Source organism: Pseudophryne corroboree, chromosome 3 (assembly GCF_028390025.1).
Source record: "Pseudophryne corroboree isolate aPseCor3 chromosome 3, aPseCor3.hap2, whole genome shotgun sequence".
Classification (NCBI taxonomy): Eukaryota; Metazoa; Chordata; class Amphibia; order Anura; family Myobatrachidae; genus Pseudophryne; species Pseudophryne corroboree.
In genome coordinates, this window is record NC_086446.1 from 6,806,277 (window position 1) to 6,878,365 (window position 72,089).

The window sequence follows — 72,089 nt, forward strand, 5'->3', positions numbered from 1 at the left end:
AGATTACCCCTTTGTACACATAGCGTCAGGCAGATTACCCCTTTTTACACATTGCGGCAGCCAGATTACCCCTTTTTACACATTGCGGCAGGCAGATTACCCCTTTGTACACATAGCGGCAGACAGATTACCCCTTTGTACACATAGCGGCAGGCAGATTACCCCTTTGTACACATAGCGGCAGGCAGATTACCCCTTTGTACACATAGCGGCAGGCTGATTACCCCTTTGTACACATAGCGGCAGGCTGATTACCCCTTTGTACACATTGCAGCAGGCAGATTACCCCTTTGTACACATAGCGGCAGGCAGATGACCCCTTTTTTCACATTGCGGCAGGCAGAGTACCCCTTTTTACACATTGCGGCAGGCAGATTACCCCTTTGTACACATAGCGGCAGGCAGATTACCCCTTTTTTCACATTGCGGCAGGCAGATTACCCCTTTGTACACATAGCGGCAGGCAGATTACCCCTTTGTACACATTGCGGCAGGCAGATTACCCCTTTGTACACATAGCGGCAGGCAGATTACCCCTTTGTACACATAGCGGCAGGCAGATTACCCCTTTTTACACATTGCGGCAGGCAGATTACCCCTTTTTACACATTGCAGCAGGCAGAGTACCCCTTTTTACACATTGCAGCAGGCAGATTACCCCTTTGTACACATAGCGGCAGCCAGATTACCCCTTTGTACACATAGCGGCAGCCAGATTACCCCTTTTTTCACATTGCGGCAGGCAGATTACCCCTTTGTACACATAGCGGCAGGCAGATTACCCCTTTTTACACATTGCGGCAGGCAGATTACCCCTTTGTACACATAGCGGCAGGCAGAGTACCCCTTTTTACACATTGCGGCAGGCAGATTACCCCTTTTTACACATTGCGGCAGGCAGATTACCCCTTTGTACACATAGCGGCAGGCAGAGTACCCCTTTTTACACATTGCGGCAGGCAGATTACCCCTTTGTACACATAGCGGCAGGCAGATTAACCCTTTGTACACATAGCGGCAGGCTGATTACCCCTTTGTACACATAGCGGCAGGCTGATTACCCCTTTGTACACATAGCGGCAGGCAGATTACCCCTTTGTACACATAGCGGCAGGCAGATTACCCCTTTGTACACATAGCGGCAGGCAGATTACCCCTTTGTACACATAGCGGCAGGCAGATTACCCCTTTGTACACATAGCGGCAGGCAGATTACCCCTTTTTACACATTGCGGCAGGCAGATTACCCCTTTTTACACATTGCGGCAGGCAGATTACCCCTTTTTTCACATTGCGGCAGGCAGATTACCCCTTTGTACACATAGCGGCAGGCAGATTACCCCTTTTTTCACATTGCGGAAGGCAGATTACCCCTTTGTACACATAGCGGCAGCCAGATTACCCCTTTGTACACATAGCGGCAGGCAGATTTCCCCTTTGTACACATAGCGGCAGGCAGATTACCCCTTTGTACACATAGCAGCAGGCAGATTACCCCTTTGTACACATAGCGGCAGGCAGATTACCCCTTTGTACACATAGCGGCAGGCAGATTACCCCTTTTTACACATTGCGGCAGGCAGATTACCCCTTTTTACACTTTGCAGCAGGCAGATTACCCCTTTTTACACATTGCGGCAGGCAGATTACCCCTTTTTACACTTTGCAGCAGGCAGATTACCCCTTTTTACACTTTGCAGCAGGCAGATTACCCCTTTGTACACATAGCGGCAGGCAGATTACCCCTTTGTACACATAGCGGCAGCCAGATTACCCCTTTGTACACATAGCGGCAGCCAGATTACCCCTTTGTACACATTGCGGCAGGCAGATTACCCCTTTGTACACATAGCGGCAGCCAGATTACCCCTTTGTACACATAGCGGCAGGCAGATTAACCCTTTGTACACATAGCGGCAGCCAGATTACCCCTTTGTACACATAGCGGCAGGCTGATTACCCCTTTGTACACATAGCGGCAGGCAGATTACCCCTTTGTATACATAGCGGCAGGCAGATTACCCCTTTGTACACATAGCGGCAGGCAGATTAACCCTTTGTACACATAGCGGCAGCCAGATTACCCCTTTGTACACATAGCGGCAGGCTGATTACCCCTTTGTACACATAGCGGCAGGCAGATTAACCCTTTGTACACATAGCGGCAGCCAGATTACCCCTTTGTACACATAGCGGCAGGCTGATTACCCCTTTGTACACATAGCGGCAGGCAGATTACCCCTTTGTACACATTGCGGCAGGCAGATTACCCCTTTGTACACATAGCGGCAGGCAGATTACCCCTTTTTTCACATTGCGGCAGGCAGATTACCCATTTTTACACATTGCAGCAGGCAGATTACCCCTTTGTACACATAGCGGCAGGCTGATTACCCCTTTGTACACATAGCGGCAGGCAGATTACCCCTTTGTACACATAGCGGCAGGCAGATTACCCCTTTTTACACATTGCGGCAGGCAGATTACCCCTTTGTACACATAGCGGCAGGCAGATTACCCCTTTTTACACATAGCGGCAGGCAGATTACCCCTTTTTACACATTGCGGCAGGCAGATTACCCCTTTTTTCACATTGCGGCAGGCAGATTACCCCTTTGTACACATAGCGGCAGGCAGATTACCCCTTTTTTCACATTGCGGCAGGCAGATTACCCCTTTGTACACATAGCGGCAGGCAGATTACCCCTTTGTACACATTGCGGCAGGCTGATTACCCCTTTGTACACATAGCGGCAGGCTGATTACCCCTTTGTACACATAGCGGCAGGCAGATTACCCCTTTGTACACATAGCGGCAGGCAGATTACCCCTTTTTTCACATTGCGGCAGGCAGATTACCCATTTTTACACATTGCAGCAGGCAGATTACCCCTTTGTACACATAGCGGCAGGCAGATTACCCCTTTTTTCACATTGCGGCAGGCAGATTACCCATTTTTACACATTGCAGCAGGCTGATTACCCCTTTGTACACATAGCGGCAGGCAGATTACCCCTTTGTACACATAGCGGCAGGCAGATTACCCCTTTGTACACATAGCGGCAGGCAGATTACCCCTTTGTACACATAGCGGCAGGCAGATTACCCCTTTGTACACATAGCGGCAGGCAGATTACCCCTTTTTACACATAGCGGCAGGCAGATTACCCCTTTTTACACATTGCGGCAGCCAGATTACCCCTTTTTACACATTGCGGCAGGCAGATTACCCCTTTGTACACATAGCGGCAGACAGATTACCCCTTTGTACACATAGCGGCAGGCAGATTACCCCTTTGTACACATAGCGGCAGGCAGATTACCCCTTTGTACACATAGCGGCAGGCTGATTACCCCTTTGTACACATAGCGGCAGGCTGATTACCCCTTTGTACACATTGCAGCAGGCAGATTACCCCTTTGTACACATAGCGGCAGGCAGATGACCCCTTTTTTCACATTGCGGCAGGCAGAGTACCCCTTTTTACACATTGCGGCAGGCAGATTACCCCTTTGTACACATAGCGGCAGGCAGATTACCCCTTTTTTCACATTGCGGCAGGCAGATTACCCCTTTGTACACATAGCGGCAGGCAGATTACCCCTTTGTACACATAGCGGCAGGCAGATTACCCCTTTTTTCACATTGCGGAAGGCAGATTACCCCTTTGTACACATAGCGGCAGCCAGATTACCCTTTTGTACACATAGCGGCAGGCAGATTACCCCTTTGTACACATAGCGGCAGGCAGATTACCCCTTTGTACACATAGCAGCAGGCAGATTACCCCTTTGTACACATAGCGGCAGGCAGATTACCCCTTTGTACACATAGCGGCAGGCAGATTACCCCTTTTTACACATTGCGGCAGGCAGATTACCCCTTTTTACACTTTGCAGCAGGCAGATTACCCCTTTTTACACTTTACAGCAGGCAGATTACCCCTTTGTACACATAGCGGCAGGCAGATTACCCCTTTGTACACATAGCGGCAGCCAGATTACCCCTTTGTACACATTGCGGCAGCCAGATTACCCCTTTGTACACATTGCGGCAGGCAGATTACCCCTTTGTACACATAGCGGCAGCCAGATTACCCCTTTGTACACATAGCGGCAGGCAGATTAACCCTTTGTACACATAGCGGCAGCCAGATTACCCCTTTGTACACATAGCGGCAGGCTGATTACCCCTTTGTACACATAGCGGCAGGCAGATTACCCCTTTGTACACATAGCGGCAGGCAGATTACCCCTTTGTACACATAGCGGCAGGCAGATTACCCCTTTGTACACATAGCGGCAGGCAGATTAACCCTTTGTACACATAGCGGCAGGCAGATTAACCCTTTGTACACATAGCGGCAGCCAGATTACCCCTTTGTACACATAGCGGCAGGCAGATTAACCCTTTGTACACATAGCGGCAGCCAGATTACCCCTTTGTACACATAGCGGCAGGCTGATTACCCCTTTGTACACATAGCGGCAGGCAGATTAACCCTTTGTACACATAGCGGCAGCCAGATTACCCCTTTGTACACATAGCGGCAGGCTGATTACCCCTTTGTACACATAGCGGCAGGCAGATTACCCCTTTGTACACATTGCGGCAGGCAGATTACCCCTTTGTACACATAGCGGCAGGCAGATTACCCCTTTTTTCACATTGCGGCAGGCAGATTACCCATTTTTACACATTGCAGCAGGCAGATTACCCCTTTGTACACATAGCGGCAGGCTGATTACCCCTTTGTACACATAGCGGCAGGCAGATTACCCCTTTGTACACATAGCGGCAGGCATATTACCCCTTTGTACACATAGCGGCAGGCAGATTACCCCTTTGTACACATAGCGGCAGGCAGATTACCCCTTTGTACACATTGCGGCAGGCTGATTATATATATATATAGGTACTTTGGACGGACCGGCACTCTGCCCCTCAGTAAATAACACCCTGATGCAGTGGCGGAACAAGCGAGCGGTGGGCCCAGGTGCGACAAAATGCTTTGGCCCCCTCCCCCCCACATATCCCCACACACACACATCCCATCCAAGTCCAACCCCTCACCCCTGGAGAGGATCTGGTGAGGGGGACCTGCTCAGGGCCAGAGAAATGGATACCTAGCAACAGTGCCGTAACTAGACATTTTAGCACTGTGTGCAAGAAACGGCATCGGAGCCCCACCCCTGCATGCAAAACAGGGGCAGTGCGCGCCGTAGGCGCGCGCAAAAATACATAGTGGCGTGGCTTCGTGGGGAAGGGGTGTGGCCACAAAATAATACCATTTCATAAAACGGTACACAGTAGTCTCCATTATTCAAATTACGTCGCACAGTAGCACCACTACACCAGGTAGAGACCCTTTTACACCTTACAGTGGACAGATTCCTCTTTTTACACATTACAGCAGACAGCGTGCACTTTTTACACATAACGGCAGACAGCGTGCCCTTTTTACACATTACGGCAGACAGCGTGCCCTTGTTACACATTACGGCAGACAGCGTCCCCATTTTTACACATTACGGCAGGCAGATTCCCCATTTTTACACATTGCGGCAGGCAGATTACCCCTTTGTACACATAGCGGCAGGCAGATTACCCCTTTTTACACATTGCGGCAGGCAGATTACCCATTTTTACAAATTGCGGCAGGCAGATTACCCCTTTGTACACATTGCAGCAGGCAGATTACCCCTTTTTACACATAGCGGCAGGCAGATGACCCCTTTTTTCACATTGCGGCAGGCAGAGTACCCCTTTTTACACATTGCGGCAGGCAGATTACCCCTTTGTACACATAGCGGCAGGCAGATTACCCCTTTTTTCACATTGCGGCAGGCAGATTACCCCTTTGTACACATAGCGGCAGGCAGATTACCCCTTTGTACACATTGCGGCAGCCAGATTACCCCTTTGTACACATAGCGGCAGGCAGATTACCCCTTTTTACACATTGCGGCAGGTAGATTACCCCTTTGTACACATAGCGGCAGGCAGATTACCCCTTTTTACACATTGCGGCAGCCAGATTACCCCTTTTTACACATTGCGGCGGGCAGATTACCCCTTTGTACACATAGCGGCAGGCAGATTACCCCTTTGTACACATTGCGGCAGGTAGATTACCCCTTTGTACACATAGCGTCAGGCAGATTACCCCTTTTTACACATTGCGGCAGCCAGATTACCCCTTTTTACACATTGCGGCAGGCAGATTACCCCTTTGTACACATAGCGGCAGACAGATTACCCCTTTGTACACATAGCGGCAGGCAGATTACCCCTTTGTACACATAGCGGCAGGCAGATTACCCCTTTGTACACATAGCGGCAGGCTGATTACCCCTTTGTACACATAGCGGCAGGCTGATTACCCCTTTGTACACATTGCAGCAGGCAGATTACCCCTTTGTACACATAGCGGCAGGCAGATGACCCCTTTTTTCACATTGCGGCAGGCAGAGTACCCCTTTTTACACATTGCGGCAGGCAGATTACCCCTTTGTACACATAGCGGCAGGCAGATTACCCCTTTTTTCACATTGCGGCAGGCAGATTACCCCTTTGTACACATAGCGGCAGGCAGATTACCCCTTTGTACACATTGCGGCAGGCAGATTACCCCTTTGTACACATAGCGGCAGGCAGATTACCCCTTTGTACACATTGCGGCAGGCAGATTACCCCTTTGTACACATAGCGGCAGGCAGATTACCCCTTTGTACACATAGCGGCAGGCAGATTACCCCTTTTTACACATTGCGGCAGGCAGATTACCCCTTTTTACACATTGCAGCAGGCAGAGTACCCCTTTTTACACATTGCAGCAGGCAGATTACCCCTTTGTACACATAGCGGCAGCCAGATTACCCCTTTGTACACATAGCGGCAGCCAGATTACCCCTTTTTTCACATTGCGGCAGGCAGATTACCCCTTTGTACACATAGCGGCAGGCAGATTACCCCTTTTTACACATTGCGGCAGGCAGATTACCCCTTTGTACACATAGCGGCAGGCAGAGTACCCCTTTTTACACATTGCGGCAGGCAGATTACCCCTTTGTACACATAGCGGCAGGCAGATTAACCCTTTGTACACATAGCGGCAGGCTGATTACCCCTTTGTACACATAGCGGCAGGCTGATTACCCCTTTGTACACATAGCGGCAGGCAGATTACCCCTTTGTACACATAGCGGCAGGCAGATTACCCCTTTGTACACATAGCGGCAGGCAGATTACCCCTTTGTACACATAGCGGCAGGCAGATTACCCCTTTGTACACATAGCGGCAGGCAGATTACCCCTTTTTACACATTGCGGCAGGCAGATTACCCCTTTGTACACATAGCGGCAGGCAGATTACCCCTTTGTACACATAGCGGCAGGCAGATTACCCCTTTTTACACATAGCGGCAGGCAGATTACCCCTTTTTACACATTGCGGCAGGCAGATTACCCCTTTTTTCACATTGCGGCAGGCAGATTACCCCTTTGTACACATAGCGGCAGGCAGATTACCCCTTTTTTCACATTGCGGAAGGCAGATTACCCCTTTGTACACATAGCGGCAGCCAGATTACCCCTTTGTACACATAGCGGCAGGCAGATTACCCCTTTGTACACATAGCGGCAGGCAGATTACCCCTTTGTACACATAGCAGCAGGCAGATTACCCCTTTGTACACATAGCGGCAGGCAGATTACCCCTTTGTACACATAGCGGCAGGCAGATTACCCCTTTTTACACATTGCGGCAGGCAGATTACCCCTTTTTACACTTTGCAGCAGGCAGATTACCCCTTTTTACACTTTGCAGCAGGCAGATTACCCCTTTGTACACATAGCGGCAGGCAGATTACCCCTTTGTACACATAGCGGCAGCCAGATTACCCCTTTGTACACATAGCGGCAGCCAGATTACCCCTTTGTACACATTGCGGCAGGCAGATTACCCCTTTGTACACATAGCGGCAGCCAGATTACCCCTTTGTACACATAGCGGCAGGCAGATTAACCCTTTGTACACATAGCGGCAGCCAGATTACCCCTTTGTACACATAGCGGCAGGCTGATTACCCCTTTGTACACATAGCGGCAGGCAGATTACCCCTTTGTATACATAGCGGCAGGCAGATTACCCCTTTGTACACATAGCGGCAGGCAGATTAACCCTTTGTACACATAGCGGCAGCCAGATTACCCCTTTGTACACATAGCGGCAGGCTGATTACCCCTTTGTACACATAGCGGCAGGCAGATTAACCCTTTGTACACATAGCGGCAGCCAGATTACCCCTTTGTACACATAGCGGCAGGCTGATTACCCCTTTGTACACATAGCGGCAGGCAGATTACCCCTTTGTACACATTGCGGCAGGCAGATTACCCCTTTGTACACATAGCGGCAGGCAGATTACCCCTTTTTTCACATTGCGGCAGGCAGATTACCCATTTTTACACATTGCAGCAGGCAGATTACCCCTTTGTACACATAGCGGCAGGCTGATTACCCCTTTGTACACATAGCGGCAGGCAGATTACCCCTTTGTACACATAGCGGCAGGCAGATTACCCCTTTTTACACATTGCGGCAGGCAGATTACCCCTTTGTACACATAGCGGCAGGCAGATTACCCCTTTTTACACATAGCGGCAGGCAGATTACCCCTTTTTACACATTGCGGCAGGCAGATTACCCCTTTTTTCACATTGCGGCAGGCAGATTACCCCTTTGTACACATAGCGGCAGGCAGATTACCCCTTTTTTCACATTGCGGCAGGCAGATTACCCCTTTGTACACATAGCGGCAGGCAGATTACCCCTTTGTACACATTGCGGCAGGCTGATTACCCCTTTGTACACATAGCGGCAGGCTGATTACCCCTTTGTACACATAGCGGCAGGCAGATTACCCCTTTGTACACATAGCGGCAGGCAGATTACCCCTTTTTTCACATTGCGGCAGGCAGATTACCCATTTTTACACATTGCAGCAGGCAGATTACCCCTTTGTACACATAGCGGCAGGCAGATTACCCCTTTTTTCACATTGCGGCAGGCAGATTACCCATTTTTACACATTGCAGCAGGCTGATTACCCCTTTGTACACATAGCGGCAGGCAGATTACCCCTTTGTACACATAGCGGCAGGCAGATTACCCCTTTGTACACATAGCGGCAGGCAGATTACCCCTTTGTACACATAGCGGCAGGCAGATTACCCCTTTGTACACATAGCGGCAGGCAGATTACCCCTTTTTACACATAGCGGCAGGCAGATTACCCCTTTTTACACATTGCGGCAGGCAGATTACCCCTTTTTTCACATTGCGGCAGGCAGATTACCCCTTTGTACACATAGCGGCAGGCAGATTACCCCTTTTTCACATTGCGGCAGGCAGATTACCCCTTTGTACACATAGCGGCAGGCAGATTACCCCTTTGTACACATTGCGGCAGCCAGATTACCCCTTTGTACACATAGTGGCAGGCAGTCCCCCCTTTTTACACATAGCGGCAGGCAGTCCCCCCTTTTTATACACAGCGGCAGGCAGTCCTCCATTTTTACACATTGCAGCAGGCAGGCCCAAGAAAGAAAGAAAGTAAAAAAATAAAGAAAGAAAAAGAGAAAAAGAAAGAAGAATTATACTTACCCTCTCCGCCAGCTCAGGCTCCTCGGTGCAGCTGCGTCAGACGACGATTCCCGGGCAGTAGAGAATGAGGAGGAGGGAGGTGGAGGAGGGAGCCGCAGCAGCGCTTTGTTACTGGTGGAGGCGCTGCTGCTGCTGCTCCTCTGCTTCCCTATAGGCTGTTCTCGGAAGACAGCCTATAGGGAAGCAGAGGAGCAGCAGCAGCAGCGCCTCCACCAGTAACAAAGCGCTGCTGCGGCTCCCTCCTCCTTCCCCCGTCCGTGCCGCTGCTCCTCTCCTCGCCGGGCGGCTGTGCGCTGCGGGCAGCGGTTGCCCGCAGCGCACAGCGGCATGTAATGAGTCAGTTTGACTCATTACATGCTTGGGCCCCTGGACAGAGGCGGGCCCCAGTGCAGTGCACTGCTTGTACTGCTGGTAGTTCCGCCTCTGCCCTGATGCCTTCTGGAATAAATGATGCAGACGCCTCGTTCAAACAGCAGCGGCACTCGTTTTTCCACCGCATGCTGGTACTTGTGGTTCTCCAAGTACCAGCTTGCGGGGAGGCTTGCTGGGACTTGTAGCACTGCTACAAAAAACAATATTCTTATTTTTACACTTGGCTATCAGCCCCCCATCCGCCGCCCTTGGATGGGGGTACAGCCTCGGGCTTCACCCCTGGCCCTTGGGTGGCTGGAGGGGGGGACCCTTGATTTAAGGGGTCCCCACTCTTCCAGGGTACCCCGGCCAGGGGTGATTAGTTAGTGATTTAATGCCAGGGCCGCAGGGACCTATATAAAAGTGTCCCCCGGCTGTGGCATTATCTGTGACTAGCGGAGCCCGGTGCTGGTGTCAAAAATACGGGGGACCCCTACGCTTTTTGTCCCCAGTATTTTTGGCACCAGGATCAGGCGCAGAGCCCGGTGCTGGTTGTTCGAATATGGGGGAACCCCTGTCAATTTCCCCCCCATATTTTTACAACCAGGACCGTGCTCAAAGAGCCCGAGGCTGGTTATGCTTAGGAGGGGGGACCCCACACAATTTTGTTTCTGATTTTTAACTCTTTAAACACTGTTTTTAAGGTACACAATGAAGCCCTGCACGGATCTCACAGATCCGTCCGGGATTCATTGTGTTAGGTTCGGCAGTGTTTTACTAATCACTCCCGTAAAACACTGGCCGAAATTACGAATGACATCGACATCGGAAAAAACGAAAATTAAGAATATGAGAGCATAGTAAATGAGGCGTACAAAATTCAAAAAGTTGCAAATTCACACATTCGATGTCATTCGTGTTTGAACTTTAAGTCCGCAATTATGCCCTGTCCATATGGAAAACCAGATAGGGGCTTTTACATGACAAAGCCGCCAATTCTAACACACGCCTAGCCGAAGCTAAGGCTAATAGCATGACCACCTTCCACGTGAGATACTTTAGCTCCACGGTCTTAAGTAGCTCAAACCAGTGAGATTTCAGGAAACTCAACACCACGTTAAGATCCCAAGGTGCCACTGGTGGCACAAAAAGGAACTGAATATGCAGCACTCCCTAAACAAACGTCTGAACCTCAGGCAGTGAAGCCAGTTCTTTCTGAAAGAAAATGGATAGGGCCGAAATCTGGACCTATATGGACCCTAATTTTAGGCCCATAGTCACTCCAGACTGTAGGAAGTGCAGGAACCGGCCCAGCTGGAATTCCTCTGTAGGGGCCTTCATGGCCTCACACCAAGCAACATATTTTCGCCATATACGGTAATAATGCTTTGCTGTCACGTCCTTCCAAGCCTTTATCAGCGTAGGAATAACTTTCTCCGGAATGCCTTTTTCCGCCAGGATCCTGCGTTCAAACACCATGCCGTCAAACGCAGCCGCGGTAAGTCTTGGAACAGACAGGGTCCCTGTTGCAACAGGTTCTGTCTGAGAGGTAGAGGCCACGGGTCCTCTGTGAGCATGTCTTGCAGTTCCGGGTACCAAGTCCTTCTTGGCCAATCGGGAACAATTAGTATTGTTCTCACTCCTCTTCGTCTTACGATTCTCAGTACCTTGGGTATCAGAGGAAGAGGAGGAAACACATAGACCGACTGGAACACCCACGGTGTTACCAGTGCGTCCACAGCTATCGCCTGAGGGTCTCTTGACCTGGCGCAATACCTTTGTAGTTTTTTGTTGAGACGGGACGCCATCATGTCTACCTGTGGCAGTTCCCATCAATTTGTAATCTGAGCGAAGACTTCGTGATGAAGTCCCCACTCTCCCGGGTGGAGGTCGTGTCTGCTGAGGAAGTCCGCTTCCCAGTTGTCCACTCCCGGAATGAACACTGCTGACAGTGCTTGCACGTGATTCTCCGCCCACCGAAGAATCCTGGTGGCTTCCGCCATCGCGACTCTGCTTCTTGTGCCGCCCTGGCGGTTTACATGAGCCACTGCGGTGATGTTGTCTGACTGAATCAGCACCGGTTGGTTGCGAAGCAGGGGCTCCGCTTGACTCAGGGCGCTGTATATGGCCCTTAGTTCCAGGATATTTTTGTGCAGACAAGCCTCCTGACTTGACCACAACCCTTGGAAGTTTCTTCCCTGAGTGACTGCCCCCATCCCTCGGAGGCTCGCATCCGTGGTCACCAGGACCCAGTCCTGTATGCCGAACCTGCGGCCCTCGAGAAGGCGAGCACTCTGCAGCCACCACAGAAGAGACACCCTGGCCCTGGGGGACAAGGTGATCAGCCGATGCATCTGAAGATGCGATCCGGACCACTTGTCCAACAGATCCCATTGAAAGATCCTCACATGGAACCTGCCGAAGGGAATGGCTTCGTACGATGCCACCATCTTTCCCAGGACTCGCGTGCAGTGATGCACCGACACATGGGGGTATATTTACTAAGCTCCCGATTTTGACCGAGATGCCGTTTTTTCATCAAAGTGTCATCTCGGTCAATCTCGGTCATTTACTAAACACTAATCACGGCAGTGATGAGGGCATTCGTAATTTTTTGCTAGTTCAGGTAAAAAATTACGAATGAATACACCATCGGTCAAATTACGCCTGTTTAGATACGAATCTCGGTCATTTACTAAGCAAAAAAACACAAAACACTGCCGTGAAAAATTACAATTCGCAAAAAAGTCCTAAAAAAAAACAGACCTGCTTTTTTTATTCGTGATTTGAGATGCATGCAGGGATCCATGAGATCCGTGCATGTATATCAATGGGAAGGGGTGGGAAAGTGTTTTTTGTTGTTAAAAAAAATTGCGTGGGGTCCCCCCTCCTAAGCATAACCAGCCTCGGGCTCTTTGAGCCGATCCTGGTTGCAGAAATATGTGGAAAAAAATGACAGGGGTTCCCCCATATTTAAGCAACCAGCATCGGGCTCTGCGCCTGGTCCTGGTCCCAAAAATACGAGGGACAAAAAGAGTAGGGGTCCCCCGTATTTTTAAAACCAGCACCGGGCTCCACTAGCTGGACAGATAATGCCACAGCCGGGGGTCACTTTTATACTGCGCCCTGCGGCCGTGGCATCAAAAATCCAACTAGTCACCCCTGGCCGGGGTACCCTGGGGGAGTGAGGACCCCTTCAATCAAGGGGTCCCCCCCCCCCAGCCACCCAAGGGCCAGGGGTGAAGCCCGAGGCTGTCCCCCCCATCCAATGGGCTGCGGATGGGAGGGCTGATAGCCTTTGTTGTAAAATAAAAGATATTGTTTTTAGTAGCAGTACTACAAGTCCCAGCAAGCCTCCCCCGCATGCTGGTACTTGGAGAACCACAAGTACCAGCATGCGGCGGAAAAACTGGCCCGCTGGTACCTGTAGTACTATTACTAAAAAAATACCCAAAAAAACACAAGACACACACACCGTGAAAGTATAATTTTATTAAATACATACACAGATACATACATACTTACCTTAAGTTCCCACGCAGGTCGGTCCTCTTGTCCAGTAGAATCCAAGGGGTACCTGTTGAAAAAATTATACTCACGAGATCCAGTGGTCCAGGCTCCTCGGCAAATCCAGGGTTAATCCACGTACTTGAATAAAATAAAAAAACGCTGTCACGACCACGAACTGAAAGGTGACCCATGTTTGCACATGGGTCACCTTGCCCCGAATGCCAGAAACCCACTTTGCCTTCTGGCTAAGTGGGTTTCTTCAGCCAATCAGGGAGTGCCACGTTGTAGCACTCTCCTGATCAGCTGTGTGCTGCTGTCCTCACTGACAGGCAGCACACGGCAGTGTTACAATGTAGCGCCTATGCGCTACATTGTAACCAATGATGGGAACTTTCTGCTCAGCGGTGACGTCACTTTAGGTCAACCGCAGGGCAGAAAGTTCCCATCATTGGTTACAATGTAGCGCATAGGCGCTACATTGTAACACTGCCGTGTGCCGCCTGTCAGTGAGGACAGGAGCACACAGCTGATCAGGAGAGTGCTACAACGTGGCACTCCCTGATTGGCTGAAGAAACCCACTTAGCCAGAAGGCAAAGTGGGTTTCTGGCATTCGGGGCAAGGTGACCCATGTGCAAACATGGGTCACCTTTCAGTTCGTGGTCGTGACAGCGTTTTTTTATTTTATTCAAGTACGTGGATTAACCCTGGATTTGCCGAGGAGCCTGGACCACTGGATCTCGTGAGTATAATTTTTTCAACAGGTACCCCTTGGATTCTACTGGACAAGAGGACCGACCTGCGTGGGAACTTAAGGTAAGTATGTATGTATCTGTGTATGTATTTAATAAAATTATACTTTCACGGTGTGTGTGTCTTGTGTTTTTTTGGGTATTTTTTTAGTAATAGTACTACAGGTACCAGCGGGCCAGTTTTTCCGCCGCATGCTGGTACTTGTGGTTCTCCAAGTACCAGCATGCGGGGGAGGCTTGCTGGGACTTGTAGTACTGCTACTAAAAACAATATCTTTTATTTTACAACAAAGGCTATCAGCCCTCCCATCCGCAGCCCATTGGATGGGGGGGGACAGCCTCGGGCTTCACCCCTGGCCCTTGGGTGGCTGGGGGGGGGGGACCCCTTGATTGAAGGGGTCCTCACTCCCCCAGGGTACCCCGGCCAGGGGTGACTAGTTGGATTTTTGATGCCACGGCCGCAGGGCGCAGTATAAAAGTGACCCCCGGCTGTGGCATTATCTGTCCAGCTAGTGGAGCCCGGTGCTGGTTTTAAAAATACGGGGGACCCCTACTCTTTTTGTCCCCCGTATTTTTGGGACCAGGACCAGGCGCAGAGCCCGATGCTGGTTGCTTAAATATGGGGGAACCCCTGTCATTTTTTTCCACATATTTCTGCAACCAGGATCGGCTCAAAGAGCCCGAGGCTGGTTATGCTTAGGAGGGGGGACCCCACGCATTTTTTTTTTAAAAATTACATTGTTTACTTTAAAAAAAAAAAAAAAAAAAACCCAGCACGGATCACACAAATCCGGCCGAGATTGATTGTAAAAAAAAACGGCAGTGTTTTGCTAATCACTGCCGTTAAATTAGGTAAAAAAACACGAATTACATCGACATCGGAAGCAAAGAAAAACACGAATACGACAGCTTAGTAAATTAGTCGTAATCCATTCAAAAAGTTGCAGTTTTACACTGCCGATGTCATTCGTGATTGAACTTTGACCTATTTTCGGAAATTACGAATCTTAGTAAATATACCCCATGGTTCGGTTTTAAGAGGTCTATGACTAGAGTCACTAGTTCTTGAGCCTTCTCCACCGGGAGAAACACCTTCTTCTGGTCTGTGTCCAGAATCATGGCCAGAAAGGAGAGAAGCGTTGTAGGAATCAGCTGCGACTTTGGGATATTCAGAATCCAGCCATGCTGCTGCAACACTTCCTGAGAGTGTGCTACACTGATCTGCAACTGCTCTCTGGATCTCGCCTTTATGAGGAGATCGTACAAGTATGGGATAATTGTGACTCCTTGCTTCCGAAGGAGCACCATCATTTCCGCCATTACCTTGATAAATATCTCGGTGCCGTGGAGAGCCCAAACGGCAACGTCTGGAATTGGTAATGACAGTCCTGTACCACAATTCTGAGGTACTCCTGATGAGGTGGATAAATGGGGACATGCAAGTAAGCATCCTTGATGTCCAGAGACACCATAAAATCCCCCTCTTCCAGGCTTGCAATGACCGCTCTGAGCGATTCCATTTTGAACTTGAATCTTTTCAGATAAATGTTCAGGGACTTTAAATTCAATATGGGTCTGACCAAACCATCCGGTTTCGGTACCACAAACATTGTGGAATAGTATCCCTTTCCCTGTTGAAGAAGGGGAACCTTTACCACCACCTGCTGGAGAAATAGCTTGTGAATTGCCGCTAACACTACTTCCCTTTCTATGGAGGAAGCTGGCAGGGCCGATTTGAGGTAACGGTGAGGGGGCATCACTTCTAATTCTAGCTTGTATCCCTGAGACACAATCTGTATAGCCCAGGGATCCACCTGTGAGCACACCCACTGGTGGCTGAAATATCAGAGACACGCCCCCACCGCTCCTGGCTCCACTCGTGGAGCCCCAGCGTCATGCGGTGGATTTAGTGGAAGCCGGGGAGGACTTCTGTTCCTGGGAACTAGCTGCAAGGTGCAGCTTTTTTCCTCTACCCCTGCCTCTGGCAAGAAAGGACGCACCTCTGACCTTCTTGCTTCTTTGTGAGCGAAAGGACTGCATTTGGTAATATGATGCTTTCTTAGGTTGTGAGGGGATATATGGCAAAAAGTTTGACTTCCCAGCAGTAGCTGTGGAAACCAGGTCCGAGAGACCGTCCCCAAACAATTCCTCACCCTTGTAAGGTAACACCTCCATGTGTTTCTTGGAGTCGGCATCACCTGTCCACTGCCGAGTGCACAGGACCCTCCTGTCAGAAATTGACATTGCATTAATTCTAGAGCCCAGTAGGCAAATGTCCCTCTGGGCATCCCTCATATATAGGACAGTGTCTTTAATATGCCCCAGGGTCAGCATAATGGTATCCCTGTCTAAGGTATTCATTTCCTCAGACAGATTATCTGTCCACGCTGCTACAGCACTACACATCAAGCCGACACAATTGCCGGCCTCAGTAGAGGTTCGGAATGTGTATAAACAGATTTCAGGATACTTTCCTGCTTTCTATCCACAGGATCATTTAGGGCGGCCGTATCCTGTGACGGCAGGGCCACCTTCTTAGATAAGCATGTGAGAGCTTTATCTACCCTAGGGGAGGATTCCCAGCGCACCCTGTCCGTTGGCGGGAAGGGGTACACCATAAGTAACCTTTTGGAAATCAGTACTTTCTTATCGGGGGAATCCCACGCTCTTTCACATAATTCATTCAACTCATGTGAAGGGGGAAAAGTCACCTCTTGCTTTTTCTCCCCATACATATAAACCCTCTTGTCAGGAACAGCGTCTACCTCTGAAATGTGCAAAACATCCTTCATTGCTAAAATCATGTAGCGGATGGCTTTAGTCATTTTAGGCTGCAATTTTGCATCATCGTCATCGACACTGGAGTCAGAATCCGTGTTAATATCTGTGTCAACCATTTTGGATAGTGGGCGCTTTTGAGACCCTGAGGGCCTCTGCGCTGTAGGATCAGGCATGGGTTGCGACCCTGACTGCCCCAAGGCATCAACTTTATCAAACTTTTTATGTAAGGAGTTTACATTATCATTTAACACCTTCCACATATCCATCCAATCAGGTGTCGGCACCGCCGGTGGCTACACGTCAGTCATCTGCACTTGCTCTGCCTCCACATAGCCCTCTTCGTCAAACATGACGACACACGCGTACCGACACACCACACACACAGGGGAAGCTCTAAATGAGGACAGGACCCCCACAAGGCTTTTTGGAAAGACAGAGAGAGAGAGTATGCCAGCACACACCCCAGCGCTATATAACCCAGGAATTACACAGTAACTTAGTGTTTACCCAATAGCTGCTGTATATATGATCAATGCGCCTAAATTTATGTGCCCCCCCCCTCTCTTTTTTGTACCCTCTTTCTACCGTGAATCTGCAGGGGAGAGCCTGGGGAGCTTCCTCTCAGCAGAGCTGTGGAGAGAAAATGGTGCTGGTGAGTGCTGAGGAAGAAGGCCCCGCCCCCTCCGCGGCGGGCTTCTGTCCTGCGAATTTGTGTAAAATAATGGCGGGGGCTCATGCATATAACAGTGTCCAACTGTATATATGCTGCTTTTGCCATGAAGTACTTAATTGCTGCCCAGGGCGCCCCCCCTGCGCCCTGCACCCTACAGTGACCGGAGTGTGTGGGTTAGTGTGGGCGCAATGGTGCACAGCTGCAGTGGTGTGCGCTACCTCGTATGAAGACAGGAGTCTTCTGCCGCCGGTTTGGATGTCTTCTTGCTTCAACCCGCCGGCTTCTGGCTCTGCGAGGGGGACGGTGGCGCGGCTCCGGGAACGGACGACAAGGTCAGGTCCTGTGTTCGATTCCTCTGGAGCTAATGGTGTCCAGTAGCCTAAGAAGCACAACCTAGCCGCAGTTAGTAGGTTTGCTTCTCTCCCCTCAGTCCCACGTAGCAGATAGTCTGTTGCCAGCAGAAGCTCTCTGAAAATAAAAAACCTAACTAAAATACTTTCTTATTAGCAAGCTCAGGAGAGCTCACTAAAAGCACCCAGCTCTGGCCGGGCACAGATTCTAACTGAGGTCTGGAGGAGGGGCATAGAGGGAGGAGCCAGTGCACACCAGGTAGTACTAAATCTTTCTTTAGAGTGCCCAGTCTCCTGCGGAGCCCATCTATTCCCCATGGTCCTTAAGGAGTCCCCAGCATCCACTAGGACGTTAGAGAAATACGATTTTTAGTAAATATACCCCATGGTGAGTGGCAAGAGCAAAAAATTCACAAGCACAAAGAACCCTCAAAGCACTAAAAGAAATGGGCAATCATACTCAACTGTCCAGACATATGAAGCAGGCAGGAGTCCAGCAAAGGACTAGGCTCTGTGAGCAGGGTACAGGAAAGAGAAAGCCCTGAGCCTCCCACTCTGTGCCAAACCGAAACAGCATGTGTTCAAAAAATGTCTGCTTAGCATTAAAAAGACGGAGAAACATGAGGGAGGCATGTTTACCCTGAGACAGGCAGTTAGCTCAGGCTCCAAGCGAGCCTCAGGGATAGGGGAGGGGCTGCAGACCAGGCCCACTCCCCTTCAGGTGCTACTTTAACCCCCCCAAAAGGACCTGCAACATATGCCTTGGTGGTCTAGTGGCATTGCGCAGTACCCTGTGCCCTTACCACAGCGGGGAGGATCGCCACCAAGTCGCAGATCCCTTAGCATCAGGGAGCCATTCACTCACCTTCCAGGCATCCGGATGCAGATGTGGGGTCTCCTGGAAATATGTGCTCTCCACTGAGGTACCCCGCTGTGGAAGTCACTGACCCAGTTGCTGGTGCTGCCGCCGCCGGCTGTTGCAGCTGCTGTATAGGCATCCACTGGATGCCCATACCGCAGCTCAGAGAAAATAAATAAAAATAAAATTCAGGGATGAACACCAGCCCCACTCTAAATGTTCCGCACCCGCAAGCGCCAAAGAAGAAACTGGTAGGTCTGGGCCGGAGGGCCAGGGTATAGGGGAAGGGGGACTGAGGCATGCTGGGAACATTTGTTTAACTCTTTGGTGCCTGCTCACTCACACACCACCAATACCTAGCATATAAACATCTCCTGTGCCCCCTAGCGAACGCACAAATAAATATTTATTGTAAAGGTCTTAAACCTATATAATCCATGTTAAACACTGTATTTCGAAGTTATTTCGAACACTCAAAATTGAGGCAACAATGCCCCCTACTGTTTCTTAGCATTTATGTATTTCCTAATGTGACCCTTGTACCTATGAAATTGCTTATTCAGGAGTTTTCCAGCCTATATAAAATAGAATCTGTCAGTGTTAACATAGCCTCAATCCGCCTGGATGACTCACTGACTTCAGAAGTGCCAGGATGATCTGAATATAACTCAGCCTCTAGACGCAGAGGGCGGGGCTCCTGAGAATGCTGATGTGATTGCTATATTGAACATCTGCTGAATTGGTCAATGACCGTAGCTAAGTATACAATACTTTTTATATATTCAAGTTATTTGTTGAACTACTTTTCTGGGAATCCATCCATCCGAGTCTACTCGAACTTAACCTACCTAAAACAAAGAATAAACTTAGATTTGGGTGGGTTATAATTTTTCTGTGCAGGGTAAATACTGGCTGCTTTCACATGTAGTCCACAAATGTTGTGATCGCTTTATTTTACATTGAAACAAGGCTTGACCCGCGGACGAAGTGCGCATGCGCAGATCGGGCAAAACGGTATTTAAATGCCTGAATGCCTACGGACAGACTTCAACCACTGAGGAAGCTGCCGACACCTATTTGGAGGTGGAGAAACGCGTTTGAGAGAGGAAAGGACACTATCACAGACACTGCAGCATATATCTGTCTGTGTAAAAGTTCCTGGAGCCAGCCACAGCACTATCAGCAGACCCTAGTGCATAGGGGAAGGAACCAGCGTTTACCCACCAGCGCATAATATCAGGAGAAAAGCTGCCTGTTTAAATCAATTACTGGGAGAGGTTTCGTTATTGATTGCATCGCATGGTGCTCTCTTTCTGCTGGTTATATATATCTTACTGCTGAATTTATGCATGTGCATATTGCATGAACTATCAGCTTTTATTACTAACCACTGTGTGGAAGTGCTAACATTGCATATTGCATGAACTCTAAGCTTCTATTACTAATTATTGTGGAAGTGCCAACACTATGGAAAAAGTCTCGTAGTTTACTAACTGTGCTCACTTGGATTTCTAACGTGGATCTCAGGTTTATTCTCAATTGCTACTTCATTGGGACTGATATTAAATTCATTTTCCTAATTAGGATTTTTAGTGTGGAATACCCATATAAAGAATTGGTATTATAATGCTATAGCGGGGGTATACTAAATATATAGTATTTGTTTTTATGTATTGTGTGGTACTGGCCGGTATCTATGTACTGTAGTTTGTTTTAAATGTGATAATATAAAAATATATTATTTAAGTCAGAAGCGCAGTCTCAATTTCTTTGTTTATGTAATTTAGATTTGCTTGAACACACCCCACCTAAATCGAACTCTCTCTGCACATGTTCCATCTGCCCCACCTGCAGTGCAACATGATTCATGCAATCTGAATTAGTCCCCATGTTCAGATAGAGGTACTGCCTGCCATAGATTTATCTGTGGTGCTACAGCATACAGGGGCGCAGATAATGGCCATCTCAGGTCTTGCACTATCCGGCACATGCTAGTGCGCAAGGGGAAGGCTGAAAGTTGCATTTGCATATTAGTGCACCCACAACTGTCAATGGATGCTAGAGTGGATGCATCAGATTGTATCTCTGAATCACACCCTCCATACCTTATGGAAATTCAGTGTCCCCCAATGGATGGATAGGAAAATAACATAAACCATTCCAGCTCAGCCCTTTAACAAAAAAAAATGTGAGAAATTATATTTATTTCTAAGATAAACAACTTTTCATCTGCAAACATGCAAATTTGTAACTGTGGAAATAAAGTATTGTTTTATCAAGATTTGATTCCTGCCATGTTACACATTCTCATCTGTGTGAAGTTTGTGATGTTTAACACATGATTTACTGCTAAAACATTTCCCATAGAACATGGAAATTGCCCCTCACTTGTGAATTCTCTGATGTGTAACAAGATGTGATTTCACTGTAAAACATTTCCCACACTCAGCACATGGAAATGGCTACTCACCTGTGTGACTTCTCTGATGCGTAACAAGATGTGATTTATGTGTAAAACATTTCCCACACTCAGCACACGGAAATGGTTTCTCACCTGTATGTATTCTCTCATGTATAATAAGACCTGATTTGCGTGTAAAACATTTCCCACACTCGGCACATGGAAATGGCTTCTCACCTGTGTGACTTCTCAGATGTGTAACAAGATGAGATTTATGTGTACAACATTTTCCACACTCAGAACATAGAAATGGCTTCTCACCTGTATGTATTCTCTCATGTATAATAAGAGCTGATTTGCGTGTAAAACATTTCCCACACTCAGAACATGGAAATGGCTTCTCACCTGTATGTATTCTCTCATGTATAATAAGAGCTGATTTGCGTGTAAAACATTTCCCACACTCAGAACATGGAAATGGCTTCTCACCTGTATGTATTCTCTCATGTATAATAAGAGCTGATTTGCGTGTAAAACATTTCCCACACTCAGAACATGGAAATGGCTTCTCAACTGTGTGACTTCTCTGATGCGTAACAAGATGTGATTTATTTGTAAAACCTCTCCCACACTCAGAACACTGATATGGCGTCTCACCTGTGTGATGTCTCAGATGTGTAATAAGATGTGATTTGTATGTAAAATATTTACCACACTCAGCACATAGAAATGGCTTCTCACCTGTGTGCCTTCTCTCATGTATAATAAGAGCTGTTTTCCATCTAAAACATTTCCCACACTCAAAACATGGAAACGGCTTCTCACCTATGTGACTACTCTGATGTTTATCAAAATCTGATTTCTCTGTAAAACATTTCCCACATTCAGAGCAGGTAAATGGTTTCTCACCTGTGTGACTTCTCTGATGTGTAACCAGACCTGATTTTCGTGTAAAACATTTCCCACACTCAGAACATGTAAATGGCCTCTCACCTGCCTTAGCTGGCTGATGGGTAATAAGATTTGTGTTCTTTGTAAAGTATTTGGCTTCTATAGAACACGGAAATATTTTGTGTACTGTAAGACCTGAAACAGATGCACCAATATCAGAGTTATCAGAAGAAAATTCCCCATGATTAGCAGATCCAGATGACACATCCACACAGTGAGGTACTGTAGGCACAAGTAGGGCAGTAGGGTTTTCTCCAGGAGAATCTCGTGAGATGACATCTTCTATTTTACAATCCGAAGACGAAATTAGATTTCCCTCCGAGATATTCCCTCTGTTACATCCATCTGTTGGGAAAAACAATTTTATGATCAATATTTTGTGAAATGTCCCTATATAAACATCAACCTTATAAATTGAAGATTTTTCAAAGTACAATGCATAATTCTGAATTACTTTGTGGAGCGAGCACGCGCAGCGGCCGTACTGCACGTGCGCACCCTGGGGAGCCCAGTGAGATACTATAAGCATCTCATTGGCTGCCATTGCCTCTGCCTGATTGACAGGCAGAGGCGGTCACGGGGTGGGACTGTTGGGGAAGAGGGGGCGGGCCACGGCACCTGCGTGATGTCACACACAGCCGCTACGACCTGGGATTTGGCTAGTAGCTCATCCCCTGCATGCGGGAGCTGCGCAGGTAGGGAGCTACTCACCAGGTACAAAATCATTGCCGCCGTGCGATGATTTTGTACCTGTGCGGGGGAAGGGGTGGGGTGTAGAGCCTGACATGCGGGGCGGTCTAGCCCTGTGCTGGGCGAATCCCCACATGTCAGAGTAACTGATTGTAGATGTGATAAATTTAGCTGTGAACATCATATCATGGGCCCTCATTCCGAGTTGTTCGTTCGCAAGGCGATTTTAGCAGAGTTGCTCGCGCTAAGCCGCCGCCTACTGGGAGTGTATCTTAGCTTCTTAAAATTGCGACCGATGTATTCGCAATATTGCGATTACAAACTACTTAGCAGTTTCAGAATAGCTTCAGACTTACTCGGCATCTGCGATCAGTTCAGTGCTTGTCGTTCCTGGTTTGACGTCATAAACACACCCAGCGTTCGCTCAGACACTCCCCCAGTTCTCCAGCCACTCCTGCGTTTTTTCCGGAAACGGTAGCGTTTTCATCCACACGCCCATAAAACGCTGTGTTTCCGCCCAGTAACACCCATTTCCTGTCAATCACACTACGATCGCCGGAGCGAAGAAAAAGCCGTGAGTAAAAATACTATCTTCATAGCAAAATTACTTGGCGCAGTCGCAGTGCGAACATTGCGCATGCGTACTAAGCAGAAAACCGCTGCGATGCGATGAAATTTACCGAGCGAACAACTCGGAATGAGGGCCATAGTTCTTATCAGCACACCAATTGAAGTAAGAATTCCAGACTCTGCAATAGATCCGGGCAGATGCCTGTTTGCGGGCTTTCAACATAGTTTGGATGACCACCTCAGAAAATCCTTTTGTCCTTAGGAGTGAAGCTTCAAAAGCCACTCCGTCAAAGCCAGCCTTGCCAGATCTGGGAAGACACAAGGGCCCTGGACGAGGAGGTCTGGTCGTTTAGGAAGTAGAAGAGGACGCTCTGTTGATAGACCCTGTAGGTTTGAGAACCAATGCCATCTGGGCCACGCTGGAGCAACTAGAAGTAGTATTCCTCCTTCTTGTTTGAACTTCCGCAGTACCTTGGGCAGGAGTGACACCGGAAGGAACACGTATGGCAGCCGAAAGTTCCATGGAACTGCCAGAGCATCCACGAACGCTGCTTGAGGATCCCTTGTTCTTGATCCGAAGACCGGAACTTTGGGCTTGTGTCGAGACGCCATCAGGTCTACATCTGGTAGGCCCCACTTGTCCACCAGCAGTTGAAAGACTACCGGATGAAGACTTCACTTTCTGATGTGCACGTCCTGACGACTGAGGAAGCCCGCTTCTCAGTTGAGGACACCCGGAATGAACACTGCCGATATTGCTGGCAGATGGTGTTCCGCCGATTGAAGGATTTTTTACACTTCCAACACTGCCATGCGGCTTCGAGTGCCATCTTGATGGTTGATGTATGCCACCGTGGTGGCGTTGTCTGATTGTACTTGAACAGGCCTGTTCTGTATCTGAGGCAGGGCAAGAGTCAAAGCATTGAACACTGCCCGCAGTTCCAGAATGTTTATCGGGAGGAGAGATTCCTCCTTGGTTGTCACGGTCCGGCGGGAGACTGTGCAGAGGAGCCGGCTCTTACCTGTCCGGTCCCTTTGGAGAGGACCAGCTGGCGGAGGTGCGGGCTGCTGGCGTCGGGCAGGGTGTGCTGGGAGGACAGGCAGGGGCACTGTTTGGCAGCTCAGCAGACTGGCAGCATGTTAGCAGTGTTGCTGTGGAGCAGGGCTTCTGTGAACAGGCTGGGCTGTGTTCCCGGTGGCCATCTTGGATGTGGGCAAAAAGCCTGTCTTGCCCACACTTCACCAATTTATCACTTCCCTGTGGGCAATTAGCTCTAGCAGCTGCTATAGGACAGGAAGGCCTGGAGGAGGGAAATTGCCAGTGCAACGTCTTTCACAGTATCTGTGAAGCTAGTTATCTGTGCTCCTGCAGCATCTCCAGTGTCAGGTTCTTGTTACAGCAAATTACCCAAGCCTCCTGATTTAGCCTTACGCAGACTGCCGACTCTGTTCCCGTGTCCTTCCCAGCTACCTGTTCTGGACACCGCAGTAACCAGCCTTTGGAATTTCTCCTTAAAGTACTGGGCCACGGTTCCGGTATCCTCAGCCACCCGCTAACCTACAGTAGTATCTCTATTCACCTGTCTTTGGCGAACTCTGTTAAACTATTCCAAGTAATAAACGCGCAAGACCTTCATCCGTCCGGCTCGTTTGTTATTCAGAGATCCAAGTGCACCAGAATCATCTTCCCAAAATCCGGATCCACAAGAATCCTCAGACGTGACAGTTTGCACTGGCCATATGGATCCAGGAACTGGACAGGATTCTGGCTCGGATCTCCTACACAGCATAGCGAGGTGTCTGGAGGGATTGGAAAATTTACAGCGACATTTGGCGCAGTGCCTCCAGGAGATATCCACTCGGCAGGATTCCATCCAAGCCTCTCTAGCGAATACTACTCCTGTCCGTCATCCGGAGTCACAAGTTTCTCAGGCCGTTCTGGCGTCATTGGGGTCCTCACCGTCCTCTCTCCGTTTGCCAACCCCCAACAAGTTCGACGGGAACTCTAAACTCTGTCGTGGATTCCTTAATCAGTGCGATGTGCACTTTACGTTACAGTCAGCCAATTTCCCAACGCAAAAGGCGAAGGTGGCGTACATAGTCTCCTTACTCTCAGGGGCAGCCCTGGAATGGGTCTCACCACTCTGGGAAAGAGATGATGCTCTGCTGAGTGACTATCCAAAATTCCTAGCCACTTTTAGGAAGATCTTTGATGAACCGGGACGCTCGACATCAGCATCCATTGAGATTATGCGTCTACGCCAAGGGAATAGGCCAGTCGGCCAGTATATCATTCAGTTTCAAACCTACGCCTCTGAACTGCAATGGAATGAGGAAGCTTTGGTTGCAGCGTTTTGGAGTGGCCTTTCTGACCATTTGAAGGATGATCTAGCGACTCGAGACTTACCACCAAAACTGGATGACCTCATTTCATTATGTAACAAAGTCGATCTACGATTCCGGGAGAGGCAGGCCGAAAAAAGCAAGGGCGATCGCTATCGTTTCCGCCCTGTACCTCTGGCACCCCCTTCCCTAGCAGTAGATTCTCCTGACGAACCCATGCAGCTGAATCGGGCCCGACTTACTCCTGAGGAGCGCCAGAAACGGCGGCGAGAAAATTTGTGTCTTTACTGTGGAGCACCGGGACACATGGTGGCATCATGCCCGGGAAACTCCCGCTCCTAACTGGGCTAGGAGACACCAGGTTAGGAGTCTTGTCTCGGTCTCCAAAATCCTCTGAACCTACTCTACCAGTCACTATTGAACTCTCGCAAGGTACTAAGTCCATTCTCTCTCTTTTAGATACAGGAGCAGCAGAGAATTTCATCACAGCCCATCTGGTTCAGCAGCTTCAGATCCCTGTGCGAGATTTGTCCCGTTCCATTTCGTTATCTGCGGTTGATGGAAGCCGTATTCCTGGTGGAGTAATTTCTCAACGGACTCTTCCTATTTCAGTTGATATCGGTGCTCTTCATAAAGAGCAATTGGAACTTTTAGTTATACCCAAGGCATCACATGAAATTGTCCTGGGTTACCCTTGGTTTAGTAGGCATAACCCGCATATCGATTGGCACTCCATGCAAATCTTATCCTGGGGGAAGACTTGTTTGACCTCTTGTTTGCCGTGTATCAAACCACTCAATAAAACCCTTGTCACATCACCCCCGCAGATTCCGTCTCAGTACGCTTCCTTCTCCGATGTCTTCAGTAAACAGGGAGTAGATATCTTGCCACCCCATGGGAAATGGGACTGTCCTATAGACCTCGAACCAAGGAAAGATCCACCCAGAGGTCGGACCTACCCTTTATCAATTCCAGAAACTAAGGCTATGTCCGAGTATATCCGAGAAAACTTGGCCAAGGGGTTCATTCGGTCATCTACCTCACCAGCCGGAGCTGGCTTCTTCTTTGTCCAGAAAAAAGATGGGGGGTTAAGACCATGTATAGATTACTGGGGCCTGAATAACATCACGGTAAAAAATCGTTACCCTCTACCCCTCATTTCTGAATTATTTGATCGAGTCAAGGGAGCGTCCATCTTCTCCAAACTAGACCTAAGAGGAGCCTACAATCTGATCAGGATACGAGCAGGCGACGAATGGAAAACCGCGTTTAATACCAGGGATGGTCATTTTGAATATCTCGTCATGCCATTTGGTCTGAGTAACGCCCCTGCCGTATTCCAAAATTTCGTCAATGAAATTTTCCGAGACCTTCTATATCAATCTGTCGTGGTCTATCTGGACGACATCTTAATCTTTTCCCCAGACCTTGGCACACATCGACGACACGTCCTAGAGGTTCTACGTAGACTACGGGAGAATCATCTGTATTGCAAGCTAGAGAAATGCATCTTCGAGCAGGTTTCAGTTCCCTTTCTAGGGTATATAATTTCAGGCTCCGGATTACAGATGGATCCGGAGAAAGTACAAGCCATATTGAACTGGTCAAGACCTTCCTCTCTTAAAGCGGTGCAGCGTTTCCTAGGGTTCTCTAACTACTATCGGAAATTTATTAGAGGATTCTCCGCCTTGGTAGCCCCCATCACCGCTCTTACTCGAAAAGGAGCAGACCCATCTCATTGGTCCCCAGAGGCATAGTCCGCTTTCCATCTGCTTAAACAAGCATTCATATCAGCACCAGTATTAAGGCAACCAGATATAAATAAACCCTTTTTTCTCGAAGTGGATGCCTCCTCAGAAGCGGTAGGAGCAGTACTCTCTCAAAAGGTACGAAGATCACAAGTTCCATCCTTGTGGTTACTTCTCGAAGAAGTTTCTCCCCGCCGAGAAGAACTACACTATCGGGGAGCAGGAGTTGTTGGTAGTCAAGCTAGCCCTAGAGGAATGGCGATATCTCCTGGAAGGAGCTAACTTCCCTATTACCATTTATACAGATCATCGGAACTTAACCTTCCTGAAAGATCTACAATGTCTGAGTCCGCGTCTTGCTCGTTGGACCATGTTCTTCTCCCGCTTTTCGTTCATCCTGACTTATCGGCCCGGTTCACAGAATCTAAAAGCAGATGCTCTGTCACGGTCCACTACCTCCATTGAATCTGAAGAACCTCCTCAAACACACCCCGTCCTAGATGCAAAAGTTTTTGCCTCCACTCGTCTACAACCTCCTGCAGGGAAAGCTTTTGTCACGCCCCAACTACGGAAGAAACTCATATCTTGGGCTCACACTTCCCGATTTTCAGGTCATCCAGGTGTTCACAAGACAATGGAATTTCTGCAAAGATCCTATTGGTGGCCCACGCTGAAAGCAGATGTGACAGCCTTCATTTCCTCCTGCGTTAAGTGTGCCCAACACAAAGTCTCTCGGCAACCTCCAGCTGGGAAGTTACTGCCTCTTTCTGTACCCTTTCAACCGTGGTCCCATTTATCAATGGACTTCATAACAGATTTACCATCTTCTAGAGGCTACACTACAATCTGAGTGGTGATAGACCGATTCTCCAAAATGTCCCACTTTGTACCATTGAAGAAATTACCAACAGCATCTGAATTGGCCCATCATTTCATTTCCGAGATTTTCAGGCTTCACGGTCTTCCCACCGAAATAGTGTCTGATCGAGGGGTGCAATTTGTAGCAAAGTTCTGGAAATCCCTTTGCACAGCCTTATAAATCAAATTGCAGTATTCCACAGCCTATCTTCCACAGTCCAACGGTTCCACGGAACGAGTTAATCAAGATTTGGAGATCTTTCTACGCATTCACCTTTCCTCTTCTCAGGATGATTGGGTAGAACATTTACCTTGGGCTGAGTTCACCCACAACAATACTTACCATTCTTCTACTGGGCTTACACCCTACCTCATTGTTTACGGAGCCCATCCTAAAGTTCCAGCATTTCAAAGTCTACCGGCACTCGATTTACCAGCAGTGGAAACTTCCCTCAAGCGTTTTTTGAACATCTGGAATCAGGTTCATACCAATCTTCAATAGGCTTCTCTTCGTTACAAGAAATGGGCTGATAGAAAACGAAGAACAATTCCTAGTCTCAAGGTAGGAGACCAAGTTTGGCTTTCTACAAAGAACTTACGCTTACGAGTACCTTCAATGAAGTTTGCCCCCCGCTTTATAGGTCCTTTTCCAATTGTGGGAATAATGAATCCAGTGGCTTAGAAACTCAAACTACCCCCTTACCTCAAAATTCCTTCTTCTTTCCATGTTTCCTTGCTAAAACCTTTAGTTTTGAACCGATTTCGGAGACTGTTACCACAACCACCCAAAGTACTTACCCAGAGTGGAATAGAGTTTGAGGTTAAAAAGGTACTTGACTCCCGAATTCGTTATGGCCGGTTACAGTACCTATTGGACTGGAAAGGATATGGTCTGGAGGAACGGTCCTGGGAGTACGCAACAGATGTTCATGCCCCAGCATTAGTTCGCAAATTTCATTCTGAACATCCAGAGAAGCCGAAATTGTGTCCAGGGGCCACTCTAAAGAGGGGGGGTAATGTCACGGTCCGGCGGGAGACTGTGCAGAGGAGCCGGCTCTTTCCTGTCCGGTCCCTTTGGAGAGGACCAGCTGGCGGAGGTGCGGGCTGCTGGCGTCGGGCAGGGTGTGCTGGGAGGACAGGCAGGGGCACTATTTGGCAGCTCAGCAGACTGGCAGCATGTTAGCAGTGCTGCTGTGGAGCAGGGCTTCTGTGAACAGGCTGGGCTGTGTTCCCGGTGGCCATCTTGGATGTGGGCAAAAAGCCTGTCTTGCCCACACTTCACCAATTTATCACTTCCCTGTGGGCAATTAGCTCTAGCAGCTGCTATAAGACAGGAAGGCCTGGAGGAGGGAAATTGCCAGTGCAACGTCTTTCACAGTATCTGTGAAGCTAGTTCTCTGTGCTCCTGCAGCATCTCCAGTGTCAGGTTCTTGTTACAGCAAATTACCCAAGCCTCCTGATTTAGCCTTACGCAGACTGCCGACTCTGTTCCCGTGTCCTTCCCAGCTACCTGTTCTGGACACCGCAGTAACCAGTCTTCGGAATTTCTCCTTAAAGTACTGGGTCACGGTTCCGGTATCCTCAGCCACCCGCTAACCTACAGTAGTATCTCTATTCACCTGTCTTTGGCGAACTCTGTTAAACTATTCCAAGTAATAAATGCGCAAGACCTTCATCCGTCCCGCTCGTTTGTTATTCAGAGATCCAAGTGCATCAGAATCATCTTCCCAAAATCCGGATCCACAAGAATCCTCAGATGTGACATTGGTCGACCGACTCTGGAGAGAGTGTTGCTCCAGTAACGCGCCCCAACCCCCCAGACTGGCATCTGTAGTCAGTAGGACCCAGTTGGGAATCCAGAAGGGACAGCCCTTGTTCAACTTCTGGTCCTGTAACAACCAGCTCAGTGACAGACGAACTTCTGGAGTCAAGGAGATCATTTGAGACCTGATCTGATGAGGCAGGCCATCCCACTTGGAAAGGATTAACCTCTGTAGAGGGCGGGAATAAAATTAAGAGTACTCTACCATGTCGAAAGCCGACACCATGAGGCCTAGTACTTGCATTGCAGAGTGTATCAACACCCTTGGGCGAGAGAGGAAGTAGCTGATCCTGTCCTGAACTTTTAGGACTTTCTCTGGAGACAGAAAAAGTCTTTGGCTGTGTGTGTCCAGCAGTGCCCCCGGGTGCACCATGCTCTGAGCAGGGACCAGTGAAGACTTCTTCCAGTTGACGAGCCATCCGTGGGATTGTAGGAAGTGGACCGTCAGTTGCAGATGACTGAGGAGGACATCTTGGGAGTTCACCAGGATTAGCAAGTCGTCCAGATACGGCAGGATCCTGATTCCCTGACGACGGAGATGAGCCGTCATCACGGCCATAGCCTTGGTGAAGATCCGAGGAGCCGTGGACAGTCCAAACGGCAGAGCCTGGAATTGATAATGTAGGTTGCCAATAGCAAACTGCAGAAATTGCTGATACAATATGGCAATAGGTATATGCAGATAAGCATCTTGTATATCCAGGGATACCATATAGTCTCCGGGTTCCATGGCTAGTACAAATCGAGCACAGTGTTTCCATATGGAACTTGGACACTCTCACAAATTTGGTCAATGATTTGAGGTTGAGTATAGGCCAGAAAGACCCATTGGGTTTCGGGACTAGAAACATGGTCGAGTAGTGACCTCTGCCTCTCTGGGACAGGGGTACCGGCACTACCACTACTGTATCCAGGAGGGAATTCACAACCAGGTGTAGAGCTTGCGCCTTCAACGGGTCCGAAGGAATAACCATCGTGCAGAACTGGCGAGGGGGACGTCCATTGAAAGGACTGTGTACCCGTGAGAGACAACTTCTCGCACCCATGTGTCTGAAGTGGTCCTTAACCAGACTTGGGTGAACTGCAGAAGTCGGCTCCCACCCTGGGATCCCCCAGGGGGAGGGCCGCCCCGTCATGCAGCAGGGTTGTAATGTTTGGAAGCAGGCTGACGGGCAGCCCAGGATTGTTTTGCTTTGGGCTTAGTGGTTTTGGGAGCACGAGCTTGTCTCGGGTACGTCTGACCATTTGCCTTCCCTTGATGTCTAAAGGAGGCAGCTCTTCCTCTATTGCCTGAACCCATGCTTCAATTCCTTTTGCGGCCCAGGAGGCTGCTATAGTGGGTCTATATACAGCACCTGTATGGGAGTAAATAGACTTCAGGCATCCCTCCACACGCTTATCTGTCGGTTCCTTCAGTGAGGTGACAGTGGTGACAGGCAGAGTAGATGACACCACAAGACAGGAGACATCGGAATCCACCGGCGGTGGGGTTTCCCACTGTCAGAGACTGGGTGAGTGTCAGAGACTTGGTGCAGAATCTGGAATTTGGGATCAATGTCAGGGTCCTGTTGAATGTCAGAGACTTGGTGCAGAATATGGAACGTGGGGTCAGGTACCAAGTAGTTGACGTTACCCAGAACGGAGGCGCGGAGTCTAACACGCAGGGAGGTTTTCACCAGGGAACCCCGCAAGGGGATATGGGCTTCGCGGCTCCCGACGTGCAGGTCGCGGCCCCCTGTCTGGGTCACTTGATACCTGAACTGGACTAGAGTTATGTCAAAGTTGTATGATAGTCCAGATGTATGTGACAAAACGCAGGGGTACGCAGGAACAAGCAGGAACTCTAGGAGAGACACAGGAGGTAGCAGTACACGGAAGGACTGGGGTGCAGACACTTAGAGACAGGGTAATGGTAGTCGGCAGACTAAGTTCGTTAGCAAGATGGTGAAGCTGGAATTCAATGCAGGAGCAAGGCAAAACCCACTGGACAGATAGCTGGAACCAGAGACATGAACCATGGAGCTGAACACAGGAAGCATGAGCTATAACTGGCAATTCATCTTGGGATGGAGAGGCTTAAAAGAACAAGCTGGACCAATTAGCTGAGAGCACCAGACAGGCCCCCAGTGATTGATATATCATGCGGCTGCAGTGCAGACTGAGCAGGCTGACAGACTAAATAGTAGGATTCAGGTAACCAGCTGTAATTACAGAATGCAGACACCTGTGGAGTCAGTTGCTGAATGCAGGAGGCAGTGGGAGAGGACTATGTAGGACCTAGCTGTGACCTGTAGTTCCACAAACTGAAGCAGAGGTAAGTCATAAGAATAACCAGCAAAACATGAGTAATATTAGTTAATGAGTTACTCCACATAAGCTGTGCAGGTAGTAGCCTAATTACCAGGAACAACCAGATATACAGAGAAGAGAGAGCAGCAGCTGCACCCAGGTGCTTAATCAATGCTGAAAGCTGAACTGACAGATTTGCTGCTGCTGCACATGACACCCACTTGTTACTGAACTCAGCATGGACAGGATAACGAGCTAGCATCTTTTTAGACAGAGAGAATTTCTTTCCTGGAGAAGACCAGGGTTCCTGACGTATATGTCTACTAAATGGTCAGAATGCGGTAAGACTACTTTAGCAACCTTCTGACGTTTACATTTATCAGGTTTCCTAGACACTGTAGTGGGATCTACATCATCATCGATTTGTAGAATCTGTTTAATAGCCTCCACTAGGTCAGGGACATCAACCTGAGTTGTAGGTTCTCGTCAGAAGCAGCTGTATCAGTGTCTGACGGATCAGTATATTCCCCATCCTCATCAGAAGTATCATCTGAGATATTAGTGGATTATGAGGAGGAAGCAGCCGCTTAGATGACCCCTTGACCCCAGAGGGACGTGGGGTAGATTTTTGTCTAACCAAAGATTGAGTCAATTGTTGTATCTGGGTAGAGAGTGTCCGCCCAGGGCGGATTTAACACAGGGACAATATGTGGCTGTAATGGCACAGGAGGTCCCATAAGGGGAGTAAGGTGTGTCACAAGCATATTAAGCATATTTGAGAGCGCCGCTCAAGGCAGTTCCTGATTGGCTGCAGGAGCAGCGGGCTGACTGGGAGATGTATGGCACGTATTACACAAACCATCTTTCAAAACTTCCCCCTCAGGCAAATACTTGGTGCATGCGCTGCTTGATGCAGGAGCGTCCGCAGATTTACCGCCCTTTGTGGCAGACATTATAGTGAATATAACTGAAGAGCTTAACAGTACGATACAGCCAGACAAGTACAATACCTGCAAATAAATCCCCTATGTATGTGACAGTTAATACAGGACACAAGCAGAGAATAAATGCGGTATGAGGTGACTAAAATACCCAGTAGAATAGACTTAACTGTAAATACTGTGCAGCATTATATAATAGACCCTGAAGCACCTAGTCCCTTAGGGTACAGAATACAGTGATAGCTATAGGTGGGAAACACTGAAAGTGAGATCCACACAGCAGATACAGGCACACACAGTCACAGTGACAATGCAGATAATTATTTTAGTCAGACAATAAAACTGGACTTGTGTGTATATATATATATATATATATATATATATATATATATAGGAAAAGGAATAGGGGTACTAGCGACCTACAGTGTCTAATAGAACAATAAATATGAAGAATATGGCAGGATACGTTCTTGTAAGAAGTAAAAAATGTGTTTATTTATACAAAATATTACTTAAAAAAGTGGGCTAAAACAATACAGGCATAGGATGTTACTAAAACTGCATCAAATTATAACTAGAAAAAAGGCACAATAAAAAGCAAAGAGCAACAATCTAATAGGATAAGAATATGGTGCTTATCTTAAAAATGGAGGATCAATTAAGGTTCCCCCCAACGCGTTTCGTCCGTCAGACCCCTTGATGAAGTCTGACGGACGAAACGCGTTGGATGTACCTCAAGTGATCCTCCATTTTTAAGGTAAGCACCATATTCTTATCCTATTAGATTGTTGCTTTTAGCTTTTTATTGTGCCTTTTTTCTAGTTATAATTTGATGCAGTTTTAGTAACATCCTATGCCTGGAATGTTTTAGCTCACTTTTTTTTTAATGTGTTTTTATTGAAGCAATGTATATATCAGCGAACAGAATACAATTATCATTCAGGAAGTTGTACATATTATTCATCTGTCACAATAAACGTTGACTATTAACACCATCCAGTTGGCTTTTGTTTGTGGCGTCTGGGATCGAAAACATGCAAATGTACATGCTACAGTTTTTGTACATACTCTCCGTAGCACGGTGGAATAACAACATAAAAGTACAGTAAAACAGTTGTTTCTGCCAAGTGGCTAAAAAGCCCAATATATACATACAGCAATCCAAAAAAGAGAAAAGAAAAAGTAAAAATTAATAGAATTAGCGTCCGCACCAGTCCCCCTACTCCCCAGGACATAAAAAAAGGAGGGCACTACAGGGCAATAGGAGTATCCCCCCCCCCCCATCACCCTGGTCATGTACCACAGATTATTCATTAAAGATTGATGGAGTTGCGACTTTAGAGGGGCAGACAACATGGCCACATAACTTTTCCAAACATCAAAAAAACGTTTCTGCTTTATTGTCCTTTTCGAACATCATCCCCACCCACTCCATCCTGAACAGATAGAACAACTTTGTTTTGAATAAAGTCAGTGACGGGGGTTCTGGGTGGATCCAAACCTGCAGAATGGATTTCAGGGTTGTAGCGCTAACGGCTAACAACAACTTTTTGGTGCCATTGGACAGTCGTTGATTGTTTGGGAAGATACCAAAAAGTGCCCATTCTGGAGTTAGTTGTAAGTAGTTTACTAAGTGTTCCACTACATATCTACGAATTTGCACCCAAAACCCCTTAATCAATGGGCAAAGCCATAAGCATTGGTAAAGATTAGCTTGGGACCCACCACATTTCCAACAATCATGAGAAGGAGAAAGACTTGTCAGGAATCGTCTATGGGGGGCAAGGTATGTCCTGTGTAAAACATTAAGAAACATTTCCTTATATCTTGCTGACGGGAGGGTCGTGCATGCCATGGTTTTCCAGGCCGCTAAGCCTTCCGACCGCATTGAAAAATCTACAACTAGTCTGAGGTGTTTGTAGGTGATCGAAATGGCCTTCTTAGTCATAGGAGTTTGTTGGAGCAGGGCATCAACCGGGTTGTGCCAGTCCACTGGGGAGAGATGTCCAACCACCTCTCCTACATAGTGTTGAGCTAGTAAGAAAGCTATTGGGTATGGCTCTACCACTGGAAACTTAGCAGCTGCCTCCTGGAACGTCAAGGGCCTCCCTCTTCGGGTGTCAACCAGACACCCAATATTAAGAATTTCACCCCCTCTCCAAATGTTATACGGGAAATATGCGTTTCCACTCTGAAAGTCCAGGTTATCTATAAACAGAAGGAAAAGGGACTTATGCGCATTCACGTTATGCTGACGCCTCAAACCCACCCATAAGTTTCTGACATACCACAAAAGCGGGTTCTCCTTGACTTGAGCTGAGACTTCTCGGTCACTCGTATGTAGGAAGCTGACCAAGTCTCTGCCCCGCAAGAACTCTCTTTCCAAATCCGTGTTAGCGTAATTATCCTGGTTATGTAACCAATTACCAAGATATCTCATCTGAGCCGCCTGAGAATACCAAACCACATTAGGGAAGTTCAGACCTCCGTTACTAGCCGTCTGTTGCAGTTTAAGTAAACTGATTCGTGGCTTTTTCCCCTGCCATATGAATTTTCTAAACAAAAAATTTAGATATGGAACGTCCTTAGACGAGATCATACACGGAAGGGTTTGAATAATATACATAAGGCGAGGGAAGGACACCATTTTGTCTAGATTGACTCTCCCCAGATATGACAGCTGTAATGAATTCCAGCCCTCCAGCTCAACAGCTATCTTTCGTATAATAGGGGTGAAGTTTAAACTATATAACAGTCCCGGAAGTCGAGGAATCCTAACGCCCAGGTATGATATGGAGTCAGACGTCCATGTTAAAGGTAAATTGCCCATTCCTTCCCTTGCAAAGTTCCCAGAACCCAATCTGAGTGCCACCGATTTCGATCAGTTGATACAATAGCCCGAAACGTTTCCGTATGCTTGTAAAAGTAAAAAAATGGGAGGTAATGATTCTGACGGGTTACCTATGTACAACAACACGTCGTCGGCAAATGCAGTCAGCTTAATCTCCCTTCGCCCTATCTTGATTCCTTTGAACTGGACATAATTTTGCAAGATGCGCAGTAACGGATCTATCGCCAAGTTAAATAAAAGTGGGGACAGCGGGCAGCATTGACGCGCGCCCCTGTTCATAATAATCGGGTAACTACTTGAGCCATTTATCAAGAGGGTTGTGGAGGGGAAAGTATACAGGTATTGTATTGTTTTGATAAAGTCTGGATAGAAATTCCTACGACGTAACACCGGAAATAGATGGGGCCACAGCACTGTGTCAAAGGCCTTTGTCGTGTCAAGGCTCAGCAAAATATTTTTGGACAGGTGCGATTGCGCAGAGATAACGCTGGCCGCCACTGCTGCTCGCACCGCTTTCACCGAGTGTTTATCTCTAACAAATCCTAGTTGATGAGGGGTCAAAGCGTGAGGCAAAATCGTTTGTAATCTATCTGAAAGTATTTTGGCAAACAATTTAATGTCAGTGTTTAGTAAAGTAATAGGCCTGTAGGAGTTCACTGACTGGGGATCCTGAGTAGGTTTAGGGATCAGGATAGTGTGAGCAGTGTTAAAATGGTGAAACGGTGTGTGGTGTTGCATAATATCGTTAAATAATTCAAGTAGTGTGGGTGCAATATGCGGATGAAGAATTTTATAGAACTCATTGGACAGGCCATCCGGCCCCGGAGACTTATGCAGATGAAGATTCGATATTGCCGCATCCACCTCTGAAGTTGTGATAGGCGCAATCAGTGCCTCAGCCTGAGTTTGTGACAGCAAAGGTAAATCCGCTCGTCTCAGCAACCCGTCATGCGCCTCACTATCGAAAGATAGACTGGAATACAGGCTAGTAAAATAAGATTCAAAGTGGTCCACAATTGCCCTAGAGTCTGTCTCTAATAGCCGTTATGTAACGGGCAGGGCTCCGTCTTTTGTACATAGTAGCCAGAAGACGTCCCGTCTTGTTTCCCCATTGGTAATACATGTATCGGGAAAAATAAGAATTTACTCACCGGTAATTCTATTTCTCGTAGTCCGTACTGGATGCTGGGGACTCCGTAAGGACCATGGGGAATAGACGGCTCCGCAGGAGACTGGGCACATCTAAAGAAAAATTTAGGACTATCTGGTGTGCACTGGCTCCTCCCCCTATGAACCTCCTCCAAGCCTCAGTTAGGACACTGTGCCCGGAAGAGCTGACACAATAAGGAAGGATTTTGAATCCCGGGTAAGACTCATACCAGCCACACCAATCACACCGTATAACTCGTGATAGGAACCCCGGTTAACAGTATGATAACAACGGAGCCTCTGAACAGATGGCTCGCAATAACAACCCGATTTGTGTAACAATAACTATTTACAAGTATTGCAGACAATCCGCACTTGGGATGGGCGCCCAGCATCCACTACGGACTACGAGAAATAGAATTACCGGTGAGTAAATTCTTATTTTCTCTGACGTCCTAGTGGATGCTGGGGACTCCGTAAGGACCATGGGGATTATACCAAAGCTCCCAAACGGGTGGGAGAGTGCAGATGACTCTGCAGCACCGAATGAGAGAACTCCAGGTCCTCCTCAGCCAGGGTATCAAATCTGTAGAATTTTGCAAACGTGTTTGCCCCTGACCAAGTAGCAGCTCGGCAAAGTTGTAAAGCTGAGACCCCTCGGGCAGCCGCCCAAGATGAGCCCACCTTCCTCGTGGAATGGGCCTTTACAGATTTAGGCTGCGGTAATCCCACCACAGAATGCGCCATCTGAATAGTGCTACAAATCCAGCGCGCGATAGTCTGCTTAGAAGCAGGAGCACCCAGCTTGTTGGGTGCATACAGGATAAACAGCGAGTCAGTTTTCCTGACTCCAGCCGTCCTGGAAACATAAATTTTCAGGGCCCTGACTACGTCCAGTAACTTGGAATCCTCCAAATCCCTTGTAGCCGCAGGCACCACAATAGGTTGGTTCAAGTGAAAAGCTGATACCACCTTCGGGAGAAACTGAGGACGAGTCCTCAACTATGCCCTATCCATATGGAAAATCAGATAATGGCTTTTACAGGACAAAGCCTCCAATTCTGACACACGCCTGGCCGAAGCCAGGGCCAACAGCATGACCACTTTCCACGTGAGATATTTCAAATCCACAGTCTTAAGTGGCTCAAACCAATGTGATTTCAGGAACTCCAAAACCACATTGAGATCCCAAGGTGCCACTGGGGGCACAAAAGGTGGCTGAATATGCAGAACTCCTTTGACAAAAGTCTGAACTTCAGGCAGTGAAGCCAGTTCTTTCTGGAAGAAAATCGACAGAGCCGAAATCTGGACCTTAATGGACCCCAATTTGAGGCCCAACGTCACCCCTGCTTGCAGGAAATGCAGGAATCGACCCAGTTGAAATTCCTCCGTTGGGGCCTTCCTGGCCTCACACCAAGCAACATATTTCCGCCAAATGCGGTGATAATGTTTTGCAGTGACATCCTTCCTGGCTTTGATCAGGGTAGGGATGACTTCCTCCGGAATGCCTTTTTCCTTCAGGATCCGGTGTTCAACCGCCATGCCGTCAAACGCAGCCGCGGTAAGTCTTGGAACAGGCAGGGCCCCTGCTGCAGCAGGTCCCGCCTGAGCGGTAGAGGCCATGGGTCCTCTGAATGCATCTCTTGAAGTTCTGGTTACCAAGCTCTTCTTGGCCAATCCGGAACCACGAGTATAGTTTTCACTCCTCGCCTTCGTATTATTCGCAGTACCTTGGGAATGAGAGGCAGAGGAGGAAACACATAAACCGACTGGTACACCCACGGTGTTACTAGGTCGTCCACAGCGATCGCCTGAGGGTCCCTTGACCTGGCGCAATATCTTTTTAGCTTTTTGTTGAGGCGGGACGCCATCATGTCCACCTGTGGTCTTTCCCAACGGTTTACCAACATTTTGAAGACTTCTGGATGAAGTCCCCATTCTCCCGGGTGGAGGTCGGTTCTGCTGAGGAAGTCTGCTTCCCAGTTGTCCACTCCCGGAATGAACACTGCTGTCAGTGCTAACACATGATTTTCCGCCCATCGGAGAATCCTTGTGGCTTCTGCCATTGCCCTCCTGCTTCTTGTGCCGCCCTGTCTGTTTACATGGGCGACCGCCGTGATGTTGTCTGATTGGATCAGTACCGGCTGGTTCTGAAGCAGGGGCCTTGCTTGGCTTAGGGCATTGTAAATGGCCCTTAGCTCCAGAATATTTATGTGAAGTGAAATCTCCTGATTTGACCACAGTCCTTGGCAATTTCTTCCCTGTGTGTCTGCACCCCAGCCCCGAAGGCTGGCATCCGTGGTCACCAGGACCCAGTCCTCTATTCCGAATCTGCGGCCCTCTAGTAGATGAGCCCTCTGCAGCCACCACAGCAGCGACAGCCTGGTCCTTGCCGACAGGGTTATCCGCTGCTGCATCTGGAGATGGGACCCGGACCATTTGTCCAACAGGTCCCACTGGAAAGTCCTTGCGTGGAACCTTTCGAATGGAATTGCTTCATACGAAGCTACCATTTTTCCCAGAACTCGTGTGCATTGATGTACCGACACCTGTCCTGGTTTTAGGAGGTTTCTGACTAGAGATGACAACTCCTCGGCTTTTTCCACTGGAAGAAACACTTTTTTCTGGTCTGTGTCCAGAATCATTCCCAGGAACAGAAGACATGTCGTCGGGACCAGCTGTGACTTTGTAATATTGAGAATCCAGCCGTGCTGTTGCAGCACTTCCCGAGAAAGTGCTACCCCCACTACCAACTGTTCCTTGGACCTCGCCTTTATCAGGAGATCGTCCGAGTACGGGATAATTAAAACTCCCTTCTTGCGAAGGAGTATCATCATTTCGGCCATTACCTTGGTAAAGACCCTCGGTGCCATGGATAACCCAAACGGCAGCGTCTGGAACTGATAGTGACAGTCCTGTACCACAAATCTGAGGTGCTCCTGGTGAGGAGGGTAAATGGGGACATGCAGGTACGCATCCTTGATGTCCAGGGAGACCATGTAATCCCCCTCGTCCAGGCTCGCAATAACCGCCCTGAGCGATTCCATCTTGAACTTGAATCTTTTGATATATGTGTTCAAGGATTTTAAATTTAAGATGGGTCTCACCGAACCGTCCGGTTTCGGTACCACAAACATTGTGGAATAGTACCCCTTTCCTTGTTGAAGGAGGGGTACCTTGACAATCACTTGCTGTGAATACAGTTTTTGAATAGCCACCAACACTGCCTCCCTGGCAGGGGGAGTTGCCGGTAAGGCAGATTTTAGGAAACGGCGGGGGGGGGGGACACGTCTCGAATTCCAGCCTGTACCCCTGAGATACTACTTGAAGGACCCAGGGATCCACCTGTGAGAGAGCCCACTGTGCGCTGAAATTTCTGTGACGGGACCCCACCGTACCCAGGTCCGCCTGAGCAGCCACAGCGTCATGCTGTGGACATATCCAGACGCAGGGAAGGACTTCTGCTCTTGGGAACTAGCTGTGTGCTGCAGCTTTTTCCATCTACCTTTGCCTCTCAGCAGAAAGGATGAGCCTCTAGCCCTCTTGCTTTTCTGGGGCCGAAAGGACTGTACCTGATAATACGGTGCTTTATTTTGCTGTGGGGTAGCCTGTGGCAAAAAAGTCGATTTGCCAGCAGTAGCTGTGGAAACAAGGTCTGAAAGACCATCCCCAAACAGTTCCACCCCCTTATAGGGCAAAACTTCCATGTGCCGTTTTGAGTCGGCATCGCCTGACCATTGCCGAGTCCATAACCCCCTTCTGGCGGCAATGGACATAGCGCTTATTTTTGATGCCAGCCGGCAAATATCCCTCTGTGCATCACGCATGTATAAGACGGCGTCTTTTATATGCTCTATCGTCAGCAAAATATTGTCCCTATCCATAGTATCAATATTATCCGACAGGGAATCCGACCACGCAGCTGCAGCACTGCACATCCATGCCGATGCAATAGCTGGTCTCAATATAATGCCCGTGTGTGTGTAAATAGCTTTTAGGGTAGTTTCCTGCTTTCTATCAGCAGGTTCCTTCAGGGCGACCGTATCCAGAGACGGTAGTGCCACCTTTTTTGATAAACGTGTCAGCGCTTTATCTACCCTAGGGGGTGTTTCCCAACGTGACCTATCCTCTGGCGGGAAAGGGTACGCTGCCAATAACCGTTTAGAAATTATCAATTTCTTATCGGGGGAAGTCCACGCTTCCTCACACACCTCATTTAATTCCTCAGATGCAGGAAAAACTACTGGTAGTTTTTTCTCACCAAACATAATACCCTTTTTGGTGGTACCTGGGGTATTATCAGAAATGTGTAATACATTTTTAATTGCCTCAATCATGTAACGGGTGGACCTATTGGAGGGTACACTAGTCTCATCGTCGTCGACACTGGAGTCGGTATCCGTGTCGACATCTGTGTCTGTCATCTGATGTAGCGGGCGTTTTGATGACATTTGAGACGCTGGAACAGGCACAAGCTGAGTAGCCGGCTGTCCTATGTCGTCAAACCTGTTATGTAAGGAGTTGACACTGTCACGTAATTCCTTCCATAAGTCCATCCACACAGGTGTCGATCCCGCAGGGGGTGACATCACATTCACAGGCATTTGCTCCGCCTCCACGTCATTTTCCTCATCATACATGTCGACACAGCAGTACCGACACACAGCACACACACAGGGAATGCTCTGACAGAGGACAGGACCCCACAAAGCTCTTTGGGGAGACAGAGGGAGAGTATGCCAGCACACACCAGAGCGCTATATACCACAGGGATATCCCCTATAAAGAGTGTTTTCCCTTATAGCTGCATATAAATCTTTTTTGCCCCCCCTCTCTTTTTTACCCTGTACCCATCAGTGACCGCAGTGTGTGGTGTGTATGAGGAGCAATGGCGCACAGCTGCAGTGCTGTGCGCTACCTTGGAGAAGACAGAAGTCTTCAGTCGCCGATTTTCCGGACCTTCTTGCTTCTGGCTCTGTAAGGGGGACGGCGGCGCGGCTCCGGGAACGGACGACGAGGTCGGGTCCTGTGTGCGATCCCTCTGGAGCTAATGGTGTCCAGTAGCCTAAGAAGCCCAAGCTACCACCACTTAGGTAGGTTCGCTTCTTCTCCCCTTAGTCCCTCGTTGCAGTGACCCTGTTGCCAGCAGGTCTCACTGTAAAATAAAAAACCTAAACTATACTTTCTTTCTAGGAGCTCAGGAGAGCCTCTAGTGTGCATCCAGCTCGGCCGGGCACAGAAATCTAACTGAGGCTTGGAGAAGGGTCATAGGGGGAGGAGCCAGTGCACACCAGATAGTACTAAATCTTTCTTTAGATGTGCCCAGTCTCCTGCGGAGCCGTCTATTCCCCATGGTCCTTACGGAGTCCCCAGCATCCACTAGGACGTCAGAGAAATACTATATCTTTCTTGGCCTGGGACAATAAAAAGTAATTCAATAATTGTTTAGCTTGAGTGTATTTGTGTAGTGAGTCCTCCGTTGACAATGAAAGGTGCTCATGGAGGGCCTCGGACATGGATGTATGTAATGAGCGGTTGGTAGCTGTGGACTCTCTTTTGTGTCTAACTACATATTTAGTTATTTGGCCTCTGAGAACCGCTTTGGCCGCACCCCAAAAAATATGTGGTCTGTCCCAGTAGTCTAAGCTGTCGTCCAAATAATTCAACCAATGGCTCGTGAGAAATTTCCGAAAGTCATCCGACTTGTATAAATAACTAGGAAACCGCCAAAATCTAGTGACGTCTGAATGTGCAGTCCTTTCTAAAGTTAGGGTAACGGGAGCATGGTCGGATATTAAGATATTGTGTATATCAGTATTCTTCACGCACGTCAATAAGGAGTCCGCTATCAACACAGCGTCTATTCTGGACCATGAGCGGTGCACGTTAGAGTAAAATGTGTACGACTTGTCTGTGGGGTTCAGCAGCCGCCATATATCTGTGAGCTGGAGGGTGGTCCTCATCAATAGCAGCTGTTTCCACAATGGGGAAGTCAAATTTATTGGGGGAGGCCTTTTATCTAGAGTAGGGTCATTTACAGAGTTAAAATCGACCCCTATTACCAAAGCAAAGTTGTCCCTCTGCGAGAGTAGGCCCATCAGGTCCTGTATAAAACCTACAGTCCCCACATTAGGCACATAGACGTTCACTAAGGTGTACTTTGTTCCCCAAATTTCTATGTCTAATATCAAATATCGGCCTTCACTATCTTGAATTGAATTTAAAATGGTGTAATTCAGGTTTTTGTGAAATAAGATGGCAACCCCCCTCGCCTTTCTATGATAATCAGCCGAAATACAGCCATCTATCCATGGAGCTCTAAGAGGGGAATCCGCACGTCCAGCCAATGCGTTTCCTGCAAAAAATCAATGTGGGGACGGAATCTCTTCAAGTGTGTTACCATCCGCTTCCGCTTAACAGTTTAGTCCCCCAACATTCCAAGAGATTACCTTAAAACCAGAACCAGTGAGAGCCACAGGGTGTGAGTGAGGATCATGAGTGGAATTAGCCAATACCTATATGAGGGTGCATGGGTCAGTTATCCACTCCCTGTCCCAGCAAGCAGGGAGCCGCGGATAGATATTACAAAGCGCGCGTGGGCAACCCACGCCACGGGGAGGGGAGACCAGGCGCAGACTGAACAAAAAGCATAACAAAAAATCAATACATTGCTTCAAACATTTTCTAACTATTTTTCCAAACCACACTAACCAAACAAGCGTCCTTAGTATGAGTGACACTTGTGTTGAACCTAAAAACATAAGATAAATGTGAGAACAAATCGACCAAGTAGCTCTAATAAGTATGTATAACCATTTTATACTAAGCGGGAAAATTAGAATAAATTACACATGTGCAAGTTAAGGAGTATCTGGACTTCTGGGATCAAGCATTCTAGTAACATAAGATTTGGCTTCACTCAGGTCTGAAAAGAAAAATGTGCGCCCATTGTCGTGGATATGCAACTTGGCTGGGTACATCAATGCAAACCGAGTATTATTGTCATGGAGTAACCTCCAGACATTAGAAAACTTCAGTCGTTTCTGCGCCACAGAGGCAGAAAAATCCTGAAAAATGAGGACAGTCCTGTCCCTCACCTTCAGTTGGGAAACACTACGGTAGGAACGGAGAACTTGTTCCTTCATACGAAAATCAATAAATTTAGCGATAACCGATCTCGGTCTCGAGTCCACATCCGGCCTCGTCGGACCAATTCTGTGGGCTCTCTCTATGTGAGGCAGAAACGACCCTTCAGGAACCCCCAGTGCAGTGAAGACCTCCTGAGACAGGAATTCTGGGAGTTGCGAATCACGGACAGATTTCGGGATACCCACAAATCTCAGGTTCGAGCTCCTATCTCTATTTTCTAAGTCGTCTATCTTAGCTTGCATAGCTGCAACAACAGTTGAGTGAGAATCTGAGGCGCGCTGCAGTGTCTGCACCTGGTCCTCAGTATCGCCCATCCTCTGCTCCACTGAAGTGAGTCTAGAGGAATTTGTCTCAAGTTTAGCCAGTGTGGTGTCTAGCGCTGTCTGGATCTGTTCAAGTTTTCGATCAATAAATTGTATGTTTTCAAGTTTGCTATCTATCTGAGGCATCAAGAATTTGGATAGTTCTTGAGCCATTCTGGAAAGGGATGTCTGGTCTAATGACATATCCATGTCCGTCAGCCCATCCGGGAGGTTACCCCCCCCTGGGAGGGCGAGGGAGGATGCGATTTCCCTTGAGTCTGCTTGTTCTTACTCATTCTAGTGTTTACAGTTGATTGGGATGATCTGACAGACAAGGTCCTATGGACGTATTTGTCCATAACACACCATCCACCCTACCGCAAAGTTATGGTGGCAGTGAGGCCACGTATCCAAGTGTCGTAACCAAAGAGAACTCCTGCACAGTTATACGTCTATAATACTAGTACAATCTGCAGACGAGCAACAGAGCCACCTGGTCAAATATACATCACTACTACATGATATTAATTGTGTTGAGCCGAGAACACTTGCTCAGCAGCATTGCCCTACCGCCTATTAAACTAATAAGTCCTAACAGGCCTATGCTTGAAAACCCCCAAAAAACAAACAATTGAAACAGTAGATCTTAGGCAAGTCGCCATTCAACTGCCAGGTGTAGGCAAAAATTACAGCTGAATAGAATTGAAAAACACTGTTAGAAACACCATAGATTGCGCAGGGCAGAGAACTCTACAATGTAACTGCAGAGAAATAAATCCAATTAAATGTAACTGAACAGTACAACAACAAATAGCCACTAGATGGCAATATAGCCTGAGAGACTATGGACTAATATGACCATAATGATCCCCACTATACCTTGAGCCTGTGCTCTGTGGGGCAGAATCAAACAGTAATAATAATTACAATATCGAAAGTGGGCAAAAAAAAGGAAAAAACAAAAACAAAAAAGAAAGAAAAGTAAATCAAGCAAGGCATAACAATACAAACATTAATAAGAGAGTGGAGTAGAGGCAATTGGCCAGCTGGCAATAACTAAATGTAAAGGGATCCACACAAGTTCACCCGGGATTAATGCAGTCCCAGCAACTGGATCTAGCAGCCAGTGATCCGTCGTAGACCTTTAAACAGTGCAAGGCCAATTGTAACGGAGCACACTCCACCGATGCCCCCTTTCCAAAGCTGCAGTCAATAAAGGAAAGGCACTCCAGCGGGTCCCCCATCGCACCCCAGCGGTTTCTGGCACACAAACAACCCACCTCAACTGTCACCCCCGTTGTCCGACCACCACAGGAGGACAAGTGATTCCAGCCGTCAGAGTGGTTTCCTGGAGATCCCGGTCCTCAGGGCTTAGGAGTGAGGCTGGCAGAGGGCAGCGCTAGGGCAGTAGCAGACATCCCTCCCCCGGACTTGAAACACGAGCGACACTCACCCCCTCCACGATCAAACGGTGCCCGGCAGACTGCTCTCGGCCCCATATTTGGCCGGTGCCCACCCCGCTGTCATATTCAGGCGTTGTCCGGTGTATTCATTCACCGGGCCTCAGTCGCGGGTGGCACCCACCGCTCTGCCACGACAGCACCGTCTCCGAGGGCCTAAGCACCGCCAGGGGGAATAAAAGCAGGGGGAGCTGGAAAAGATGCAGGGGTCACTGAGCCGCTAGCAGCTGCCGTCCCGGCGCCGCACTGCAGCCAGCCGCGGGATCCTCCACACGCGCCGGGCAGAAGATCAACCAGGTAGTCAGCAGGATTCAGGAATCACAGTCTGTCACCACGGGTCTACGGATCCACACGGCCACGATCCACAAGGTTCATCACCAAGGAGCAGCAGGTAAGGCAATTTCAGCGTGAGCGACTGATGCTAGGACAGCAGAGTCCGGGTCAGCTCCGGTCGTCCACTTTTCGTGCCAGTCTGCTCACCGGCGGTCATGCAGGCCGTCTCTCTGAGGGACAGATTCCGGGGGCACACAGTCCTGTACCTCCTCTTGCAGGGTATGCCCAAGTTCCCCACAGTCCAGGGAACAGCTGGAAGGGTCACACCGGAGGATGTGGGGCAGATTGCAGGAGGATGCTTGAGGATTCTCAGCCTGCAAGACGGAGCCCATCTAAAAAGCAGCCATGCTGGATGGCCCGCCCACCTAGCCCACCTTTTTAAGTAATATTTTGTATAAACACATTTTTTACTTCTTATAAGAACGTATCCTGACAAATTCTTCATATTTATTGTTCTATTAGACACTGTAGGTCGCTAGTACCCCTATCCCTTTTCCTATATATATATATATAAAACAATGCATGGTCAGAGACCGGATGCATATATCATAATACTCGTACAATACATTCTGGTAAAGGTACACTTGTTCTTAACTAACGCTGTCTTATAATGACATGTAGAATACTTAAGTGTCTGTGAAATCACAGTGCTGATGAATCAGGCAGATATTACTTGCCCTGCAGTCCAGGAAACCAGTCGCAGCTACAGTGAGGAGATGGCGCCCAGAGTCTCAGTCAGGGAGTGAGGGAGAGTGTGAGGCAGCTCCAGGGCAGGAACAACAGCAGTAGATGGTGTCCGGAGCTGGGGGAGCGGCTACAGATCAATCGCCTTCAGATCAAGCGCCTTATCCCCTATGCTGGTCCTCACCACCGGGTACTATGGAGCCATATTGAAATGGATATATTGCTATCCGACCTGTGCTCCCATGCCCTGGTGGATATATTGGGGTCCCTGCACAGCCACAGTGTCCACACCAGCATCGCAGTCCGTCTCCTTAGACTGCGAACAGAACGCAATTTAAGGGCGGAATGGCTCCTGATGTATGAGATACACCAGAGAGTGTGGGGAGGAGACTGGTCAGATCTCTGGACTGGTAACACACAGTGACATGATGTGAGGGGGAGAGCAGGAGTATAATAGGGGCTGATGTCCCCTGATGTATGAGATACACCAAAGAGTGTGGGGAGGAGACTGGTCAGATCTCTGGCCTGGTAACACACAGTGACATGATGTGAGGGGAGAGCAGGAGTATAATAGAGGTTGATGGCTGCTGATGTCTGAGATACACCAGAGAGTGTGGGGAGGAGACTGGTCAGATCTCTGGGCTGGTGACACACAGTGACATGATGTGAGGGGGAGAGCAGGAGTGTAATAGGGACTGATGACTCCTGATGTATGAGATACACCAGAGAGTGTGGGGAGGAGACTTGTCAGATCTCTGGGCTGGTAACACACAGTGACATGATGTGAGGAGGAGAGCAGGAGTATAATAGGGGCTGATGGCACCTGATGTATGAGATACACCAGAGAGTGTGGGGAGGAGACTGGTCAGATCTCTGGGCTGGTAACACAATGACATGATGTGAGCAGGAGTATAATAGGGGCTGATGTCTCCTGATGTATGAGATACACCAGAGAGTGTGGGGAGGAGACTTGTCAGATCCCTTGGCTGGTAACACACAGTGACATGATGTGAGGGGAAGAGCAGGAGTATGATAGGGACTGATGGCTCCTGATGTATGAGATACACCTGAGAGTGTGGGGAGGAGACTTGTCAGATCTCTGGCTGGTAACACACAGTGACATGATGTGAGGGGGAGAGCAGGAGTATAATATAAACTGGTGTATCCTGTCTCCACCACTGGGCAAGGAGAATTGTGACTATTCTGTAACTAGTGTTTATTACTCACCTGTGCTGATATCTGTAGGGATCTCCTCCTCCTTACACTGCTGATCACCCCTCACATACGTATCTTCTTCTCCCTCTATAGATTCGGCCTTTATATCAGTCATAACTTCTCCCTAAACACTCAGAGAAAATCACGATTCAAAATTAGAGAGTAAACAGTATAATATCAGTGTATAAGACACACACAGCTCCTTTACAGATCATATAGTGACAGTCACTTTGGTATATTGGTGAGACCCTAAATCCCACCTACCTGATCCTCCTGTGGGATCCTGTCATTCTCCTCTGTACAATCCTGGGAATACAGAGGACGGGGACATCTCTCTGGGGTATCTCTGTTACTGGGTCCATCTGTAGGAGACACACAGTGACTGAATACAGTGTATATATGTGATTATCAGATGATGTGTGTATATAGGGGACCCCATACCTGCTCTCCCCTGTACAATACATGACAGTCTCCTCTTACCCAGTGATGTGAGGGGCCGGTGATTCTTCATCATTACGTCCTTGTACAGACCCCTGTGTTCCTCTATATACTCCACCTCCTGCATGGAGACATATACAGTGACATCCTGACACCTTATAGGAACCTGACACACACAGTGATACAGTCATCACCCAGACCCATACCCTGGTGCTACTGTATAATGTCCCATTCCCAGCAGTCACCTCTCCAGTCATCACCCAGACACATACCCTGGTGTTACCGTATAATGCCCCATTCCCAGCAGTCACCTCTCCAGTCATCACCCAGACACATACCCTGGTGTTACCGTATAATGCCCCATTCCCAGAAGTCACCTCTCCAGTCATTACCCAGACACATCCCCTGGTGTTACTGTATAATCTCCCATTCCCAGCAGTAACCTCTCCAGTCATCACCAAGACACACACCCTGGTGTTACCGTATAATGCCCCATTCCCAGCAGTCACCTCTCCAGTCATCACCCAGACACGACCCCGGTGTTACTGTATAATGTCCCATTCCCAGCAGTCACCTCTCCAGTCATCACCCAGACACATCCCCTGGTGTTACGGTATAATCTCCCATTCCCAGCAGTAACCTCTCCAGTCATCACCAAGACACATCACCTGGTGTTACTGTATAATGCCCCATTCCCAGCAGTCACCTCTCCAGCCATCACCCAGACACGTCCCCAGGTGTTACTGTATAATGTCCCATTCCCGGCAGTCACCTCTCCAGTTATCACCCAGACACATCCCCTGGTGTTACTGTATAATGTCCCATTCCCAGCAGTCACCTCTCCAGTCATCACCCAGACACATTCCCCGGTGTTAATGTATAATGTCACATTCCCGGTAGTCACCTCTCCAGTCATCACCCAGACACATCACCTGGTGTTACTGTATAATGCCCCATTCCCAGCAGTCACCTCTCCAGCCATCACCCAGACACGTCCCCAGGTGTTACTGTATAATGTCCCATTCCCGGCAGTCACCTCTCCAGTTATCACCCAGACACATCCCCTGGTGTTACTGTATAATGTCCCATTCCCAGCAGTCGCCTCTCCAGTCATCACACAGACACGACACCGGTGTTACTGTATAATGTCCCATTCCCAGCAGTCACCTCTCCAGTCATCACCCAGAGACATCCCCTGGTGTTACTGTATAATGTCCCATTCCCAGCAGTCACCTCTCCAGTCATCACCCAGACACATTCCCTGGTGTTACTGTATAATGTCCCATTCCCAGCAGTCACCTCTCCAGTCATCACCCAGACACATTCCCTGGTGTTACTGTATAATGTCCCATTCCCAGCAGTCGCCTCTCCAGTCATCACACAGACACATTCCCTGGTGTTACTGTATAATGTCCCATTCCCAGCAGTCGCCTCTCCAGTCATCACACAGACACGACACCGGTGTTACTGTATAATGCCCCATTCCCAGCAGTCACCTCTCCAGTCATCACCTAGACACATCCCCTGGTGTTACTGTATAATGTCCCATTCCCAGCAGTCACCTCTCCAGTCATCACCCAGACACATCACCTGGTGTTACTGTATAATGCCCCATTCCCGGCAGTCACCTCTCCAGTCATCACCCAGACACGTCCCCTGGTGTTACTGTATAATGTCCCATTCCCAGCAGTCACCTATCTAGTCATCACCCAGACACGTCCCTTGATGTTACTGTATAATGTCCCATTCCCAGCAGTCACCTCTCCAGTCATCACCTAGACACATCCCCTGGTGTTACTGTATAATGTCCCATTCCCGGCAGTCACCTCTCCAGTCATCACCCAGACACGTCCCCTGGTGTTACTGTATAATGTCCCATTCCCAGCAGTCACCTATCCAGTCATCACCCAGACACGTCCCTTGATGTTACTGTATAATGTCCCATTCCCAGCAGTCACCTATCCAGTCATCACCCAGACACGTCCCCTGGTGTTACTGTATAATGTGCCATTCCCAGCAGTCACCTCTCCAGGCATCACCCAGACACATCCCCTGGTGTTACTGTATAATGCCCCATTCCCAGCAGTCACCTCTCCAGTTATCACCCAGACACATCCCCTGGTGTTACTGTATAATTTCCCATTCCCAGCAGTCGCCTCTCCAGTCATCACCCAGACACATTCCCCGGTGTTACTGTATAATGTCCCATTCCCGGCAGTCACCTCTCCAATCATTACCCAGACACGTCCCTTGGTGTTACTGTATAATGCCCTATTTCCAGCAGTCACCTCTCCAGTCATCACCCAGACACGTCCCCCGGTGTTACTGTATTAATGTCCCATTCCCAGCAGTCACCTCTCCAGCCATCACCCAGACACATCCCCTGGTGTTACTGTATAATGTCCCATTTCCAGCAGTCACCTCTCCAGTCAGCAGTTGAATGATCTTGTTGGCGAGTTCCAGTATCTTCTGGTCATTGTGCCTCTCATGTATCAGTGAGTGAGGTGGAGGCACCGTGATGTGGCTCTGGATCCTGCTCAGTCCTCCTGACACACGGGGACAGCTGATGGGTGTCTCACACTCACTAAGTGTCTTTTTGACTACTGTGAAATCCTGTGTATTGGATAGATAACAAATATCACTGCACATATTCCCAGATCCCCTCACCTCCCCAGTCATGTCCCTGTATTATTTCTATAGATATAAGTGATGTAACTGTAACGCTCTTAGATCCCCTAACCTCCCAGTCATGTCCTTGTATTATTACTATATACATAAGTGATGTCACTGTGACACTCCCAGATCCCCTCACCTCCCCAGTCATGTCCCTGTATTATTACTATAGATATAAGTTATGTCACTGTGATGCTCCTAGATGCCTTCACCTCTTCAGTCATGTCCCTGTATTATTACTATAGATATAAGTGATGTCACTGTGATGCTCTCAGATCCCCTAACCTCCCAGTCATGTCCTTGTATTATTACTATAGACATAAGTGATGTCACTGTGACACTCCCAGATTCCCTCACCTCCCCAGTCATGTCCCTGTATTATTTCTATAGATATAAGTGATGTCACTGTGATGCTCCCAGAGGCCTTCACCTCCTCAGTCATGTCCCTGTATTATTACTATAGATATAAGTGATGTCACTGTGATGCTCTCAGATGCCTTCACCTCTTCAGTCATGTCCCTGTATTATTACTATAGATATAAGTGATGTCACTGTGATGCTCTCAGATTCCCTAACCTCCCAGTCATGTCCTTGTATTATTACTATAGACATAAGTGATGTCACTGTGACACTCCCAGAGCCCCTCACCTCCCCAGTCATGTCCCTGTATTATTACTATAGATATATGGGATGCTCCCAGATCTCCTCACCTCCCCAGTCATGTCCCTGTATTATTACTGTAGATATAAGTGATGTCACTGTGACGCTCCCAGATCCCCTCACCTCCCCAGTCATGTCCCAGTATTATTACTATAGATATAAGTGATGTCACTGTGACACTCCCAGATCCCCTCACCTCCCCTGTCATGTCCCTGTAGTATTACTATAGATATAAGTGATGTTACAGTGATACTCCCAGATCCCCTCACCTCCCCAGTCATTTCCCTGTATTATTACTGTAGATATAAGTGATGTCACTGTGACGCTCCCAGATCCCCTCACCTCCCCAGTCAGCAGGTAGATGATCTCCAAGGTTAAATTTATTATCCTCTCAGTCTTCATACTTTTGGCCGTGTCCATCCTGAGTTAATCAGTGAGAATACTGAACGTGTGACGTGTAATAAGGACTCTGGTTCTTCAGGGGTGGAGTGTCTAGTAATAAATATAATACATATAACACACATCACAGACAACACATGTAATAATAATAACAGGACACCTCAGGCTGCTCCCCCTGTAAAATAATTATAACAGGACACCAATGGCTGCTCTTCCTGAATAATAATAACACCACCACCACCACCACCACACGCTGCTCTCTCTGTATAATAATAACAACAGGACACTACAGGCTGCTCCTCCTGTATAAAAATAATAACAACAGGATACCACAGGCTGCTCCCCCGTATAATAATAGTAACAGGACACCACAGGCTGCTTCTCCTGTATAATAATAATTATAATAACAGGACACCACAGGCTGCTCCCCCTGTATTATTATAACAACAACAAGATACCACAGGAAGCTCCCCCTGTATAAAATTAATAATAATAACAGGACACCTCAGGCTGCTCCCCCTGTATTATTATTATTATAACAACAACAACAACATCATACCACAGGAAGCTCCCCCTGTATAATAATAATAATAATAATAACAACAGGACACCTCAGGCTGCTCCCCCTGTATTATTATTATAACAACAACAACAACAACAACAACAACATACCACAGGAAGCTCCCCCTGTAAAATAATAACAACAGGACCCCACAGGCTGCTCCCCCTGTATAATAATAATAACAACAACAACAACTGGACACCACAGGCTGCTCCCCCTGTATAATAATAATAACAACAACTGGATACCACAGGCTGCTCCCCCTGTATAATAATAATAACAACAACAGGATACCACAGGAAGCTGCCCCTGTATAATAATAATAACAGGACACCACAGGCTGCTCCTCCTGTATAATAATAATCATAATAACAGGACACCACAGGCTGCTCCTCCCGTATAATAATAGTAACAAGACACCACAGGCAACTCCTCCTGTCTAATAATAACAGGACACCACAGGCAGCTCCACCTGTATAATAATAATAACAACAGGATACCAAAGGCTGCTTCCCCTGTACAGTATATTACCTGTTGGTGTGGACACGTCTCTCTACACCCAGAACTTGCACCAATGGACGTTAATTACGCTATTCCTGTGGATGGAACGCAGATTCCGGATGAGGGGTGCAACGCAGATAGCAGAAGTACGGTGGAACGCAGAGGCTTTAAGCTGCTGGAACGCAGATACCGGAAGTTTGGTGGAACGCAGAGGCTGTCAGGTTTTAGAACGCAGATACCGGAAGTAGGGTGGAACGCATAGGCTGTATGGTGTTGCAACGCAGATACCGGAAGTACGGTGGACCGCATATACCGGAAATCGTGTGGAACGCAGATGCTGTACGATGGGTGGATTGCAGATAGCGGAAGTACGGTGGAATGCACAGGCAGTAAGGTATGGAACGCAGATACCGGAAGTAGAGTGGCTCTTGGCCACATGAATCCCTAGAAGTGGCCAGTTGGTATCAGAGTGTCTATAACCAGTATAAATGTAACACTGGCGCTGGGGACGCTGCAGAGTTATATTACCACATTAAATGACAAGTTACCGGTGTATAGGAATAATACATGTAGTCCTGACATCAGATGTGATACAATTATTCCCACTTTTAAATAAAAAATAAAACTTTTCCCCGGGCTGGAGATGCACCGCGGACACAGGTAATTAGTGTGTGTGGGACGTCTCTCATAGACCATCTCTCCCTTATTGAAGGCTACTTGTACCAATTTTAGTAAATAGCAATCACTGCCACGATCTTGGAAAGTTAGGATGAATGTAGTACGGATGGTGTAATGGTTAGCAGTAGTGCCTGACAGTACCGAAGTCATGGCTTCGATTTCCACCATGGCCCTCATTGTTTGGGGTTTGTATGTTCTCTCAATGCTTGGGTGGGTTTCTCTGAGTGCTCCGATTTCCTCCCACAATCCAGAAATATGATGGCAGGTTAATTGGCGTGTGACAAAAACATTAACCCTAGTGCAAAACAATGGGTCTCGCTGGAGGAATGTTGTTTTCCTTACCCGATAGAAATTATTCCTTGACTTCCGAAAAATCCCTAATGTAGATCACCCTACCATCACTCCCACTGTCCATTGCTGGAACATCTCACACCACTGCCATGTTTCTTCCTTCTGGTTTAGTCCTGACTTTGCTCCAGGTATCCATGTCCCATTCTTTAAAGTTTGGACAGAAGCGGGTGTATTCCGTATCAGGCATACAGTATCAGACATCACAGTACAGTCATCCTGGAACTTACCACGCTCAGAGTTTGGAAATACTTCCATCTCCGTTACTTCTGAACCTCCTTAATTGACAATAAGGATCTATCCAGTGCTCTCACCGCCTTTGAGTCTCTTTGTGTCTCCATTCAGGGCCCTTCTCATACTTTCCACATTATATAGTCATTGAGAACTTCTTCCACACACTGCCCTCTTTGCTTCAGCGTAGTAGAGGGACCTCCAGGATATTTATTTATTTATTTATTAACAGTTTCTTATATAGCGCAGCATATTCCGTTGCGCTTTACAATTAGAACAACAGTAATAGAACAAAACTGGGTAAAAACAGACAGACAGAGGTAGGAAGGCCCTGCTCGCAAGCTTACAATCTATAGGGAAATAGGCATAGATACACAAGGATAGATGCTACCTATTGCATAATGGTCCACCAGATTGCTAGGTTCTTAATGGGTTGTATGATGATACCCCACAAAGTTATCCAAGTGTCAGGAGGGTGTGAGACTAAAGAAAGACAAGATATGTGATGTTATGAATATTCTACAGAAGATGTAATTAGATAGGGAAGCACTGAAGGTTATGTGGGTGGGTCTGGAATTTGATAGGCTTGTCTGAAGAGTTGAGTTTTCAGGGAACATTTAAAGGTTTGGAGACTAGAGGCGAGTCTTACTGTGCGTGGGAGGGCATTCCACAGAGTGGGTGAAGCCCGGATAAAGTCCTGTAATTTTGAGTGTGAACAAGTAATGAGTGTGGATGAGAGACGTAGATCTTGTGCAGAGCGGAGAGGTCGGGTAGGGAGATATTTTGAGATGAGTGAAGAGATGTATGTTGGTGCAGTTTGGTTAATGGCCTTGTATGTGAGTAAAAGTATTTTATATTTAATACGGTAGAATACCGGTAACCAATGGAGGGACTGACAGAGCGGATCTGCAGACAATGAACGTCTGGCGAGGAAGATTAGTCTCGCAGCTGCATTCAAAATGGATTGTAGTGGTGAGAGCCTATGTTTGGGAAGACCGGTCAGGAGACTATTACAATAATCAATGCGGGAGATAATGAGAGCATGGATTAGAGTTTTTGCTGTGTCTTGTGTGAGATAAGGGCGTATTTTGGATATGGTACACAAATCTTATTGGCAGAAAATCTTTCAAACCAAGCATACTAGCTCATTAGGCTCTGCAACGGTTGGAACTCTACAACTCATCACGGTGGTATAGACAACCTTCTCTAAAGACACAAAATTTACCCAGGGGCCTTTAATAGGTGTTAGGGGTGTAATGCAGACACTGGAAACTTCCTACACGTTTGGTAGGCTTTCCCAAGGCTCTTTCATCTTTGGAAATCTATTATAAACCGTGTGGAGTAAGTTTTGGAAGGAAATGTTCGGAAGGTTCTGGCTCCTAAATTCTTTTCCAGCTTTGGCCAACACCCATAAGACATCACTTCTTAGACACCGTTAATAATGTTGCAAACGAGGGTAGTATTGATAACTCTGTGCGCAAAGTACTTCTGCTGGCTTACATGTGCCCTTATGAGGTTTCCTTCACCCCTCACCACAGTGATACAATAAAAGGTTTTTGAGCAAATGACTTAGCCTGCGCTGTACGGATGAGGTCCTAGTCACGACAATCTTCCCAAACTTCAACTTACGTCACATTCAGTTCCACCATAGGGAAATGAAACAAAGGTGATAATAGTGAAGTCTGTTTTAATACAATTTCTTAAAAATAATACAATTAAAATGTTGTGTACACAATAATAAGTCAATTATAACACCAATTGGCTCCTGGTGCAAGGTAAATGCAGAGAAATTACCGGAGATAAATGGAACTGTGGCCAAACAGTCCCAAACAGTGCATGAATAATTGATATGGACCAACACCAGTCTAATCAGCAAACCGCTCTGGTCACCTGGCTTCAAACTCCGCGTTCCCTTCACACCTGGAGGCTACCGACGCGTTTCCACCCCAATCTGGGGTCTTTTTCAAGGTATCCTGGCGAATCCTAGGACCTCATCCGTACAGCGCAGGCTAAGTCATTTGCTCAAAAACCTTTTATTGTATCACCGTTAATAATGTGACCATGATCCCAGTTCTCTGGAGGACTGTTTCTCAAAAATTTACAATTATACGTATACAGATGAGATGATCTAGTAAACATTAAAACTTCTCAGCCACCTGGTTAGAATATAAGAAATCATCCTACAAAACCTCCTACCTTTGCAACATGGGTTCTCCCTGGTACCCCTTCTCTATCATACCACACATTGGTCTTGACAGTAAACAGGTTGAGTACCCTTGTTGCATAGGTTTCTGGTGCTACCCCTCAGTCATCCTTTCCTAGCCCCTCCCCTTCATCCCTGGCTTTCCATCCTCTCTTCTTCCCTGTTAATGTTGTGTTCACCATTTTTTCTTCTACTTTCTTTATCTTTGTCATGTACACTGTGGTACTGAATATGTTTTCAGGGTACTAAAAAGCAGTTGAGAATGTTATGTTCTTATTTCAGTTTCTATGTGAGAAATTTTTACTCGACATAGTCTCCTGATGCCAGGATCCCAGTAGCGGATCACGTCAGGGGGGTGGCGAGTGCAGCAAGCCCCTTGCGGGTTTGGTGATTCGGTGGTATTTTGTGTATGGCAAACAGTATTTCTTCATACAGGTCACCCACAAGGGTCCTTGTAGAATATACTGCATCTCCTGTTTGTGCCTTTGTACCTCTCCAGGACATCTGTTTGACACAAAGTTACACATAATACGCTTGGTTCCCTCATGTTCTCATGCACTTCTCGGCATCCTCGTGCTCTTCTCCCTTTCATGGTCCATCTCAGCTCCGGTTTACGGTCATTAGGTCGCCCCAATTTAGGTCGACACCCATTAGGTCGATCACTGAAGGTCGACATTGCCATTAGGTCGACATGACCATTCACATTTGTATTTTTTTCATATTTGCATACTTAACGATATACGTGGACTACGATTGTAACGGTAACCTGTGCTGAATGAAATGGTAGCAGAGCGAGGCACCTTGCCCGAAGCATGGCGAGCGAAGCGAGCCATGGCAGGGGACACGGTGCACTAATTAGGGTTCCCTGTCACTTTACACAGAAAACGACACCAAAAACAGTAAAAAAAATACTCATGTCGACCTTTTGATCTGTCCTAATGGTAATGTCGACCTAATGAGTGTCAACCTAAGTTGGGTCGACCCAACGACCCATACCCCTTAGCTCCATAGTGTACTTCTTCCCATCAATGTGCTCACGTTCTCCATCTCAAACTCAACTCCCTCTGGGCTCCATCGTGTATTCTTCTTCCCCTCCACACCCTCATGTTTTCCCTCTTGGTGCCCTCATGCTCTTCTCCCTCTCCGTTCTCTTCTCCCTTTCAGCACCCTTGTGTTCTTTACCCCTCGATGCTCTCATTTGCTCCCTTGCGATGTCCTTGTGCTATTTTTCCTCAGTGCCCCCGTGCACTTCTCCCTCTCAATCCCATTGGGTCTTCTACCCCTTGATGCCCTCATAGGCTCCTTCGCAATGCTCTTGCGTTCTTCTCTCTCTGTGTCATCATGCTCTCCCTCTCACCTCCCTCTTCTTCTTCCTCTCTTGAATTTTTCCTGTAGTCCTACTGGTCTTTAATAATAATAATAATAATTTTATTTATATAGCGCTCTTTCTCCAATAGGACTCAAGGCGCTTAAAATCAATATTTACATTTTGAGGTTTTTTTTATTCTATTTTACAGAGTTATGTGACCATCTTACTAGATAACTTGGATATTATCTTCTTGACATCAGATAAAAATGACAGGACATTATGTGAAAAATACTGCACAACTTCAAAATAGATGGAAGATGTATAAAATATAGTATTACAGAATAAGTGGAATTTAATGTGTTTTCGATAAGTGTAGTTGACTTTCTTTGCTAAACACATGGTTGATAGTGAATTAAAAATGTGGATCCAGTTTGATGTAACTAACATTACATGCAATAAGTGATTAAAAGTAACAGCCATTGTTACCATTTTAGGTTCTGCTTTTCATTATAGTTGATATAAATGGCAATTGTTTTCTTCAGCACTAAAAATGATCACGTTGGTTTATTTAAATGAAATACCATGAATTTCAATGGTTAAGTATTTCTAAAACAGATGTTCTAGTAACTAACGTTAAACACATGTAACTAACGTTACATAGAGAGGCTATAATACAGGAAAAATAGTTCTCAGTATAGCATAATAAGAATAAACTAAATTCTACTCGGTAAATCAGAGAAATAATGTTTCGCACACATTATTTGAAAAAGCTAGGACTACATGCCATGAATGATTAAAAAAATCAGTATTAAAAAATGTGTTTTTATAAATGTGTTAAATGAGATAAAATGACAACTTTTCCATTCTCAATAGCAATAGTCCTGCATAAGATTGTATAATTAGTTAAATGAAGTACCATAAATTTCCATTTTTGCCTTTTATCAAAATAGGCGTATGTTTTTATAACTAATATCACATAATATAACTATGGTACACAAAGGGGGGTTCCAATTAGCTGCAATAATTTACCGTGGCTAATTGGTTTGCCGGGGGCTCTCCTATTAGCCCTGATAGCCGGCACTTATTGGGGATTGCTTTTGCCGGGATCCGGTCTCTAGGTCGACACTGTCTAGGTCGACCACTATTGGTTGACAGTAACTAGGTAGACAGGGTTTCTAGGTTGACAGGTCAAAAAGTCGACATGAGTTTATCACTTTTATTTTCCTTTCTTTTTCCTTTTTCATACTTAACGATCCATGTACACTACGATTGGGAATAGTAACATGTGCTGAGCGCAGCGAGGCACCTTGCCCGCTGCATGGCGAGCGAAGCACTAATTGGCGTTCCCGGTCACTCTACGAAGAAAACGACACCAAAATCCCCCATAAAAAAGTAATGTTGACCTTTTGACCTGTCGACCTAGAGACCCTGTCGACCTAGTTACTGTCGACCAATAGTGGTCGACCTAGGCACTGCCAACCTAGTTACTGTCAACCTTCAATACCACACCCGGTTTTATCTGCCGTAGGCAGCAAAAATACATAGGTCCATGGCTTTTCGCAGACACTATACATCTTCGCAAGAAAAACGGGGCAATATAATTGGATACCGCTGGAAAAAATAAGATTTTACTCACCGGTAAATCTATTTCTCGTAGTCCGTAGTGGATGCTGGGAACTCCGAAAGGACCATGGGGAATAGCGGCTCCGCAGGAGACTGGGCACAACTAAAGAAAGCTTTAGGTCACCTGGTGTGCACTGGCTCCTCCCACTATGACCCTCCTCCAAGCCTCTGTGCCCGGACGAGCTGACATAATAAGGAAGGATTTTGAATCCCGGGTAAGACTCATACCAGTCACACCAATCACACCGTATAACTCGTGATATTATACCCAGTTTACAGTATGAAAACAACTGAGCCTCTCAACAGATGGCTCAACAATAACCCTTTAGTTAACAATAACTATGTACAAGTATTGCAGACAATCCGCACTTGGGATGGGCGCCCAGCATCCACTACGGACTACGAGAAATAGATTTACCGGTGAGTAAAATCTTATTTTCTCTGACGTCCTAGTGGATGCTGGGAACTCCGAAAGGACCATGGGGATTATACCAAAGCTCCCAAACGGGCGGGAGAGTGCGGATGACTCTGCAGCACCGAATGAGAGAACTCAAGGTCCTCCTCAGCCAGGGTATCAAATTTGTAGAATTTTGCAAACGTGTTTGCCCCTGACCAAGTAGCAGCTCGGCAAAGTTGTAAAGCCGAGACCCCTCGGGCAGCCGCCCAAGATGAGCCCACCTTCCTTGTGGTAACAACAGGATACCACAGGAAGCTGCCCCTGTATAATAATAATGACAGGACACCACAGGAAGCTCCCCCTGTAAAATAATAACAACAGGACCCCACAGGCTGCTCCACCTGTATAATAATAATAATAACAACAACAACAACAACTGGATACCACAGGCTGCTCCCCCTGTATAATAATAATAACAACAACAGGATACCACAGGAAGCTGCCCCTGTATAATAATAATAATGACAGGACAGGAAATGTTTAATAATAATGACAGGACACCAAAGGCTGCTCCCCCTGTATAATAATAATAACAGGACACCACAGGCTGCTCCCCCTGTAGTATTATTATTATTATAACAACAACAACAACAACAACATACCACAGGAAGCTCCCCCTGTATAATAATAATAATAATATTATTAATAATAATAATAATAATAACAGGACACCTCAGGCTGCTCCCCCTGTATTATTATTATAACAACAACAACAACATACCACAGGAAGCTCCCCCTGTATAATAATAATAATAATAATAATAGGACACCTCAGGCTGCTCCCCCTGTATTATTATAACAACAACAACACCACCACCACAGGAAGCTCCCCCTGTAAAATAATAACAACAGGACCCCACAGGCTGCTCCCCCTGTATAATAATAACAACAACAACAACTGGATACCACAGGCTGCTCCCCCTGTATAATAATAGTAACAACAACAGGATACCACAAGAAGCTGCCCCTGTATAATAATAATAATAACAGGACACCACAGGCTGCTCCTCCTGTATAATAATAATCATAATAACAGGACACCACAGGCTGCTCCTCCCGTATAATAATAGTAACAAGACACCACAGGCAACTCCTCCTGTCTAATAATAACAGGACACCACAGGCAGCTCCACCTGTATAATAATAATAATAGGATACCAAAGGCTTCCCCTGTACAGTATGTTACCTGTTGGTGTGGACACGTCTCTCTACACCCAGAACTTGCACCAATGGACGTTAATTACGCTATTCCTGTGGATGGAACGCAGATTCCGGATGAGGGGTGCAACGCAGATAGCAGAAGTACGGTGGAACGCAGAGGCTTTAAGCTGCTGGAATGCAGATACCGGAAGTTTGGTGGAACGCAGAGGCTGTCAGGTTTTAGAACGCAGATACCGGAAGTAGGGTGGAACGCATAGGCTGTATGGTGTTGCAACGCAGATACCGGAAGTACGGTGGACCGCATATACCGGAAATAGTGTGGAACGCAGATGCTGTACGATGGGTGGATTGCAGATAGCGGAAGTACGGTGGAATGCACAGGCAGTAAGGTATGGAACGCAGATACCGGAAGTAGAGTGGCTCTTGGCCACATGAATCCTTAGAAGTGGCCAGTTGGTATCAGAGTGTCTATAACCAGTATAAATGTAACACTGGCGCTGGGGACGCTGCAGAGTTATATTACCACATTAAATGACAAGTTGCCGGTGTATAGGAATAATACATGTAGTCCTGACATCAGATGTGATACAATTATTCCCACTTTTAAATAAAAAATAAAACTTTTCCCCGGGCTGGAGATGCACCGCGGACACAGGTAATTAGTGTGTGTGGGACGTCTCTCATAGACCATCTCTCCATTATTGAAGGCTACTTGTACCAATTTTAGTAAATAGCAATCACTGCCACGATCTTGGAAAGTTAGGATGAATGTAGTACGGATGGTGTAATGGTTAGCAGTAGTGCCTGATAGTACCGAAGTCATGGCTTCGATTTCCACCATGGCCCTCATTGTTTGGGGTTTGTATGTTCTCTCAATGCTTGGGTGGGTTTCTCTGAGTGCTCCGATTTCCTCCCACAATCCAGAAATATGATGGCAGGTTAATTGGCGTGTGACAAAAACATTAACCCTAGTGCAAAACAATGGGTCTCGCTGGAGGAATGTTGTTTTCCTTACCCGATAGAATTATTCCTTGACTTCCGAAAAATTCCTAATGTAGATCACCCTACCATCACTCCCACTGTCCATTGCTGGAACATCTCACACCACTGCCATGTTTCTTCCTTCTGGTTTAGTCCTGACTTTGCTCCAGGTATCCATGTCCCATTCTTTAAAGTTTGGACAGAAGCGGGTGTATTCCGTATCAGGCATACAGTATCAGACATCACAGTACAGTCATCCTGGAACTTACCACGCTCAGAGTTTGGAAATACTTCCATCTCCGTTACTTCTGAACCTCCTTAATTGACAATAAGGATCTATCCAGTGCTCTCACCGCCTTTGAGTCTCTTTGTGTCTCCATTCAGGGCCCTTCTCATACTTTCCACATTATATAGTCATTGAGAACTTCTTCCACACACTGCCCTCTTTGCTTCAGCGTAGTAGAGGGACCTCCAGGATATGGTACACAAATCTTATTGGCAGAAAATCTTTCAAACCAAGCATACTAGCTCATTAGGCTCTGCAACTGTTGGAACTCTACAACTCATCACGGTGGTATAGGCAACCTTCTCTAAAGACACAAAATTTACCCAGGGGCCTTTAATAGGTGTTAGGGGTGTAATGCAGACACTGGAAACTTCCTATACGTTTGGTGGGCTTTCCCAAAGCTCTTTCCTCTTTGGAAATCTATTATAAACCGTGTGGAGTCAGTTTTGGAAGGTAATGTTCGGAAGGTTCTGTCTCCTAAATTATTTTCAAGCTTTGTTCAACACCCATAAGAAATCTCTTCTTAGACACCGTTAATAATGTGACCATGATCCCAGTTCTCTGGAGGACTGTTTCTCAAAAATTGACTATTATATGTATACAGATGAGATGATCTAGTAAACATTAAAACTTCTCAGCCACCTGGTTAGAATATAAGAAATCATCCTACAAAACCTCCTACCTTTGCAACATGGTTGCTCCCTGGTACCCCTTCCCTATCATCCCATCTTCTTTCTTTATCTTTGTCATGTACACTGTGTTACTGAATATGTTTTTCAGGGTACTAAAAAGTAGAGATGAGCGGGTTCGGTTCCTCGGAATCCGAACCCGCCAGAACTTCATGTTTTTTTTCACGGGTCCGAGCGACTCGGATCTTCCCGCCTTGCTCGGTTAACCCGAGCGCGCCCGAACGTCATCATGACGCTGTCGGATTCTCGCGAGGCTCGGATTCTATCGCGAGACTCGGATTCTATATAAGGAGCCGCGCGTCGCCGCCATTTTCACACGTGCATTGAGATTGATAGGGAGAGGACGTGGCTGGCGTCCTCTCCGTTTAGACACTTGATTTACTAATTTTGGGGAGCATTAGGAGTACTCAGTAGTGTACAGTGCAGAGTTTTGCTGATAGTGACCAGTGACCACCACTTTTATTTATAATCCGTTCTCTGCCTGAAAAAAGCGATACACAGCACACAGTGACTCAGTCACATACATACCATATCTGTGTGCACTGCTCAGGCTCAGGCCAGTGTGCTGCATCATCTTATTATATATCTGTCTGACTGCTCAGCTCACACAGCTTATAATTGTGGGGGAGACTGGGGAGCACTACTGCAGTGCCAGTTATAGGTTATAGCAGGAGCCAGGAGTACATAATATTATATTAAAATTAAACAGTGCACACTTTTGCTGCAGGAGTGCCACTGCCAGTGTGACTAGTGACCAGTGACCTGACCACCAGTATATAATATTAGTAGTATACTATCTCTTTATCAACCAGTCTATATTAGCAGCAGACACAGTACAGTGCGGTAGTTCACGGCTGTGGCTACCTCTGTGTCGGCACTCGGCAGCCCGTACATAATTGTATATACCAGTGACCTAACCGTGGTTTTTTTTTCTTTCTTTATACATACATACTAGTTACGAGTATACTATCTCTTTATCAACCAGTCTATATATTAGCAGCAGACACAGTACAGTGCGGTAGTTCACGGCTGTGGCTACCTCTGTGTCGGCACTCCGCAGCCCGTCCATAATTGTATATACCAGTGACCTAACCGTGGTTTTTTTTTCTTTCTTTATACATACATACTAGTTACGAGTATACTATCTCTTTATCAACCAGTCTATATATTAGCAGCAGACACAGTACAGTGCGGTAGTTCACGGCTGTGGCTACCTCTGTGTCGGCACTCGGCAGCCCGTCCATAATTGTATATACCATTGACCTAACCGTGTTTTTTTTTTTCTTTCTTTATACATACATACTAGTTACGAGTATACTATCTCTTTATCAACCAGTCTATATATTAGCAGCAGACACAGTACAGTGCGGTAGTTCACGGCTGTGGCTACCTCTGTGTCGGCACTCGGCAGCCCGTCCATAATTGTATATACCAGTGACCTAACCGTGGTTTTTTTTTCTTTCTTTATACATACATACTAGTTACGAGTATACTATCTCTTTATCAACCAGTCTATATATTAGCAGCAGACACAGTACAGTGCGGTAGTTCACGGCTGTGGCTACCTCTGTGTCGGCACTCGGCAGCCCGTCCATAATTGTATACTAGTATCCAATCCATCCATCTCCATTGTTTACCTGAGGTGCCTTTTAGTTGTGCCTATTAAAATATGGAGAACAAAAATGTTGAGGTTCCAAAATTAGGGAAAGATCAAGATCCACTTCCACCTCGTGCTGAAGCTGCTGCCACTAGTCATGGCCGAGACGATGAAATGCCAGCAACGTCGTCTGCCAAGGCCGATGCCCAATGTCATAGTACAGAGCATGTCAAATCCAAAACACCAAATATCAGTAAAAAGCCTCTTTTTTTCTTTGCGTCATGTGCTGTTTGGGGAGGGTTTTTTGGAAGGGACATCCTGCGTGACACTGCAGTGCCACTCCTAGATGGGCCCGGTGTTTGTGTCGGCCACTAGGGTCGCTAATCTTACTCACACAGTCAGCTACCTCATTGCGCCTCTTTTTTTCTTTGCGTCATGTGCTGTTTGGGGAGGGTTTTTTGGAAGGGCCATCCTGCGTGACACTGCAGTGCCACTCCTAGATGGGCCCGGTGTTTGTGTCGGCCACTAGGGTCGCTAATCTTACTCACACAGCTACCTCATTGCGCCTCTTTTTTTCTTTGCGTCATGTGCTGTTTGGGGAGGGTTTTTTGGAAGGGACATCCTGCGTGACACTGCAGTGCCACTCCTAGATGGGCCCGGTGTTTGTGTCGGCCACTAGGGTCGCTTATCTTACTCACACAGCGACCTCGGTGCAAATTTTAGGACTAAAAATAATATTGTGAGGTGTGAGGTATTCAGAATAGACTGAAAATGAGTGTAAATTATGGTTTTTGAGGTTAATAATACTTTGGGATCAAAATGACCCCCAAATTCTATGATTTAAGCTGTTTTTTAGTGTTTTTGGAAAAAAACACCCGAATCCAAAACACACCCGAATCCGACAAAAATAATTCGGTGAGGTTTTGCCAAAACGCGTTCGAACCCAAAACACGGCCGCGGAACCGAACCCAAAACCAAAACACAAAACCCGAAAAATTTCAGGCGCTCATCTCTACTAAAAAGCAGTTGAGAATGTTATTTTCTTATTTCAGTTTGTATGTGAGAAATTTTTACTCCACATAGTAATTATACGGGTGTGGTATGCATGTCCGGCGGTCTCCTGATGCCAGGATCCCAGTAGCGGATCATGTCAGGGGGGTGGCGAGTGCAGCAAGCCCCTTACGGGTTTGGTGATTCAGTGGTATTTTGTGTATGGCAAACAGCATTTCTTCATACAGGTCACCCACAAGGGTCCTTGTAGAATATACTGCATCTCCTGTTTGTGCCTTTGTACCTCTCCAGGACATCTGTTTGACACATATTTACACATAATACGCTTGGTTCCCTCATGTTCTCATGCACTTCTCGGCATCCTCGTGCTCTTCTCCCTTTCATGGTCCATCTCAGCTCCGGGTTAAGGTCATTAGGTCACCCCAATTTAGGTCGAGACCCATTAGGTCGACTACTGAAGGCCGACATTGCCATTAGGTCGACATGACCATTCACATTTTTATTTTTTTCATACTTAACGACCTACGTGGACTAGGATTGGAACGGTAACCTGTGCTGAATGAAATGGTAGCGGAGCGAGGCACCTTGCCTGAAGCATGGCGAGCGACGCGAGCCATGCCAGGGGACACAGTGCACTAATTTAAGTTCCCTGTCACTTTACACAGAAAACTACATCAAAAACAGTAAAAAAAATACTCATGTCGACCTTTTGATCTGTCCTATTGGTAATGTCGACCTTTAGTGGTCGACCTAATGAGTGTCAACCTAAGTTGGATCAACCCAACGACCCATACCCCTCAGCTCCATAGTGTACTTCTTCCCATCAATGTGCTCACGTTCTCCATCTCACACTCAACTCCCTCTGGGCTCCATCATGTATTCTTCCCCTCCACACCCTCATGTTTTCCCTCTTGGTGCCCTCATGCTCTTCTCCCTCTCCGTTCTCTTCTCCCTTTCAGCACCCCTGTGTTCTTTACCCCTCGATGCTCTCATTTGCTCCCTTGCGATGTCCTTGTGCTATTTTTTCTCAGTGCCCCCGTGCACTTCTCCCTCTCAATCCCATTGGGTCTTCTACCCCTTGATGCCCTCATAGGTTCCTTCGCAATGCTCTTGCGTTCTTCTCTCTCTGTGTCATCATGCTCTCCCTCTCACCTCCCTCTTCTTCTTCCTCTCTTGGATTTTTCCTGTAGTCCTACTGGTCTTAAATAATAATAATAATAATAATAATTTTATTTATATAGCGCTCTTTCTCCAATAGGACTCAAGGCGCTTAAAATCAATGCTTACATTTTGAGGTTTTCTTTATTCTATTTTACAGAGTTATGTGACCATCTTACTAGATAACTTGGAAATTATCTTCTTGACATCATATAAAAAAGTTTGGTTAGTGTTTACTGTGAAACTTTACAGACACATTTTGATTGGGTAGAATGCCAGTTGGAGACGGATCAATGTGGAAATGTGAAAGTGGAAATCCTGGCCCCGTTACTCTGGGGAGACAACTGTACCAGGACCCAGTTGCTCATGTAACATGAGATGTGTTAGGCTCTCATCACTGACACAGAGTTAAGGTACTGGCTATCTCTCCAGCTCTGCAATAATAATACACTCCAACACTGATACTTAATAAACCATATTTACTATTAAAAACTTAGGGGTCTATTTAATTATTGTCGGATCCACTCCGACGGAGAGGATCCGACACTTCAGTATTCAATTTGCGGGCATTTCAGACAGGTTTTTTCCCTGTTTTCGACAATGCTGTTCTGACTTTTTTTAAAGTCGGATCGGCATTGTCGGTAACGGGCCAAAAACCTGTTGGAAACCCCCGCAAATCCAACCAAATACGTGGATCCACGGCTAACCCGCCGATCCAGGTGTTTTCCGACAAGTCAGAATTCCCAACTTGTTGGAAAAACGGCTCTGGATTTGAATAGGTGGATGTGACGACGCTGCCGGCCAATTCCACAAATACGCCAATTTGAGAATTGCCGCATGCGCCGTACGGGGTCGCTTTTGTCACACGGGATTATTTAAATACTTTCAGCTGCCACCAGCAAAGACTTTTCAACGTATTACGGACGTTGCAGGCGTCTTTAGCTTTACCTGTCACACACACACTGCAATACTTAGAAAAATAGATAGACGTGAGCCACACAGGCGTTGGAGTTCATAAGAACAACAGGATCAGAACTAAAATTAGGATTTTAATTTCAAGAATACTTCAGAGCTTTGGTTGCAAAAAAGGTTACAAAGATTATTGAGAATATTTTAAAAACACACAGAATACAGCAATCTCAATAAATGAAAAGGAAATAAAACTTACAGAAATCTTTACACTTACGCAAACAAGTTTTAAGTATTTCTGTTGTGGGGGACTTCACAGAAACTCAGGTCACCTCCAGCATACTAGCTGTATCCCCAAGAGATCACAACTCCTATTTTCATGAGTGGGACAGATATAGTCTCCAGCTTCATCAGGCCCCCTCCCTTGGGATTTTTAACCACTTTCCTGCTGGACAAAACACCTACACCAGGTTTTACATACTTGGTGCTTGGCAACAGCCACGGGGGGAGGTAATGGGTATACTGTAGGAATCTCTTTCAAAGAAAGCAAGGTTTATGACATTAGCCAGGAAACAGGATTCCTTGTCTGTTTACAGCCCCTCTGTTGACACAACAACAAATGGCCTTATCAGCCCTCAATGTCCAGAGCTTGCAAATCTCTGCTTTTGATGTAGGAATGTCATCTCAAACTTTATGGTCTACAGACCTCTCTTGGCCTGGACCTATGGGGGTCAAATGCAGGACATTGCATGTCAGCCATGTTGTCACATCTCGGCTGAAAAGAATACAAAAATATATATATATACAGTCACTTGAAAACATTATTGGTGATTATTCCTGCAGGTAATCACCACACCTTAGATCACATATCATTTGTGATCCTCCTTTCTCTATTCAAACGTGACATCTCCCCCGGCAAATGGCGCACAAGGGGCGGTGACCCACGTCACCGACTCATTGCTGCGCTACTGAACACTTGTTCACCCTGCGGCAAGGTGAGACTCCATCTCAGGAGTTTCCTATGGTCTCCAGACAATCTATTAAGTTTACTCTGACCGACATCAGACACATTTTTACACGTTTGGTTCATATGATCCCCTGTTACTTCCAACTCTACATGGGTGAATATATTACTAACGGGAGTACTCTCATTATTAATGCTCAAGGTGGAACATGTGACTATGTTCTTCTTCCATATAATCTCACCTTGTGCCCTTTCCTGATATGGTGGCCTGCCCCTCACCCACACGGGCCCTGAGGTCAGGGCATCTTGTCCTACAGGATGCTCTAGACAGGTTTCCCTGCACATCATTTGGGGTATACCTAGGACATTGGGATCCTCACCTAAATGTCCCTTTCTGAGATAGATTCTTCCTGATTTATCTCCCCAGCCTGTCTGACTGATCTGCGTCCTTACAGAGGCTAAGTCAGGATCAGCTGGTTGCCCTTCCTTGGTATAGTGGTCAAATATGTGTCTTGTGATGGGAACACACTCTTTCGTACACGGTGCTCCCTGTGTTGCTATCTCTGCTGTTATTGTACCAGTGACGTCACTGCTCCAGTCTTTGTCACTCTGCCCCATCTCCACAAGACTGGGGTCGCCCACCTCCATACACAACCTCTGTGAATAACCACTGTATACTTCTACACTCCTGTTACCTACACCTGGAGAGAGAGTAACATGTTCCTTTCCTGGCTCAGCCTCAGGAGAAGGTTGATAGGCCCTCGCCCTCAGAGGTTCTGCAGCTTCTGACTGTGGCCCACCCCTCCCTGGCTGATCTCTGTCAGGACAGAGGGGGGTTTGCATGGCAGGACTTGCATCACACTCCTGTCCAAACCTTTTGTTCATCTTATCACCTGGCACTTGTAAATGGGAATTCTCATTCTGATTACACACAATTTCAGGCTTTTTACATACATCAGTGCCTATTTCAGGCACAGCCATTCCTGACACTTGTAAGTTTTCTACTTTCATTGCTAAATTGAAAGGAGACAGTCTCTTATCAGCAGAAATACTTTCTGATTCCTTTCCAAGGGTTAATGTGCAGCCCTTCTGCATTGCCCTCTGCTGGGTACCTATAGTTAGGTCACACCTCACCTCAGACACATCTCTATACAGTGTGCCCACATCATTCCCAGGTGTCTGTAACTCGGTGGGTCTAGTGGTACCACAATGGGGAGAAATTTCCTCATTAACACATACTGGGGAAAATAAACCTAGACACTTCTCCCAAACAATTTCTGCCTGCCATTGTGCTGTATTGGGACTGGCTCTCTGTTCAACCTGGAGAGGTAGGTTTTCCACTGAAGCCTCAGTGTATGGGAATCCCTGCTGGGTGTCTGCATGCAAGAGCAAGGCAGGAAGGGGGGTCTGAGGGGGAGGGACAGCAATGTGTGTTTCTCCCTTCTCCGCTGGTGACAAAGCCCCCTTCCCTGACACAACCCTGGTACCTAACATGCTGGCAGCACCCCCGACAGACACATCATTTCCTACATTGATACATGCATCATCAGAAGTAACACGTATACAAGACAATACATCATCCTCATTGACTCCCTTCCCTAGGCCAGTATCTGAGCTTGCAACTTTCACAGGGAGGGAGGGGGGCGGAGAGGGATCTCTGGCTTTTGAGTCACCCTCCCCACTTGCAGGGGTTAAATCACAGATTATCTGTGCTGCTGCACTGCGTGTCATTACTGCTACCCCTTGCGTGGTATTACATACAGTATTCAACACAGTATCATCATCAATACAAGGAATCATTGGCCCTCCTTTATACATAGACATTTGCCTGTTTTCGGGGCCCCTCAGTACCTGCAAATCAATTTGAACATTTTCAACAATACAGGGAGTAATTTCTTTGTCCCCACACATAGACATTGGCATGTTATTTTCTAGTTCACACTGGTTGGTAACATTCTCAGCATCACATACATTGGCAATAATGTTGTGTGGATCAGCGGGGGTCCCCTGAGGAAAAGAAGGGTTAGTTCCTGCAGCAATACAGTTCATTTCCCTGGTATTATCACAAGTCTCTAGCACAGTAGAAAATGCAAAATGTTCACGGGGCACTACGTTTTTACCCAGAGTCACTTCTGTGCAAGATAAAGCAGCATCACATACCATTACAGGCACTGTACACAGAGCAATACCATTGCAAGGTTTAGCATCATCACATACTACCTGAGATGATTCACATATTTCAACAGACTTAGAAATGTCAGGCACAGATTGTGCTATCAATTGTCCAAAGTCAGTTCTCACGAACACATTCTTGGGAATAATATCTGACACTCCCACCTCTCTTGTCGACATAATCTCCTCCACAATCAGGTTCTCCTGAAAATCAGCTTCTTCCAGCTGCAAATTCTGCGCAGACGGTGGTAATATGCTGTTCGCACCAACATCTCCTCCCAGTAGGGTACACTGCACCTTTGGAAGCGAGAACTCCGTAACATAGTCCACACCGACTGTAGATGATGGGGGTACCTGTTCCTCCTGGGGCACCTCTGCAG

The 72,089-nt window shown here is 47.2% G+C and overlaps 1 protein-coding gene across 1 annotated transcript; it reads right to left on the reverse strand.

Annotated features, from left to right (window-relative positions):
* Window positions 1–21,130: 21,130 nt before the first annotated feature.
* Window positions 21,131–54,066, reverse strand: LOC135054522 (gastrula zinc finger protein XlCGF57.1-like). The gene is made up of 7 exons (XM_063957656.1): window positions 53,963–54,066; window positions 52,813–52,962; window positions 51,559–51,750; window positions 49,180–49,258; window positions 48,964–49,061; window positions 48,712–48,823; window positions 21,131–22,640 (listed from the first exon to the last, which is right to left on the reverse strand). The coding sequence occupies exons 2-7, from the start codon at window positions 52,888–52,890 to the stop codon at window positions 21,406–21,408; spliced, it is 1,794 nt and encodes a 597-aa protein (XP_063813726.1). The 5' UTR covers window positions 52,891–52,962; window positions 53,963–54,066; the 3' UTR covers window positions 21,131–21,405.
* Between the last annotated feature and the right edge of the window lie 18,023 nt (window positions 54,067–72,089).

What these genes read in the sequence shown, in the direction of transcription:
- LOC135054522 (XM_063957656.1), bottom strand. Translation starts at nt 52,890, where the DNA reads ATGGACACGGCCAAAAGTATGAAGACTGAGAGGATAATAAATTTAACC. An exon ending in TCTACCTGCTGACTGGGGAG is followed by an intron (nt 51,751 to 52,812) that starts GTGAGGGGATCT and finishes TCCAATACACAG; the next exon opens with GATTTCACAGTAGTCAAAAA. An exon ending in TTCAACTGCTGACTGGAGAG is followed by an intron (nt 49,259 to 51,558) that starts GTGACTGCTGGA and finishes GTCTCCATGCAG; the next exon opens with GAGGTGGAGTATATAGAGGA.